General features: G+C 44.2%; 1 protein-coding gene and 1 pseudogene across 1 annotated transcript; both read left to right on the top strand.

Moving 5' to 3' along the window:
• Positions 1-12,058: 12,058 nt before the first annotated feature.
• On the top strand, positions 12,059-12,915 carry LOC119361884. The gene has a single exon (XM_037627044.1). The coding sequence runs from the start codon at positions 12,097-12,099 to the stop codon at positions 12,616-12,618; it is 522 nt and encodes a 173-aa protein (XP_037482941.1). The 5' UTR covers positions 12,059-12,096; the 3' UTR covers positions 12,619-12,915.
• Positions 12,916-36,987: 24,072 nt separating this feature from the next.
• Positions 36,988-59,315, top strand: LOC119360285 (annotated as a pseudogene).
• Positions 59,316-64,306: the final 4,991 nt, after the last annotated feature.

Here is a 64,306-nt window from a genome sequence, read left to right as displayed (position 1 = left end):
CGTAACTCTCCGGTACTTCGATAAATACCCGAATCACTCGGAACCTTTCCGAACTCCGAATATAGTCGTCCAATATATCGATCTTTACGTCTCGAACATTTCGAGACTCCTCGTCATGTCCCCGATCTCATACGGGACTCCGAACTCCTTCGGTACACCAAAACTCATAAACTCATAATATAACTGTCATCGAAACCTTAAGCGTGCGGACCCTACGGTTCGAGAACAATGTAGGCATGACCGAGACACGTCTCCGGTCAATAACCAATAGCGGGACCTGGATGCCCATATTGGTTCCTACATATTCTACGAAGATCTTTATTGGTCAGACCGCATAACAACATACGTTGTTCCCTTTGTCATTGGTATGTTACTTGCCCGAGATTCGATCGTCGGTATCCAATACCTAGTTCAATCTCGTTACCGGCAAGTCTCTTTACTCGTTCCATATACATCATCTCGCAACTAACTCATTAGTTGCAATGCTTGCAAGGCTTAAGTGATGTGCATTACCGAGAGGGCCCAGAGATACCTCTCCGACAATCGGAGTGACAAAACCTAATCTCGAAATACGCCAACTCAACATGTACCTTTGGTGACACCTGTAGTACTCCTTTATAATCACCCAGTTACGTTGTGACGTTTGGTAGCACCCAAAGTGTTCCTCCGGTAAATGGGAGTTGCATAATCTCATAGTTACAGGAACATGTATAAGTCATGAAGAAAGCAATAGCAACATACTAAACGATCGGGTGCTAAGCTAACGGAATGGGTCATGTCAATCAGATCATTCAACTAATGATGTGATCCCGTTAATCAAATGACAACTCATGTCTATGGTTAGGAAACATAACCATCTTTGATTAACAAGCTAGTCTAGTAGAGGCATACTAGTGACACTCTGTTTGTCTATATATTCACACATGTATTATGTTTCCGATTAATACAATTCTAGCATGAATAATAAACATTTATCATGAAATAAGGAAATAAGTAATAACTTTATTATTGCCTCTAGGGCATATTTCCTTCAGTCTCCCACTTGCACTAGAGTCAATAATCTAGTTCACATCGCCATGTGATTTAACACCAATAATCATATCTGTATATGATTAACACCCATAGTTCACATCGTCATGTGACCAACACCCAAAGGGTTTACTAGAGTCAATAATCTAGTTCACATCACTATGTGATTAACACCCAAAGAGTACAAAGGTATGATCATGTTTTGCTCGTGAGAGAAGTTTAGTCAACGGGTCTGTCACATTCAGAGCCGTATGTATTTTGCAAATATTCTATGTCTACAATACTCTGCACGAAGCTACTCTAGCTAATTGCTCCCACTTTCAATATGTATCCAGATTGAGACTTAGAGTCATCTGGATTAGTGGCAAAACTTTCATCGACGTAACCCTTTACGACGAACCTTTTGTCACTTCCATAATCGAGAAACATATCCTTATACCACTAAGGATAATTTTGACCGCTGTCCAGTGATCTACTCCTAGATCACTACTGTACTCCCTTGTCAAACTCAGTGGTGGGGTATACAATAGATCTGGTATACAGCATGGCATACTTTATAGAACCTATGGCTGAGGCATAGGGAATGACTTTCATTCTCTTTCTATCTTCTGCCGTGGTCGGGCTTTGAGTCTTACTCAATCTCACACCTTGTAACACAGGCAAGAACTCTTTCTTTGACTGTTCCATTTTGAACTACTTCAAAATCTTGTCAAGGTATGTATTCATTGAAAAACTTATCAAGCGTCTTGATCTATCTTTATAGATCTTGATGCTCAATATGTAAGCAGCTTCACCGAGGTCTTTCTTTGAAAAACTCCTTTCAAACACTCCTTTATGCTTTGCAGAATAATTCTACATTATTTCCGATCAACAATATGTCATTCACATATACTTATCAGAAATGCCGTAGTGCTCCCACTCACTTTCTTGTAAATACAGGCTTCACCGCAAGTCTATATAAAACTATATGCTTTGATCAACTCATCAAAGCATATATTCCAACTCCGAGATGCTTGCACCAGTCCATAGATGGATCGCTGGAGCTTGTACATTTTGTTAACACCTTTAGGATTGACAAAACCTTCTGGCTGCATCATATACAACTCTTTTTTAATAAATCCATTAAGGATTGCAGTTTTGTTATCCATTTGCCAGATTTCATAAAATGCGGCACTTGCTAACATGATTCGGACAGACTTTAAGCATCGATACAAGTGAGAAAATCTCATCGTAGTCAACACCTTGAACTTTGTCAAAAACCTTTTTCGACAAGTCTAGCTTTGTAGATAGTAACACTACTATCAGCGTCTGTCTTCCTCTTAAAAATCCATTTAATCTCAATGGCTTGCCGATCATCGGGCAAGTCAACCAAAGTCCATACTTTGTTCTCATACATGGATCCCATCTCAGATTTCATGGCCTCAAGCCATTTTGTGGAATCTGGGCTCACCATCGCTTCTTCATAGTTCGTAGGTTCATCATGATCTAGTAGCATGACTTCCAGAACAGGATTGCCGTACCACTCTGGTGCAGATCTTACTCTGGTATACCTAAGAGATTCAGTAGTAACTTGATCTGAAGTTACATGATCATCATCATTAGCTTCCTCACTAATTGGTGTAGTAGTCACAGGAACAGATTTCTGTGATGAACTACTTTCCAATAAGGGAGAAGGTACAATTACCTTATCAAGTTCTACTTTCCTCCCACTCACTTCTTTCGAGAGAAACTCCTTCTCTAGAAAGGATTCACTCTTAGCAACGAATGTCTTGCCTTCGGATCTGTGATAGAAGGTGTACCCAACTTTCTCCTTTGGGTATCCTATGAAGACACATTTCTCCGATTTGGGTTTGAGCTTATCAGGATGAAACTTTTTCACATAAGCATCGCAACCCCAAACTTTAAGAAACGACAACCTTGGCTTCTTGCCAAACCATAGTTCATATTGTGTCGTCTCAACGGACTTAGGTGGTGCCCCTTTTTAACGTGAATGCAGTTGTCTTTAATGCATGACCCCAAAACGATAGTGGTAAATCGGTAAGAAACATCATAGATTGTACAATATCCAATAAAGTACGGTTATGACGTTCGGACACACCATTACGCTGTGGTGTTCCGGGTGGCGTGAGTTGCGAAACTATTCCGCATTGTTTCAAATGTAGACCAAACTCGTAACTCAAATATTCTCCTCCACGATCAGATCGTAGAAATTTTATTTTCTTGTTACGATGATTTTCAACTTCACTCTGAAATTCTTTGAACTTTTCAAACGTTTCAGACTTATGTTTCATTAAGTAGATATACCCATATCTGCTCAAATCATCTATGAAGGTAAGAAAATAATGATACTTGCCGCGAGCCTCAACACTCATCGGATCGCATACATCAATATGTATTATTTCCAATAAGTCAGTTGCTCGCTCTATTGTTCCGAAGAACGGAGTCTTTAGTCATCTTGCCCATAAGGCATGGTTCGCAAGCATCAAGTGATTCATAATCAAGTGATTCCAAAATCCCATCAGCATGGAGTTTCTTCATGCGCTTTACACCAATATGACCTAAACTGCAGTGCCACAAATAAGTTGCACTATCATTATTAACTTTGCATCTTTTTGGTTTCAATATTATGAATATGTGTATCACTACGATCGAGATCCAACGAACCATTTTCATTGGGTGTGTAACCATATAAGGTTTTATTCATGTAAACAGAACAACAATTTATTCTCTTACTTAAATGAATAACCGTATTGCAATAAACATGATCAAATCATATTCATGCTCAACGCAAACACCAAATAACACTTATTTAGTTTCAACACTAATCCCGAAAGTATAGGGAGTGTGCGATGATGATCATATCAATCTTGGAACTACTTCCAACACACATCGCCACCTCGCCTTTTTACTATTTTCTGTTTATTCTGCAACTCCCGTTTCGAGTTACTACTCTTAGCAACTGAGCCAATATCAAAATGCCGAGGGGTTGCTATAAACACTAGTAAAGTACACATCAATAACATGTATATCCAATATACCTTTGTTCACTTTTGCCATCCTTCTTATCCGCCAAATACTTGGGGCAGTTCCACTTCCAGTGACTAGTCCCTTTGTAGTAGAAGCACTTAGTCTCAGGCTTAGGACCAGACTTGGGCTTCTTCACTTGAGCAGCAACTTGCTTGCCGTTCTTCTTGAAGTTACACTTCTTCCCTTTGCCCTTTTCTTGAAACTAGTGGTCTTGTCAACCATCAACACTTGATGCTTTTCTTGATTTCTACCTTCATCGATTTCAGCATCACGAAGAGCTTGGGAATCGTTTTCGTCATCCCTTGCATACTATAGTTCATCACGAAGTTCTACTAACTTGGTGATGGTGATTAGAGAATTATGTCAATCACTATCTTATCTGGAAGATTAACTCCCACTTGATTCAAGCGATTGTAGTACCCAGACAATCTGAGCACATGCTCACTAGTTGAGCGATTCTCCTCCATCTTTTAGCTATAGAACTTGTTGGAGACTTCATATCTCTCAACTCGGGTATTTGCTTGAAATATTAACTTCAACTCCTGGAACATCTCATATGGTCCATGACGTTCAAAACGTCTTTGAAGTCCCGATTCTAAGCCGTTAAGCATGGTGCACTAAACTATCAAGTAGTCATCATATTGAGCTAGCTAAACGTTCATAACGTCTGCATCTGCTCATGCAATCAGTCTGTCACCTAGCGGTGCATTAAGGACATAATTCTTCTGTGCAGCAATGAGGACAAACCTCAGATCACGGATCCAATCCGCATCATTGCTACTAACATCTTTCAACACAATTTTCTCTAGGAACATATCAAAATAAACATATGAAAGCAACAACGCAAGCTATTGATCTTACAACATAATTTGCAAAATACTACCAGGACTAAGTTCATGATAAATTTAAGTTCAATTAATCATATTACTTAAGAACTCCCACTTAGACAGACATCTCTCTAGTCATCTAAGTGATCACGTGATCCAAATCAACTAAACCATAACCGATCATCACGTGAGATGGAGTAGTTTTCAATGGTGAACATCACTATGTTGATCATATCTACTATATGATTCACGCTCGACCTTTCGGTCTCCGTGTTCCGAGGCCATATCTGCATATGCTAGGCTCGTCAAGTTTAACCTGAGTATTCCGTGTGTGCAAAACTGGCTTGCACCCGTTCTAGATGGACGTAGAGCTTATCACACCCGATCATCACGTGGTGTCTGGGCACGACGAACTTTGGCAACGGTGCATACTCAGGGAGAACACTTCTTGATAATTAGTGAGAGATCATCTTAAAATGCTACCGTCAATCAAAGCAAGATAAGATGCATAAAAGATAAACATCACATGCAATCAATATAAGTGATATGATATGGCCATCATCATCTTGTGCTTGTGATCTCCATCTTCGAAGCACTGTCATGATCACCATCGTCACCGGCGCGACACCTTGATCTCCATCGTAGCATCGTTGTCGTCTCGCCAATCTTATGCTTCTACAACTATCGCTACCGCTTAGTGATAAAGTAAAGCATTACAAGGCGATTGCATTGCATACAATAAAGCGACAACCATATGGCTCCTGCCAGTTGCCGATAACTCGGTTACAAAACATGATCATCTCATACAATAAATTTTAGCATCATGTCTTGACCATATCACATCACAACATGCCCTGCAAAAACAAGTTAGACGTCCTCTACTTTGTTGTTGCAAGTTTTACGTGGCTGCTACGGGCTTAAGCAAGAACCAATCTCACGTACGCATCAAAACCACAACGATAGTTTGTCAAGTTGGTGCTGTTTTAACCTTCGCAAGGACCGGGCGTAGCCACACTCGGTTCAACTAAAGTTGGAGAAACTGACACCCGCTAGCCACCTGTGTGCAAAGCACGATGGTAGAACCAGTCTCGTGTAAGCGTACGCGTAATGTCGGTCCGGGCCGCTTCATCCAACAATACCGCCGAACCAAAGTATGACATGCTGGTAAGCAGTATGACTTATATCGCCCATAACTCACTTGTGTTCTACTCGTGCATATAACATCAAACCATAAAACCTAGGCTCGGATGCCACTGTTGGGGAACGTAGTAATTTCAAAAAATTTCCTACGCACACGCAAGATCATGGTGATGCATAGCAACGAGAGGGGAGAGTGTTGTCTACGTACCCTCGTAGACCGAAGCGGAAGCGTTGACACAACATAGAGGAAGTAGTCGTACGTCTTCCCGGTTCAACCGATCCAAGCACCGTTACTCCGGCACCTCCGAGTTCTTGGCACACGTTCAGCTCGATGACGCACCCCAAGCTCCGATCCAGCAAAGCTTCGGGGAGGAGTTCCGTCAGCACGACGGCGTGGTGACGATCTTGATGTTCAACCGTCGCAGGGCTTCGCCTAAGCACCGCTACAATATGACCGAGGTGTAATATCATGGAGGGGGGCACCGCACACGGCTAAGAAACGATCACGAAGATCAACTTGTGTGTCTATGGGGTGCCCCCTGCCCCCGTATATAAAGGAGTGGAGGAGGGGAGGGCCGGCCCTCTCTATGGCGCGCCCTAGGGGAGTCCTACTCCCACCGGGAGTAGGATTCCCCCTTTCCTAGTCCAACTACGAGTCCTTCCATGTAGTAGGAGTAGGAGACAAGGAAGGGGAAGAGAGAAGGGAAGGAAGGAGGGGGTGCGGCCCCTCCCCCTAGTCCAATTCGGACTAGGCCATGGGGGGGCGCGTGGCCTACCCTAGGCAGCCCCTCTCTCTTTCCCGTATGGCCCAATAAGGCCCAATACTTCTCCCCGGCGAATTCCCGTAACTCTCCGGTACTCCGATAAATACCCGAATCACTCGGAACCTTTCCGAACTCCGAATATAGTCGTCCAATATATTGATCTTTACGTCTCGACCATTTCGAGACTCCTCGTCATGTCCCCGATCTCATCCGGGACTCCGAACTCCTTTGGTACACCAAAACTCATAAACTCATAATATAACTGTCATCGAAACCTTAAGCATGCGGACCCTACGGTTCGAGAACAATGTAGGCATGACCGAGACACGTCTCCGGTCAATAACCAATAGCGGGACCTGGATGCCCATATTGGTTCCTACATATTCTACGAAGATCTTTATCGGTCAGACCGCATAACAACATACGTTGTTCCCTCTGTCATCGGTATGTTACTTGCCCGAGATTCGATCGTCGGTATCCAATACCTAGTTCAATCTCGTTACCGGCAGGTCTCTTTACTCGTTCCGTAATACATCATCTCGCAACTAACTCATTAGTTGTAATGCTTGCAAGGCTTAAGTGATGTGCATTACCGAGAGGGCCCAGAGATACCTCTCCGACAATCGGAGTGACAAAACCTAATCTCGAAATACGCCAACCCAACATGTACCTTTGGTGACACCTGCAGTACTCCTTTATAATCACCCAGTTACGTTGTGACGTTTGGTAGCACCCAAAGTGTTCCTCCGGTAAACGGGAGTTGCATAATCTCATAGTTACAGGAACATGTATAAGTCATGAAGAAAGCAATAGCAACATACTAAACGATTGGGGTGCTAAGCTAATGGAATGGGTCATGTCAATCAGATCATTCAACTAATGATGTGATCCCGTTAATCAAATGACAACTCATGTCTATGGTTAAAAAACATAACCATCTTTGATTAACAAGCTAGTCAAGTAGAGGCATACTAGTGACACTCTGTTTGTCTATATATTCACACATGTATTATGTTTCCGGTTAATACAATTCTAGCATGAATAATAAACATTTATCATGAAATAAGGAAATAAATAATAACTTTATTATTGCCTCTAGGGCATATTTCCTTCAGTATATACATGTGTAAGTGTGAATAATGGTGTTGATTGTGAGACATTCGATGATATATATATATATATATACATATATATACAGTTCTATACGTACGAGAAAATCTATTTATATATATGCATAACGTGTACAATTTGTAGTATCGTGAAATACCAGCAAACAAAAAAAATGTAATGGAAAATAAAAAAAAACACCCAAACATTTAGTACCGATTGGTGTTACCAACCGGTACTAAAGCCCTACGCGCACCCGGGCCTGGCTCGTGCCACGTGTTAGCACTTTAGCGCCGGTTCGTGACGAACCGGTACTAAAGGGGGGGGGGGACCTTTAGTCCCCACTCTTTAGTGCCGGTTGTAGAACCGGCACTAAAGGCCGTTACGAACCGGCACTAAAGGCCGGTTCTGCACTAGTGATCCTGCACACTCTCATACATCAATTGGCTGTATCCTGCACATTCTAGATCATTTAGTTGGCAGAACATTTTGTTCATTTTTTATTTTGGGAATTCCTGTTTAGTCAGGGAGTCGAGAGTGCGTGTTCTAGTGGGAAGTTTCATGGCGAGTCACCTGTGTATCACACAGATTCGGCGAGGGATCCCGGCGTGGTGCTCCCCGGCCAAACTGTCTGATCCCAGCATGGCGATTTATTGATTTCCTTTTGCAGCAATTTGAGTTGGAATAGAAGGAAGTACATAAGAGTACTGAGAGGATAGTTTAGATGCTTTTGCTCAACCCTCTCAAAATGCATCAGTGTGGTTTCTCTGTTTTCTCTTAAGTTGTGTTCATATAGGTAACCAGTTGGCTAGTTTGTTGTAACAGTTGCACAGGAATGCAAATGTAGTTGGATCACACATATACGTATGTTAGTTGGCTAGCGAACTTATGAAGTTGCACAATGAGGGCTAACCAGTTGCATAGTCGATGATATTCTGATGGGTACACTGCGTAAACCATGTTCAAGCAGTTTGTGTGTGTGGTTTTTTGGTTGCACACTTATGTTTTTTGGTTGTTTCACGGGGTGGGTGAGTTGATTCTGTTTTTTACACAAAACTCTATGTGCATTGGTGTGCTTGATAAACTAGTTGCACAACAGGCTCTATCTAGTTGGCTAGTCAGGCTTGTGCAGTTGCACAACAGGCTCTATCTAGTTGGCTAGTCAGGCTTGTGCAGATTCACAAGAGGCTCTACCTAGTTGGCTAGTCAGGCTTGTGTAGTTGCACAAGAGGCTCGACCTAGTTGGCTTCTCACTGGACTAAGAAATTGGTTTTCATTTTTTGTGTTATTGGAGGAGTGAATTTTGTGGATGTATATGACCTATGGAGCTTGGTGAGAAATGTGGTGGTTATACAGGGTTTGCGATGTGAGGGCTCTTAGGGTTAGTTGCTGTAGGAGCTTGCAGATTTGTTTCAAATGTTTTTTTGGCCATTTTTGTGCAACCGGGCAGTCCCCTTTGTGCAACTTGTTAGATAGAACCAACATTATGATAAAAGTGGCCAACTTAATTTTTGTTCTGATGGAGTATTGTGTTTTGGTGGCACTTATTTTTTGTTCAACTAGGCAGCAAATCATGTGCAACTTTTCTTTTAATTCAAACTAGCCAACTTCATATATAAAAGTAGCCAACCCACCACATTTTCTCTCCCCTGTGCAATTTCTGTTAATTTGACTAATACATTGTTCGCATTTTTTTGTTGCAGAGAAATTTTCTTCATTTTATCATTGCCCTCAAGTACAAGTAATTTCTGACAAACTTTCTTTCCCATGGTTCGGATAGGGTAGCCGTAGGGGAACGTGTGGCTGGATTGAATCCTTAAACTTGATTTGAGATCAGGTTATCATCAGATAAGAGTTGAATCCTCAAACTTGATTTGAGATCAGGTTATCATCAGATAAGAATCCAAAATGGTTGGAGAAGGAGATATGCCTGACAATGAAACATAAGTTCCCATTTTTCTTTTCTTTTTACCCTATTAGCACTTTAATTTTTTGGGTTTTATCCTCTGGCCATTTTATTATGCCCCTTTCTTTTACCCTCTTAGCATCCCAATTTTTTGTTCATTGTAGGGTTCTGCAAATCCGATCTCACGACGGAACTCAAAAAGGGCTGCTAAGCGGCAGCCGCGTGGCAATGATAAGAACAGGATGGAGAGGGTGATGATGTGAGTGGAGAACATCATTCCTTTGGAATTTATTTTCCTTCATTTTTCTTTTGTCCTTTAGATTTTTTATATGGCACATATACATGTTTAATTTTTTTCTCAACCCCTTATGCTTGTTCATTTTTTTCTTACACAACTTTAGGGTGACGAAAGATTCCTCTTAGTAAAATTGCAGAGAAGAAAGGTGCGCGCGGAGGCAGTATCCAAAGGGATATATGCCACATCTTCTGCAGCAGCCGCTGAGGTAACATAAAATTCCATCAGGAATATTTTTTACTCCACATACAGGCAGCCAAGTGTATTGATTTTTATACATGGTTGCAGAAGGACAAATTAAGCATTGGCATGCTCAACTTTCTCAGTTGCTCAACGTTGCCATCTTCAAGTTTTTTAGAATTGTCCCAAGAGTATGTAACGACTTGGCATCATCAGGCTTTCTAGTTGCAGAATAGTATCTAATTAGTTGGCAACCTCAGTTTGCACCACAATATACAACTAGTTGACATCCTCGGCTTCTCTAGTTGCACAAGAACTCAGATTAGTCTCATCTTAAAAAAATTGAGGATTGCCCAAGAGTATGTAACGACTTGGCACCCTCAGGTTTTGTAGTTGCAGAAGAGTATCTAGTTAGTTGGCACCCTCTGCAATTCTAGTTGGACACCATTATTCAAGTAGTTGACATCCTCAGCCTCTCTAGTTGCGCAAGAATATCTCATTAGTTGGCATCATCAGCATTTCTAGTCGCACAAAAATATCTCATTAGTTGCCATTACCAGCATTTCTAGTTGCAGAACAAACAGAATATCAAGTTGCCATCCTCAACTTTTTTATCTAGTTTTCCAGAGAACAAATTTTTGTATGTAATGATAACTAATCACCTCTGCTTTTTTTTTTGCAAACCCCAAGATATTGTTCAAGCGAATGAGAGTAATGAAGCAGAAAATGTTGAACGACAATCACAAGCTGGCTACCTGATGGAGACTGCCTGGTACGCCTCTCTCCTCCCTCTTCTTTACCACTTCCGTTCATTGCGTTGTTTTGGATCCAGGATGGCTGGATGGGACCCTTTCTTTCGTTGAGAAGAAGGATCCCTGTGGAGAAGGAAGTGTGGGCGAGGGGTGCGTGGAGGCTTCAGGAGTTAGTGCGCTATCACGTGATACCGATCGTCCTTTGTTTTCTGATTCTTCACGGGTCGGAACAAAGTTTTCTTTACGGGATCAGGTGGGGATAAAAAGTTACTTTTTTCGGCTGGCCGCTCGCGAGCGCTAGCAGGCCAACGGCCGCTAGCCAGACGCGTCCTTGAAAAAATGTTGATCATGTATATATGAATGTACTTCCTTTGTTTCTAAATATAAGTCTTTTTAGAGATTCCAATACAGAATACATAAGGAGCAAAATGAGTGAATCTACACTCTAAAATATGTCTATATACATCCGTATGTAGCCCATATTGAAATCTCTAAAAAAGAATTATATTTAGGAACGGAGGGAGTAGAATGAAATAAATCCAAAAAAAAAGTGTAGAAGGAAAAAGAAAAAAAAATGAAAGAAACAGAGAAGAATAAAGAAATGAAACAAAAGAATACGAAAAGAAATGAAACAAAACGTAGATTAAAAAATAAAGAATGAAAAAATTGAGCGGAGAAAAAAATAAATAAAAGAAAAGAAAAGAAAACGAAAAAAGAAGGAAAAAATGGAGAAGACCGGCGCCCGACAGCCCCCAAGAAGCCCAGTCAAACGGAGCTGGCTGGGCTACTGCTTACTCCACTAATTAAGCAGGCCGGGCTCAACTGGAGCCCAGTTCAAACGGCGGCAGAAGAAGCGGAGAGAACAATCCTTTGCTTCGGTCCGAAGTCACTTGACGAGCGGCGGCGTGTCCATCGATCTGAACTCGGCCGAGAAAACAATCCATGGATCCTTTTCCTTTGCCCGCATCCTCAAGCCTCGAATCGCTTGCAACCTCTGTCATTCCATTCCTCCCCTCCTCACGCACGCAAGCTACCCGCCTCCCTCCTCCCCTGCCCTCCTCTGCTATATATGCTCCCCGCCATGGACACCCTACTCCCACCCATCCATCCATCGATCCATCAGCCTCCATTGCTAGCCAGCCACCCCCATTACTCTCCACCTAGCCCAACAACAACCACCGCCGCCGCTGCCATGGCTTCCAACAACACCACCAACGCGGCCTCCGAGGTGAGCAACGCCATCACCGACCTCAACGACCACCTGGCCACCGCCCTCGGCGCCGGCGATGAGGCCGGCAAGACCACCGTCATCACGCTGGCGGGGGAGAACAACGGCGCGGCCATGGACGCGGAGGACCTGGTCGTCGTCGAGGCCGGCGGCGAGGGGGACGAGGAGGAAGGCGAGGACGAGGAGGTGCACGTGGCCGCCTACACCAACAGCAACTACCAGGCGGTGAACAACTCGGTGCTCCTCGCCGGCAGCTGCGCCGTCAGGGACCCCGGCGTCCACGTCGTCATCGTGGAGCACGTCGACGACATCCGCGACTGCGACGGCGACGAGATCTTCGAGGACGGCGAGGTGGCCAAGTGAGCCAATCTATCGAGCGGTGCGGATGACGATGCATGTTCTGCTTCTACTCAATTTGGTCGGCCGATCGGTGGCTTCTTCAGGCCGTCTCGAGATGCTGCGTACTACCCTGAGTCGTTTGGAGTTTATTTACTTTCTATCTACATAAGCGTTTGATCATGCACATGTATGCATGTGTTTATGTATTGCATTTACATGTATACGTCCTAGTGTCTGAAAACATATTTGTATGTTATGTAAGTTTGCTTCATGTGCGGTTCTGAAATATTCACTGCTCCTAGCTTTTAAGGTCACGATCCACGTGGAATGTGTTTGAAGCCAATCTGTTTCAGGCTCACTTTTTATGTAACTGCTTTCGACCATTAATTTAACAGCAATACTACGGATTGCCGGTGATTCTTATGCAATTAGTTTTACAGGCTGACATGAAAGTCTTTGTTTTTTTAGATTACAGATTGTGTTTACAAAAGACCACTCCCCTCTAAATACGTTGAATTTTTTTTAATACAGGATGAACATTTTCTTTATAATGCACTGTGAACCTTTTTACTATATATAGAGTTAACATCTTCTTAATATATGATGAACATTTTTGTAATACGTGGTGAACTTTTTGTATAATACACAAAAAAAGAGAAGAAAAAACTAAAATGAAAATGAAAATGAAAAAAGAAAAAAAAACAAAGAAAAAGAAATCAAAACAAAAAACCGAAACAAAACCACTGAAAATCGGACAAAACACTAAGAAAACCATAAGCAAATCCCTACAGAAGAAAGAAGATGCAGTGAGAAAAGATGTCGGACCAACTGGCTCCACCGCCGGCATTGCGTCGACTACTTGCTGCCCACGGGTGGCAAATTGGACCTGTTATCAGCGACTTCCTAGTCACTACTTCTACAAGCTCTCGGGTTCAAACAAGTTTGCTATGTTAAGACAGAGGCCTGGAGAGACGACAACGACTTTTCCTCACAATGGGCCCTCGATGGATGCAGGAGGAACAAAACTTCGACACCCCCACAGATTTGGATGTATTGTTTTAAGTTTTACACAGGTGCTTTTGTAATGGTTTGGCCTACTTAATATATGACCTTTTGGCCCTTTCTCACAAAAAACTCATGAAACGTTCTTATTTTAGTCCACATTGCAAGCATGACACGCTGACTTAGCTCGCGAGTGGTTTAGGTGGGACGAATGTCACTTGTATGGATGAGATAGAGGGCACATGTGGGGGGGGGGGGGTGCAACATATTCTTGTGAAAACCACCTTGGTTTTCTCCTAATTCTGAACCCAGGTCCTCCTGCTTGAAGCCCAGCGTTGGGCAATATCCACTTCAACCCGAGGAAGCACCAGACAGTTTCGGCGTCACCTCGAAGCCCTGATATTCCAGGATGGATTAGTGACTTCACAATAGGAATGCTCGGAGCAAACTCTCGACACTTTGGGCCAAGATGTACATCGAGATACTTCGGGCCAAAAGTGCCAGTGACCTCAACTAGACAGTAACTGGAAAAAAATGATACGCTATAGGCTCGATCTTTTTGGCTTTGGATGTGAAGAGGATGGAATGGAGCACTGAGCATACTCTCTTCCGCCTTCGACGTACCCTTCAATAGTGTGGCTTTCCTAAGACTCGGAAATAACTTCACAGGATCATTAGAATAGAAGAGAAGTAAATACATTCACGAAAGCCACGTCTTCGCTTTTTCTGGGTGATGCTTGGCAATCATCACATGTCAGGCTAAACTTTTTGATACACTAAACATGTACATTAGACCCTAGATGTTCTTTCACATTTCCTCGCATTTCAGCAGAATTTTGACAACATTTTAAAACAATAACAATGACATAATAGTTCAGCATAACATCAAATAGTAGTTCAACAGAACTCACCTAAATTGTGATAAAAAGTTAATTCCATACCATGAAAGTATTATGACCCTTCAACTTGGAGTTTGTCTCCTCCATGGACAATCTTCGTCGGAACATCTAGCACAAAATGTCATAGTGTCACTATACTACTCCTTTCCAGTTTTTAGAGCTCATCCCAAAAAGTTTGTTTTTCCATTTTATAATCTCAATTCTACTACTACTTACCATCACATGTTTAGATTTCAAGGTGTATCAAATCACTGCATGTAAGGATGAAGAAAAAACTCACATATGCATGTACAAGTTATTGGTCATTTAGTGGTCATGCATGTATGTGGTGTAACTAATGCATCGGTATACACAATATTTTGAGAAAAACGAGAGTACTAATTAAGTATTTTTGCAAACTATGGAATTAATTCAACCATTCATCATCTATCTTAGTTGAAGAGATTTTTCAAATTAAGCCCTATAAACCGGAAAGGGGGGAGTATGTGTTCAAAAACCACTCCCCTCTAAATTCTACTTGTGTTAAGATAGCCTTAATATAGCTTTAGAATCAGCTACTGTGTTTCCTCTTTTATGCGAGGACAGTTTTATCATGGATATGAATGGGGACAACATGGTTAGAAATTATACCTTCATCATTTTGTGCCACATATTGTTCCTCATAAGAATTATCAACATCCAATTTTCCTAGTGCAACCCCTACATTAGCTACCTCTAGCTCATTTTCATTTTTTTATTAAGATGGTTTGCCTTTGGCTGATCACTTCACTACATACTCCAAGAGGGTGTTTATTTCCAGGGACTTATTGGTTTAGAGACTTAAAAAAGTCCCTATAAGTCCCATCTAAACCAAACAGGAGGGACTTATAGGGACTTAAAGTGGGAATTTGGGACTTATGAAATAAGACTCTCAAGGAGAGTCTTATAGGGACTTATAGTTGTAATATGGTCTTATAGGGACTTATAAGTCCGAGGAACCAAACAGATAGGGACTTTTTAGGGACTTGGGACTTATAAGTTGGGACTAAGAGGGTGTTTGTTTTCAGGGACTTATTGGTTTAGGGACTTAAAAAAGTCCCTATAAGTCTCATCTAAACCAAACATGAGGGACTTATAGGGACTTAAAGTGGGTATTTGGGACTTATGAAATAAGACTCCAAAGGAGAGTCTTATAGGGACTTATAGTTGTAATATGGTCTTATAGAGACTTATAAGTCCCATGAACCAAACAGGTAGGGACTTTTTAGGGACTTAGGACTTATAAGTTGGGACTAAAAAAAGTTCTAAGACTTATGAACCAAACAGGGCCTAAAAAAAGTCCTAGGACTTATGAACCAAACATGGCCTAAGCTCCCTAGATCTTTTATTTGCTCGATATAAGGCAGCAACTAGTATAGAATCTGAGCTCGGGATACTAAAATAGAAAAAAATGGATCTGTACCATCGGATGGGAGATTGATGGCTCAAGTTTGGGTAGGTTGTCGTGTCCGCTAAACATGCAAAAAAGTCCCTCCCTACATTCAAACCCAATCCACTGGGCTGAGGTAGCGCACGAACCAAATCGCCCTGACAGCGGCTCAAACAAGTACGCCTGGTAGAGGCGGCCCAGATCCCACCTCCATGTTATTCCATCTTTCGATGGCTTCCTGTCGTTGTGTGGGTGGCGTCTCAGTTTCTCTCTCTCTCTCTCTCTCTCTCTCTCTCTCTCTCTCGGGTATCACTACAAGAAATATGTCAACTAGTGACCTTCTGTTAGTGACCCTGTAAGAATTGGTCATAGATCTATGACCATTTCAGACCAATTGGTCAAAAGCTGTTCGGGGGGCTCCAAACCCTAAACCATTGCGACCATTTTGGTCAGAAAGGTCGTAATTTCCTTACACGAAATGGTCACAAAGCAAACAGTGCTAGTCCGCTGCCTTATTTCTAGTTGTTAACGACCAATATAGATGGTCATAGCCTTGTAGATTGTGGTGGGTTGTGATGACTAGGCGCCATCTCATCAGTTTTGCCTATGTGTCATGTCCATGTGGCAGTTTTTGCCCTAGGTTGTGAAGCAACCTATATTTCTGTTATTCCAAAAACTCCCAAAAAATTCTCATAAATGTTTTGGATCATATCTTCATCAAATATGTCAAAAACATTCCTTGCCTAGTTCAAAAATAATTCAAAAATATTCATTTTCCTATTCTGTTTAGAGCAGCACTTTGTGAAGGAAGTACCACTTTGGCATGTCCAAATGGTATCCATTTTCTACAGTGCTTTCCTATGCCCAAATAACCATCTTCCACCAAATGGCAGCTCAATCCATTCATTATTTTGAGCCCAGCTTCAACATTCGTATTTATGTCCAGTGTGGTACTTTGTAAAGCATGTACCACCTAGGCTCCTCTTTTTGAGGTGAAAATTTGTGAAGACGGTCTTCTTAGTAACTAATCATCCTCAGCCAGAACTCACGCCCATTAGCCATGTGCATCTCCCGTACCGCAAATCAAACACTTGGCTGCTTATTCATGTTTGAGCATCGATCGATCTCCTCGTGAGAATCTTATGTTGTGATTTTCTTCCTAGCACCTACCTGGGGAGTGCCCAACCCACTAGACATGCCTAGGCCGCCCAGAACACATGGCAACGCCACGGTCACGCGGTGACCATGCGGCGGGCATGCGAGCTTATGGTCTCTAGAGTTGGGGCCCTCGGCCACCGTCCAAACCTCGATGTCTCGCCATCAAACCATGTATTTCTGATTAAATAGATACTTATTTACCTAGAAATGATTTTTGGAAAAAATAAAGAGCAAACTATGAGGCACCTGCAGTTCAAATTTGACCTGCTTCCAACTGAATCAGCGGGGATTTGTCTTTTTCACCAGAGGTGGATCAAAACTTTTGACACCCAACCATTTTTTCAATTGTGCATTATTTATGGCCTAGTATTTTATAAAATTGATTAGGTCCAATTTTGCAACAAATATATGGTAGATCCTTCACAAAAAACTCATTTTGGGCCCTCGAAAAAATGGAAAATGAATTTTTCATCCAAAGAAAATGAAAACTTCCTTAGGCAACATTGTTTGTCATTCCAAGATGCACCCTTGTGCATGATATGAGGTCATTCGAACAAACTATGCCATGAATGTGGCCATAAGATTGATCATTTGGCTTGAAAGCCATGAATCTTCACACATGATAGCTCATTTCTGAGAACACATTTTTAAAATAATTACAGTATTATAAGTTTATTATTTTTCCTGGAAACTTGGTCACATATAATGACACAATGCGGAGGTTTTCCAATTTTTTGATTTTTTTTGAATTTTTGATGCCCGTTTCAAAATGCGGTCAAAACGCCGGGAATGACCGTTCCTAGCTAGTGGTTTAATCTTGTAATTTTTTTGGTGTTTCTCCGATTAAATAGATACTTATTTAACTAGAAATTATTTTTGGAAAAAATAAAGAGCACACTACGAGGTAGCTACAGTTCAAATTTGACCCGCTTCCAGCTGGATCGGCGGGAATTTGTCTTTTTCACCAGAGGTGGAACAAAACTTTTGACACCAAACCATTTAGTCAATTGTGCATTAAATATGTCCTAGTATTTTTAAAAATTTGGTACAATTTTGCAACAAATATATGGTAGGTCCTTCACAAAAAACCTCATTTCAGGCACTCAGAAAATGGAAAATGGTTTTTTCGTCCAAAGAAAATGAAAACTTTCTTAGGCAATATTGTTTGCCATTCCAATATGCACCCTTGTGCACAATATGAGATCATTTTAACAAACTATGCCATGAATGTGGCCATAAGATTGATCATTTGGCTTGAAAGCCATGAATCTTTCACACTTATAGCTCATTTTTAGAACACTTTTTAAAAATAATTACCGTATTACAAGTTTATTATTTTTCCTGGAAACTTGGTCACATATAATGACACAATGCGAAGGTTTTCCAATTTTTTGATTTTTTTTGAATTTTTTATGCCCGTTTCAAAATGCGGTCAAAACGGCGGGCTTGACCGTTCCTATCTAGTGGTTGAATCTTGGAACTTTTTTGGTGTTTCTCTGATTAAATAGATACTTATGTACCTAGAAATGATTTTTGGAAAAAATAAATAGCAAACTATGAGGCACCTGCAGTTCAAATTTGACCCACTTCCAGCTGAATCAACGGGAATTTGTCCTTTTCACCAGAGTTGGATCAAAACTTTTGACACCCAACCATTTTGTCAATTGAGCATTATACATGTCCTAGTATTTTATAAAATTTATTAGGTCCAATTTTGCAACAAATATATGGTAGATCCTTCACAAAAAAACTCATTTTGGGCCCTCGGAAAAATGGAAAATGAATTTTTCATCCAAAGAAAATGAAAACTTCCTTAGGCAACATTGTTTGTCATTCCAAGATGCACCCTTGTGCATGATATGAGGTCATTTGAACAAACTATGCCATGAATGGGGCCATAAGATTGATCATTTGGCTTGAAAGCCATGAATCTTCACACATGATAGCTCATTTCTGAGAACACTTTTTTAAAATAATTACAGTATTATAAGTTTATTATTTTTCCTCGAAACTTGGTCACATATGATGACACAATGCGGATGTTTTCCAATTTTTTAATTTTTTTAATTTTTTATGCCCGTTTCAAAATGCGGTCAAAACGCTGGGAATGACCGTTCCTAGTTAGTGGTTGAATCTTGGAAAACTTTTGATGTTTCTCTAATTAAATAGATACTTATGTACCTAGAAATGATTTTTGGAAAAAATAAAGAGCAAACTATGAGGCAGCTGCAGTTCAAATTTGACCCGCTTCCAACTGAATCGGTGGAAATTTGTCTTTTTCACCAGAGGTGGATCGAAACTTTTTACACCAAATCATTTGGTCAATTGTGCATTAAATATGGCCTAGTAATTTAGAAAAATGATTTGGTCCAATTTTGCAAGAATTATTTGGTAGGTCCTTCACAAAAAAACCTCATTTGGGGCACTCGAAAAAATGGAAAATGTTTTTTTGCCAAAAAACTCATTTCTCATGGCACCTTTTTAAAGATATTTATCTCATTTCATGTTTATTATTTTTCCTGGAAACTTGTCCACATTTGGTGACAAAGTGAGAAGGTTTTACATTTTCTTGTTGAATTTCTCGGGTCATAAAATAGCTAACATGATTTTAACACATTATTTTTAGTCAACTACGACCAATTTAGATGGTCATAATGTCTTACTACACTCTGATTGGTCCGTGGACGTCTCACGCGGATCATGCATCGCACACCGTCGGATGCTCGCGGATCCAACGGCAGTCCTTGACCCTTTCACACCAACCCCGAAACCCTAGCTATGTCCTCATGTTCATTTTCCATCCACCCCTGTCTCCTTTCTTTCCCTCTCCTCCTCTCCCCTTCCAGATCCGGTGGAGCTCCTCTCCATCCTCACCGCATCGCCACCCCTCCCCTTCCTCTCGCGACGCATCTGTCATCTTCTCTCTCACGACGCTGCACCCTCCCATTCCTTCTCCACACAAACCAATCCAAGACTCGAAACAATCGTCCTCTCCCCCCTCATTCGATCGATCCCGATCTCTTCGGCGGGGCTGGCGGCGGTGGGAGCGCGGGGCCGCTGCAGGGCAGGGGAGCCGCCGCGGCCCAGCCGCCGCGACCTCCCGCTAAAAAATCCCCCACACCCCACCCCAGCGCCACTCCACCCCCTCCGCCGCGCCCGAGCCCGCATGAGCCGGGTTGTCCCGTCGCATCCAGATCCCTCCGCCGCCGCCCCGTCCTCCTCTCCCCTCGCCTCCGCCACCCACCTCTCCGTCCCAGATCAGATCTAGCACGCCCCCAACCGCATCCACAGCCCACGCCGCCACGGCTCCCAATACCTCCCATGCAGCCGCCATCGATGCCTCCTGGACAGCCACCTCGAAGGGACGATGACGGCGACTAGGACATCTTCCTCCCCCAGCGACGACGACGTTCTTCGCCACCGTCGTGGTCGGGCTGCGGCGACCAGCAGAGGAACTCCTCCGGCAGAGGGGGAGTCCTCCCTTGCTTCCTTGTCCACCACGAAGCACACACAGGCAGGGGAGGAGCCGCAGCATCCAACCTCCACCGCCGCCTGAAGCTGGCAAATCATCTGACGCTTGAGTGCCTTCTCTCCTTCTCCCTCCTCTCCTTCTTCCTTCTTCCCCCGAACTGATGTGTGATGTGCACGCAGTGGCAGTTGAAGGGGCCAGGCCATGGAGAGGCTGCAGGGCCATGGACATGCCAGAGAGGAGGACATTCTTGGACGATGTAGAAGCTGCGGGAGAGGAGGGCTCTGACCTTGATGGATGCCATGCAATGGTAGGTAGCTCTCTCTCTCTCCCCTCTTCTTCCTCTTTGTGCAAGTGAGCAACCCTGAAGATCAATCTACCCAATTGGATTATATCTGCAACCTATCATTTACTACTTCTAAAGAATAGCAGGAATGCATGATTCGTCTCACGCTTACAATATATCTCATTTTGTTTGATATTTGGTTTTTCATGTGGTGTTTATGAAACATTTATGCTGATAATGCAAATGCTAACTAGTTGCCATCCGGTTGATTGCTTATCTTATTCAGGTCGGCAAGGCAGCCAGTGGGACGGAGGCGACGAACTCTGCTGCAGCCACGGCCGGCTGTGCTTCTGCCTTCGTGGTGGCCTTGGACTTGTGATTGTGGTGTTGTGCTTTGACCAGTGGCATGATTTACACACTATGCCAATGTTAGGTTTAGGGAAATATGTATTGTTGCTCCTGATTGAACCAGTTGACCAGTACATTGCAGCTAGAACAAGAATATAACTATTTCTTTGCTGCCTCCCAGCCTTTCTGTTGATCTTTTCAACACGATTTTCTGATAATTGGAAACCAACAACAATTGCACTAAAAAGATTATAGTGAAACCATATTATATCTGAAATAGTAAACAGATTGACACATCCGGAAGCTTAAAGCTAGTCATGCTTTTTCATTCAACTTTTTCCCTTGCAACTTGCAAGATAGTAAAATTTATCCTGATGTGTCTTGATATTGTTCAGCAATTTACAATAGCCTGTATTTATTTAGTTATTGTTAGAAGATAGTATTAGTTTATTAAATTCGAAAAATAGTAAGTAATGCTCAGTTTCTTGCTTCTTAACCTTAATTTGTGTAATTTGTTCTGGCCAATAACTAGAGACATGACTTGTCTAAGGATTAGTTTATTAACTAAAGACATCAGGTCGGCGGATAACTAGATACTTGATAGTATTAGATCTTAAGGTTGTATCTAGTTATCTAGTTATTTCTTACTCCTTTTTAACTAGTTTATTAAAAAGTTGACTTTTCAATTGACTTTCAATTTGTGTATCTTGATTAATATGTCGTCAAGTGGGAGGTCTTCTTTCGAGCTGATAGTAGTGCAGTCCTTGCAGTGCGTCGATCGATGACACGACAACACCACAGGAACAATTTTTTGAGTCCTCTTTTTATCTTCTAAGTGTTTGTTTGTTTAGACAGTGTCACTTTTTGTTCTTCGTCTGTTTCCAGTGGCTTAGCATTCATTCAGTGGCCGTCCCTTGTTTCATGTAATTTAGTAGATATATTTCAGCCATGCGCATTTCTTTTACTACAGAACTGAACAGTGTATGGTCTAAGAGTTTCAGTTCTTGTTTGCCATGCATGTAGCTGTGGTCCTATCATGGTTTCAGTGGACAATTGCATGGAATGGTTCCTCTAGTTAGAGCAATCCTTTCTTTTGCTTGATAGTGCATTTTTAATCGAAAACTCAAAACGGTGCCCGGGCTCATCTGCTCCCTCTCAGCAAAAAATTCAAAACAAATACTAGAAAAATTCAAAAAAAATCCATTTTTTTTGTGGTGGTAGATAATTTGACGCGTGAGGTGCGCAGCAAAATTCAACTTATTTGGACATCTGAGCAGCTCTCGGCAAAAAAGACAAATCGGGTCAAAACAATGCATGAACAATACACATTTTTACAGACCCTGATTTTGTCTTTTTTGCCGAGAGCTGCTCAGATGCTCAAATGAGTTGAATTTTGGTGCGCACCTCACGCGTCAAATTATCTACCACCACAAAAAAATTTGGAATTTTTTGAATTTTTCTAGTATTTTTTTTGAATTTTTTCTAAGCGGGGGTGCAGATGAGCCCGGGTGCAGATTAGCCGCACCCCTTTTTAATAGACTAGTTAAAAAGGAGAAAGAAATAACTAGATAACTAGATACAACCTTAAGATCTGATTTATGTAATACTATCTAATACACAAATATCTAGATAGTGCCTTTTCAATCTGATTTATGTAATACTATCTAATACACAAATATCTAATACACAAATACCAAAAAGTCAATTTGTGTATTAAATAGTGCCTTTTCAATTTGTGTAATTTGTTCTGGCCAATGACTAGAGACATGACTTCTCAACCTTAATTGCATGGACTAGTTTTTGTGTAATTTGTGTAATTTGTGTATTTCAGAGCAAGTATTAGTTTATTAACTTGAGACGTAACTCTTTCTTGGTGTTCCAAATGTGTTGATATGTATCACTTGTCTAAGATCTGATCTAGAACTGAATTGCTCCTCGGTTTTGTTGTGGGCGTATGCTCCGTGGTCAATGATTGCGTGTTGTATACATATTAAAACCAAAAATAGGAACATTTTCAGTCATGCAGATTAGAAATGAATTCTGCTCTGCTTTGCTGTAGGTGTATGCTCTTATTGCTGAATAGTTTGGTGGTTGTCGGTGTCAAAACCGGCGGATCTCGGGTAGGGGGTCCCGAACTGTGCATCTAGGCGGATGGTAACAGGAGACAAGGGACACGCTGTTTTACCCAGGTTCGGGCCCTCTTGATGGAGGTAAAACCCTATGTCCTGCTTGATTGATATTGATGATGTGGGTATTACAAGAGTAGATCTACCACGAGATCAAGGAGGCTAAACCCTAGAAGCTAGCCTATGGTATGATTGTTGTTCGTCCTATGGACTAAAGCCATCCGGTTTATATAGACACCGGAGAGGTCTAGGGTTACATAGAGTCGGTTACAATGGTAGGGGATCTACATATCCGTATCGCCAAGCTTGCCTTCCACGCCAAGGAAAGTCCCATCCGGACACGGGACGAAGTCTTCAATCTTGTATCTTCATAGTCTTGGAGTCCGGCTGATGATGATAGTTCGGCTATCCGGACACCCCCTAGTCCAGGACTCCCTCAGTAGCCCCCGAACTAGGCTTCAATGACGACGAGTCCAACACGTATATTGTCTTCGGCGTTTGCAAGGCGGGTTCTCCTCCATATTCCATGTGTTTGCCGAATAGTGTCCGGCTTCCTTATAAATGTTGCGCTCCTTGGCTTCTACGTCCAATAATGGCCCTCTTCCACGTGTCGTATGAATGCGAAAAGCTAGGGGATTTTTACGTTTTACCCCCTAGCTGCGCGAATAAGTTGCCTATAAGAGAGGCGAGGACCCAGATCCGAATCACACCATCCTCCTTCCGCAAGTACTCATCAAAGCGCATCTGACAAAAATCCATTCCAACATGGACAGTCGACGCGGCTCCTCCTCTCGCGCTCCCAGTCCTCAGCCAGGAGATTGGAGGAGATGTTCAGTCCCGCATAGCGAGTTAGTGACGCTCCAAGCAGAGGGATACCTTCCCCCCAGCCTTTATGGTTCCGGTTCGAGCCAGACTGGCCACCTACAAGGGTGGGAAGAAGGCGGAGAGCGTCCCCAATCCCTCCAAAGGAGAGCGGGTATGCTTCGTCCCCTACCTAATAAGGGGACTCGGATTTCCCATACATCCGTTTCTCCGGGGGCTCCTGGAGTTCTATGGACTCCAACTTCACCACCTCACACCTGCCTCCATCTTGCACATCGCGGGCTTTGTAGCTCTTTGCGAGCTGTTCTTGGGCATCGAGCCCCATTTTACGCTGTGGAAGAGATTGTTTTGCCTCGTACCCCTTTCTCACGAGGGGTCGATATATCAAGTGGGCGGAGCCGAAATATGGCGCATCGCCGGGACCGGATATCTATCCGGAACCCCGAAGAAGGCGTCCGAAGACTGGCCTTCGGAGTGGTTCTATATGGAAGACGTCCCGCTGCCGGATCCAGTTCGGATCGGCCTCCCGGAGTTTAGCAACGCTCCTTTGAAGAAACGCCTGAGTTGGCGCCCGCGGAGCCCTCAACGGGAAGATGATAGGAGCGTCCAATATCTGATGGGCCGGATAAGGTTACTGGCCCATTCCGGATTGACCATGATTGGAGTCATGGCCACATGCATTATGCGAGGGGTGCAGCCGCTCCAATATAGGGGCCACCCCATGTGGGATTTCAACGGGGAGAATGACGCCACCCGTCATGGCCGCAAGGGGCCGGGATCGACCGACGATCTGGTGAAGATCCTGTCCGGCTTGTACAAGGGGGAGAAGGAGGACTTCCTCCGCACGAGTCCATTGAATGGATTCTCCATGAATAACCCTCGGAGCAGGGTAAGCGGACGTTTATATATCCGATCCGTGCTTTCAAAGTTATGTGTCTTACTTTATGATTTCGATGCAGGAACTGCGCCGGGATGTGGAGGGCATACAAAGTCCGACTCCACAACCCGAGGATCCGGGAAGATCCCCTGATCCGGCCTCCGGAGAGGATCCGGACATAAAGGTGGAACTGATTGACCGGGTGTTCCACCAACTCAGCATAGACAATGCTCTAGTCGCCATTACGGCTGACTACCCCGGTTTATCTCCGGCTTCCCAGGTGAGTACGACCGAAGTCCTGACACCACTACTTTTTTAATGCTTATTTCTGACCACCGTATACCAACGGTGCTTCGCAAGAGGTGCCTTTACGGCGGGAAGCCGAGCCCGCGGCGACTGACCAACCAGGGTTAGTGCGGCCCAGCAGGCGGAAGAGGAGTGCGGCGCGAATTGAAACGTCGCCGCAAAGGTATGGCACGCCATTGTCTTTAAGGGAAAGACTCCTGGGAGGTATATTAATGCTCATGATTCTTCCAGGAGAAAGAGCGCTCGCTGGACTGTGCCCGGAGAGGTTGCCAACCAAGCTCCGCCAGCCAGGCTCCAACACCTGGTCCGGAGGGGGAGGCGAGTGCAAGGCGCGAGCCGGATGCTCCTCCAACGGAGGATGCCGACAGGCTGTCCGCCACCAGGTCTGAGGTGGAGAGCGCCATGAATCACAGGCGCCGCCGGACAGTTCTTCGTGACGCGTGTTTCTCCCCAGAGGCGTTGAATGCCTTTAATGCGGGAGACGCGCACCTCCATGCTGCTCAAGATGGTTTAACCAGAGCCACGGAGCAGTATGTGAAAGACATACGGGTGAGGAATTTTAATAGTTATATATGCCAGTAGCCCCCGAGACTTAAATTAGTTAAACTAACTGATTTAAGGATCATTTGTTATGCAGGATCTTACGGAGAAGAATACCCACCTGTCCCGGGAGCTTCAAGAATGCAAGGCCCAACTTGAGGCCGCACTAGCCGCCGTCGGGGGAGCCACAGAGACCCCCTCTGGTAATACATATTTCGAAAAGATAAGTAGTTTATGAAGTGCGGCGTGTGCGTTTAGTCTGACAATAACATTGCAGAGGGTGCCGGACTAGATCCGGACAAGCAACATCTGCTGCGCCAGATGAAGGCCGGCGAGAAGGTGCTTATGAGGGTGCAGCAGGAGAGGAACAAACTCCAAGATGCCAACACCCAGCTGGGCGAAGAACTAAAAGATGTTCGGGTCCAGCTGTCTAACTCCGTAAAGGAGAATCGGCGGCTTCGTCGCGGCATTTACAGTAAGTGCTTGAGCAAACTCTTTTGAAAAGAAGAGTTCGGCGAGGAAGTCGATTGACAGAAATGTGTCTGTAGGTGTGCTCACGGGTCGTCCGGCGGAGGAAATGCCTGGTTCCACGGGTGACCTTCTTCACGAGCTGCTGCAACTGCACGAACATGTCCGGAAGGCGATGAGCGGCGCCGTTCAGGCCTTATGGCCATCCGTCTCCCTACTCGAGGGTCTTGGAGGGCCTGCTGAGAAGCTTCAGGGAGTACGGTAGCGCTTCCGTCTGTGGAAGATATCGGCCTGCCGTCAAGGCGCCAGGGAGGCCTGTGCCATGGTGAAGACGCGGTACACGAAGGCTGATCCAAACCACATGGCCGAGGTTGGACCTGTGGGGCCCGATGGGAAGGAGATCCCTGTGATCCTGATGTATGGCCAAGTAGAGTTGGCCGCGAAATATTCCCAACAGGACTGTAAACTAGACAGCCTGTTAGATGGGATTGAAGAGGAGTACAATCAGTCAGTTTGACGATGTAATTTAAAATGACATGTAAAATGCCTTCTAGCCGGATTGTAGATCGTTTGTCTTTGCGGACCTTTTCGCTTCAACCTCGGGACCCAACAGTCCGGAGTGTGTCCGAATGCCCTCACGGTTATACAAAAACCGGTGCATGCATGGAGACCAGGCGTAGGGGTCATAAGTGCTTTATCAGACAAGTGCCCAACTAGCTATGTTATATTACATGGTTAGTAAGAAACATCTTCCAGGGAGAATAGTTCCGTTAGGGGTTCCTTTCCCTGGGAGGCATGCCCTAAAGTGCATGTCCGGACTGCGAAAAGAGCAGAAAAAGCATTTGGGGGCAGATAAATAAATAAGTAATAAATCATCTTTCAAGTCACCGACCGAATATTACCTTAAGAACGCTAGCCTTCGGCTTCACCCAGTCTGAGGTACACATCCGGCTGACCCGGCAGTAACAATCGCAGAGGTGCTCCCTTTACCTCCTAGCCGAACAATCGGGAACGTAGGGGTAAGCACAGGAGCCAGGCAACCCGGCTTGGCCAAAACTTAAGTCATATCAATGCATATAATGGTGAGTAAAAGGTACATGCGGAAGTATGACACATGTGTTGGGCATGAAGCCCATATAAATAAGCTTCTGTTAAAGAAGCCCCCAGGTATAATGAGTGCGAGTAGCACATCAAGTGTGTGCGAACAATGCGCGGATCAGCCCTCAAAGGCTTTTACTGAAAGAGGGAGGAAAAAAAGGGGGGAAACAAAAGACAGCAAAAAATTATGAAAGGTGGATGGAGGAAGGAGACGAACTCTGAGTCCGGCGCTAGGCGTAGAATCTTTGGAGACGGGCTGCGTTCCATGGGTTCGGCTCGAGTCGGTTGTCAGATGCGTTGTGTAGACGGTATGCACCGCCGGTAAGGACTTGGTAGATGATGAAGGGACCTTCCCATTTGGGCTTAAGTTTGTCCTTTTTCTTGTCCGGCAGGCGTAGAACTAGCTCGCCAACATTGTAAGTTTTGGCCCATACTTCTCTGATTTGATATGTTCGAGCCTGCTGCTGATAGAATGCGAAACGGGATTTTGCCACGTCGTGCTCCTCCTCTAAGGTGTCCAAACTATCCTGCCGATCCAACTCGGCTTCTCTTTCTTCGTACATGCGCACGCGAGGTGAGTCATGAATTATATCGCAGGGCAAAACTGCCTCTGCGCCGTATACCATAAAAAATGGTGTGAATCCGGTAGTGCGGTTTGGCGTGGTCCGCAGCCCCCAGAGTATGGAGTCGAGCTCCTCTACGCAATGCGTGTTATATTCCATGAGGGACCGCACTAATCTGGGTTTAATGCCGCTCATGATTAGACCATTTGCTCGTTCGACTTGACCGTTAGTTTGAGGGTGATAGACTGAAGCGTAGTCGAGCTTGATGCCCATGTTTTTGCACCAGAGTTTAACCTCGTCGGCCGTGAAATTCGTGCCGTTATCAGTGATGATGCTGTGGGGGACGCCAAAACGGTGTACTACCCCGTATATGAAGTCTATCACAGGTCCGGATTCTGCCTTTTTAACCGGCTTGGCCTCTATCCATTTGGTGAATTTGTCCACCATGACCAATAAGTATTTTTGCTTGTGGGTTCCCCCTTAAGGGGTCCAACCATGTCAAGCCCCCAGACCGCGAACCGCCAAGTGATGGGCATAGTTTTGAGGGCGGTGGGTGGCATGTGTCTTTGATTAGCAAAGAGCTGGCAGCCGACGCATCGTTGGACTAAGTCCTGAGCATCTGCCCTAGCTGTCGGCCAATAAAATCCTGTACGGAAGGCCTTGCCTACAAGGGCCCGGGCTGCAGCGTGGTGCCCGCCGAGTCCGGCGTGAATTTCAGCTAGGAGATTTCGCCCTTCCTCTTCGGAGATACACCTTTGAAGGACTCCGGTTGTGCTTTTCTTATAAAGTTCTCCCTCATGGACCTTGTAGGCTTTAGATCGCCGAACTATGCAGCGGGCCTCATTTTGGTCTTCGGGAAGTTCCTGCCTAATTAAGTAGGCTAGGAATGGTTCCGTCCACGGGGCAATTACTGCCATTATTTCGTGGGATGAAGGTGTTATTTCATTGGCTGAGCCACCGATTGTGTCAGAATGTTCCGTGTTGGGTGGTGCAGTTGGTTCCGGGTTGTTGTTTCCGGACTCCTCTTCCCATAATACGGATGGCTTAAAGAGCCGCTCCAGGAAGATATTTGGAGGGACGGCGTCGCGTTTTGCGCCGATGCGTGCCAACACGTCTGCTGCCTAGTTATTATCCCGGGCTACATGGTGGAATTCAAGTCCTTCGAACCGAGCTGACATTTTTAGGACGGCGTTACAGTAGGCTGCCATTTTCGGATCCTTGGCGTCAAAGTCTCCATTTACTTGGGATATTGCGAGGTTTGAATCCCCGCGCACCTCTAGGCGTTGAATACCCATGCAGATTGCCATCCGGAGACCATGTAGAAGGGCCTCGTATTCGGCTGCGTTGTTGGAGTCCGTGTACATTATTTGAAGTACGTATTGGACTGTGTCTCCGGTTGGGGACGTCAAGACGACGCCAGCCCCCAAGCCGGCCAGCATTTTGGAGCCGTCGAAATGCATGATCCAATTGGAGTATGCGCCGTACTCTTTAGGGAGTTCGGCTTCGGTCCATTCGGCGATGAAGTCAGCCAAAACTTGCGACTTTATAGCTCGCCGTGGTTTGTAGGTTACGTCAAATGGTAAGAGCTCAATGGCCCATTTTGCAATCCTTCCCGTTGCGTCGCGGTTGTTTATAATGTCGTTGAGAGGTACTTCGGAGGCCACTGTTATGGAACACTCTTGAAAGTAGTGTCGCAGCTTCCGGGATGCCATGAACACCGCGTACGCTATCTTTTGATAATGTGGGTACCGGGACTTGCATGGAGTTAAGACAGTGGATACGTAGTACACTGGTTTTTGAAGAGGGAATTTGTGCCCTTCTGTTTCTCGTTCGACGACGAGTACCGCGCTGACAACTTGATGTGTTGCTGCGATATATAATAACATCGGTTCGCCCAGGTTGGGCGCGGCCAGGACCGGATTTGTTGCCAATATGGCCTTAATTTCTTCGAGTCCGGCCGTGGCAGCATCCGTCCATTCGAAGTGTTCGGTGCGCCGGAGGAGGCGATAGAGGGGCAGTGCCTTTTCTCCCAAACGGGAGATGAAGCGGCTTAGAGCCGCCACGCATCCAGTTAGTTTTTTTATTTGTTTGAGGTCTGTTGGGGTATCCAATTGTGACAGAGCTCGGATCTTGGCTGGGTTTGCTTCAATTCCTCTACCGGATACAATGAAGCCCAAGAGCTTTCCGGCTGGTCCGCCGAGAACACATTTTTCCGGGTTGAGCTTAATGTCATATGCTCGGAGGTTGTCGAATGTAAGCCTCAAATCGTCTACTAGAGTTTCGACGTGTTTGGTCTTAACGACCACATCGTCTACGTATGCCTCCACTATTTTGCCTATCTGGGTAGCCAGACATGTCTGAATCATGCGCTGATATGTTGCGCCGGCGTTTTTGAGTCCGAAGGGCATTGTGTTGAAGCAGAATGGTCTGTATGGAGTAATGAATGGCGTTGCGGCCTGGTCTGTTTCCGCCATCTTGATTTGATGGTATCCAGAGTATGCGTCGAGGAAGCACAATGAGTCATGCCCTGCGGTAGCATCGATGATTTGGTCGATGCGGGGGAGGGGGAAAGGATCCTTTGGACAAGCCTTGTTAAGGTCTTTGAAATCGACACAAAGGCGCCAGGATTTGTCCTCTTTTGGTACCATTACCAGGTTTGCTAGCCAGTCCGGATGTTTTATATCTCTGATGAATCCGGCTTCTAAGAGTTTGGCTAGCTCCTCTCCCATTGCCTGTCTTTTGGGTTCGGAAAATCGCCGAAGAGCCTGTTTGACTGGCTTGAATCCTTTTAGGATATTTAGGCTGTGCTCTGCCAGCCTGCGTGGGATTCCTGGCATATCTGAAGGGTGCCAGGCAAAAATGTCCCTATTTTCCCGAAGGAATTCTCGTAGTGCGGCTTCTACATTAGGGTTTAATTGTGCCCCAATGGAGGCCGTCTTTGTGGGGTCCGTTGGATGGACCTGGAATTTGACTATTTCGTCTGCTGGTTTAAAAGAGGTGGACTTAGATTTCTTATCGAGTATCACATCGTCCCTATTCATCGTGGAGCGCAGCACAGTGAGTTCCTCTGCCACTAGGGCTTCGGATAGTGCCTCTAGGGCTAGTGCGGCTGTCTTATTTTCAGCGCGGAGTGCTATATCTGGATCACTGACAAGAGTGATGATTCCATTGGGCCCGGGCATTTTAAGCTTCATGTACCCGTAATGGGGTATAGCTTGGAAAATTGTGAATGCCTCTCGCCCTAACAAGGCGTGATATCCGCTGCCGAACGGGGCCACTTGGAACGTGACCTCCTCGGACCTGTGATTGTTCGGTGAGCCGAACACTACATCTAGTGTGATTTTTCCTGTGCAGCGTACTTCCCGACTAGGGATTATTCCTCTAAAGGTTGTGCTGCTTCGCTCAATGCGGCTCCAGTCTATTTCCATTTTTTGGAGGGTTTCCTCGTAGATGAGGTTTAATCCACTGCCGCCATCCATGAGTACCTTGGTAAGACGAAAGCCGTCCACTATCGGACCGAGGACCAATGCGGCTGGTGCTCGGGCTGTTCGGAATTGAGGTTCGTCGCTGGCATTGAAGGTGATAGCCGTGTCGCTCCATGGATTTGTTGTTGCTACTTGGTAGACTTCGGCGAGGCTGTGGATTGTTCGTTTCCGCATATTATTTGATGCGAAAGTCTCGAAGACTGTTAATACCGTACTGGTACTGTTGGGCTGGTTACCCGAGGCTAGAAAACCTTCGCCACTTTTGGCCACCTACCGTAGTATCCAACATGCTCGAAGGCTATGTGTTGGAGTGGCGCCCTCTGTACTATGGATTTTACAGGGTCCGTTGAGCCATCCCTCCAGTTCCGTGCCTTTTAGGGGGTTTTTGCTTTTTGGTTTTTGACCCAGGTGCTTGAGTATGATGCACCCTTTTATTTCGAACTAGGGTTATGTTCAGGGCCGGGTTGTCCCAAAACCTAGTTTCGGTTTTCCAGGCATTCTCCATCGCACAGTATTTTTGTACTATGGTCGCCAGGTCGGCGAAGCGTGTAACTTCGCGATGACTTATGGCGTTCATAATTCCCTTGTTCGTGCAATTGTTGCAGAAAATTGAGATTGCGCTTTCCTCACGGCAGTCCTTTATCCTGTCCGTAACCAGGAGGAATCTGGCCCAGTAATGATGTACTGTTTCATCGGGCTCTTGCCGTATTTGAGATAGATCGCTTATGTTTGGGTGGGCGGGCGGAATTAAATTCGGAACCCCGCCCAATCTGAGGCTCAAAGGCCGAGAAGTTTCCGGATTTGGAAGCTTGGATTGCTGGATGTTATCCAACAAATCTGGTCTGATGCTTGACTTTAGGTTCAGTACTTGATTGACGTCCGTCCCTCCGCGGGAATCCGGCATGGAGGGATCAGGAATCCGGACATAACTGGTCTTTAACATAGAAGAAGAGTCGCCGCGTTGTTCCTCTACCACAACAACATGGTGGGTAGCCTGGGGGGAGTTAATTTCTCTCAGATCGGTTTTAAGCCCAATCTGATCGTAGTCTGTAGTGACTCCCAGGGCGGCGATGCGATCCAAGAGCTCATTTACGGAGGAGAGCTCCATCGGATCTAGCTGCTCGGCGAATTCCGAGTTGACGTGAAGATCGCTTTTGATGACCTGAGAGGTCATTGTCGGAGCGGTGGCCGAACAGGCGGTCATAAGAAAACCACCTAGCCGGATAGTTTGGCCGGTGGCCAAAGCTCCCTTGGCGACGGCGCCATCTTTAAAGACCGGAAAAGGCATCCCTCCTGATTGCGACGGCACAGAGGAACTCTCAATGAAAGCACCAATGTCGGTGTCAAAACCGGCAGATCTCGGGTAGGGGGTCCCGAACTGTGCGTCTAGGCGGATGGTAACAGGAGACAAGGGACAGGATGTTTTACCCAGGTTCGGGCCCTCTTGATGGAGGTAAAACCCTATGTCCTGCTTGATTGATATTGATGATGTGGGTATTACAAGAGTAGATCTACCACGAGATCAATGAGGCTAAACCCTGGAAGCTAGCCTATGGTATGATTGTTGTTCGTCCTATGGACTAAAGCCATCCGGTTTATATAGACACCGGAGAGGTCTAGGTTTACATAGAGTCGGTTACAATGGTAGGAGATCTACATATCCGTATCGCCAAGCTTGCCTTCCACGCCAAGGAAAGTCCCATCCGGACACGGGACGAAGTCTTCAATCTTGTATCTTCATAGTCTTGGAGTCCGGCTGATGATGATAGTTCGGCTATCCGGACACCCCCTAGTCCAGGACTCCCTCAGTGGTATTGTGATGTTACATTACACCTGGCATAACGTGACAGAGAGCTCATGAGTTACAACAAAGTAATCTTAGTTCTTAGTCTGTGTTATTTCAATATAAGCAATCTTCTGTACAATTAAAAACTGATGCATGTGCTACTACCAGTAGTGTTTGTCATTTTGTTTTCCTCTACCAACTGTCAATTAATTCCCTGGTTACTACTATTTAGGGGATGTTACTGTTTTAAGTTTCTATACTACTGTTTGTGCTGCTGCTGTTTTGTCGGTGTTATGCATATAGGCATGGGAGATGCTATCCTAGAATTATGCACTGCTTGAGCTCATATATATCCATTTAACTACTGTGGTTTATGTTTCTGGCTTGGTGATATAGGGATGCTATCCTAGAATTATGCACTGCTTGAGCTCATATATCTCCATTTAACTATTGTGGTTTATGTTTCTGGCTTGGTGATATAGGAATCGGTGCTTGCTATGTCTTGTGTAGTGGTCTAATTACTTTCTAATAGATACACATGTACTGGCTATTTATAGTGCTTCATTTGCTACCGCTCCTCCAGGCTCTGCACCGTGCCGAGACATACGCGTCCCGACTCTCCCTCCTCCCTGACGGGCTCTCATCCAAGCAGGAGATAGCCGCGTCCCCGACGGCTGCTGCTGGACCCGACCCCTCCTCATTGCCTGGATGTATCTCGACACCCTCATTGTCGACGGCGTCCGCGTCGACAGCTACCTCACCAGGTCCCTCAATCTGCCTGTGGCAAGTACCGTTGCTTACATTTTTCATCTACCCATAGTGTACAATCTTCAACTGTACTGGATTGTTGCAGATTCATGTTGGACGAGGGCAAGTACCCTGTCAACGCCCCACTCAAGGAGACCGTCGCCAGCATCCAGTCCCAGGTCGCCAAGATTGAGGACGGCATGAAGGTCTGGTTCTGTGTGTCTTCATTAGTCCGGTTATTCTTCATACTGACCAAATTAATATGAAGATAGCATTGAGTTTAATCCAGTAAGAGTTCATTCTGTATGTATGAGAGTCCTTGTATAACAACTGGATAGCACAAACCTCGTCTATTTTTACGTCTAGTCCTTTCATGTCTGCTCGCTCTCACATTTGTTGAAATGTACTTAACGGCTCACCACACCCCCTGATTACATGGTGCTTTTTTTGGCAGCAACAATGCAGGGGTGATGGCAACACCTTTCTCCCTCAAAGGATGGCAAGATTGCAACCAACCATGTCGGTATGGCTACAAACACACATCTACCTTTTACTAGCTGATGATGAACCATTTACATACCCTGATTACATCTCTTCAAAAGGGAGATAGATAAATCCTTCACTTGTTATTGTGTCATCTGCTTATTACTTATTCTATTAATCACCTAGTGCTCTTGTTAGTGAGATTCATCTAGTATTTTTTTTGCAAAGCACGGAATGGTTTTGAGTAGTTGATCATTGCCTGATGAACCTTCATGTCGTTAGCTTGCACTACAGTAACCAGATGCAATCCATTTTTATTAAATGCATTCTGGTTAGGATTTTGTCGTGGCTATTCTGTTTCCTATAGATCTAGGTCTGGTCACTACTGAAATTTCATTCTAGGACTTCATCATGTGATGATTAGTTATTTTTAACCAATGCTAGTCCTAGCATGTGTACACTCTAATCTCTAATGATGTTTGTCTTTGTGTTCAGGAGCTCGAGGTCTACAAAATTTGAAGTTCAAAACCATATAGCTCTACTCAGCAAAGAGCCGTCTCTTCTGTTTGATTTTAATAGAATGTAAATATTGCAATATTGTAATAGTAGGCATATCTGGGTTGTAATAACTATGTATAGATTGTAGTAGACTTAGTGTTTTTTGACGTACTACATCTGTAGACTTAGTGTTATTTGACGTACTACATCTGTACTGTTCCGTTTGGAATATTGATTATGTATGTGATTTGAAAACGTGTGGAATGGAAACCTGACTTGTGGGATCCACTTATGAAAATAATCTGAGCATTTTTGAAATTTCTGTCAAGTGGGCCCAATGTGTGAGAAGATGACAAGTGGGACCAGCTCCAAAATATAATGGCCGAAACAATGTTAAAAGGCCCAATGTGTGAGAAGATGACAAGTGGGACCAGCTCCAATATATAATGGCCCAAAAAATATTAAAAGGCCCTGGCTCAGAAATAAATAAAAGGCTGAAATGGGCTTGGCCCGTGTAACTTACAGGAAAAAATATATTAAAAAGACTGAATTAATGGGCTCGGCCCATCTAAAGCATCGAAATGGACCGGGCTGATTCTAAGTAACGACCTTTTGAATTGGTCGCAATTGTGCCACGTCAGATTGCCACGTCGGATCCGACGTGGCCTGGGTAGACAGCCAATGACCAAAACAAAAGGTCATGGGTTCAACGACCTTCTGTTTTGGTCGTAAACGTCTACGACCTTCTCACAGAGAAGGTCGCTATAGTCAATTTACGACCCTCAGCTTTTGACCTTTTGTTTTTGGTCACAAAAAGGTCGCAAATGAAAAACCATGACCTTTCAGTGACCAATAGTGGTGGTCACAAGTTGACATATTTCTTGTAGTGTATCAGCTCGCATCCTCCTCTACCTCGTCGGCGGCAAGCCGGTGGTGGTCTCCTTGGCTCCTTCCCGACTAGCTCGTGCGACGAGGTGGTTCATTTTTTAAATAGATGTTAGCTTTCATTTGCTAGTAAATTTGTGCTACATCCCAATTTTACTATCATGTAGATTTGTGTTGCATCTCTCTAATTATATTTTCTTGTTCATGTCGAGTGAATGATGCATTTTAACAACTCTGATTTGAGGGTTTGTTGCTACGGTTCTAGGTGTTTTGGTACTCTAATTTGAACATTTTTTTTCACTGATTAGTATTCAGGAGGATCAAGCTGGAAGGTTGAGGTTTTGGCTATGCAGAAATGATTTGTTTTATGTTTTAAATCCACTTGATGATGCATTCTTAGTTAATAAAAATGCCTTTTTATATCAAGAAAAAAGGTAGAGTTGATCAATATCATCTCCTCTTGGAGAATTCACTAAAGTCATGATCTGATGGAAATAAAGGGAAGCTTTGATTGAAATGGGTGGAAATGTAATTTAGGCAACCGACAAATAGCGAATGCGCCAAAATAATGACCTATCAACCATGGACCAAGACACGGCGTATAGAGTTGGTGAACATGACTTGTTGACTAGGAGTACATCTGATTCCTACTCGTCATTCAGGACAGGAGTTATCTTCAGAGCCACCGCATTGATCCGTATGTGGTCATCACCTCAGCGTGAGGACGTTGGTGGCTCATGACCTTTGGGTGCAACCGTATGGAGATGGTTTCACAGGCGTTATTCAACCGGCATGTCACTAATAGATTGCGTGGTTAAGTCATGTAATCTTACGTTTGTACCCACCATTTGTGGTGTTTTCTTTTTCTTTTTGTCATTTTAGTTGATACTATGTATATTTCAAACCTATTTATTTTTCTTTTAATAAAATTGGTTGTGTGCATCATGATGATGCATAGGCCGGGGTCATTGCCTTTTTCTAAAGAAAAAATAAAAGGACGGGAGTACAATGATTCAGTCTGATTCGTACTCGCGTCATTCAGAAAGTCATATCGACAGTTCATACTCGTGTCATTCAGGAGTACCATGATGCCATGTTGGTTCATTCGTTCAGCTGGAGCCACCGAGCACCAGGCAGCCATGGCAATGGAACTGGAGAGCCCTGCCACGACTCTCCTCGTGGCCGTGGGGCTCCTCATCCACCTGGCCGGATCCAGTCCCCCGCCGACTCCTGTGGTCTGCGCCCGCGGCACGTCCGACTACACGGTCACCAACGCGTACGGCTCCTTCCCAGACTGCGCCACCTGCCGCGCGGCCAGCGTCACGTACCCGAGCACCGAGGAGGAGCTGGTCGCGGCCGTGGCGGCCACGGCGGCGGTCGGGCGCAAGGTTAAGGTGGCCACCAGGTACTCCCACAGCCTGCCCAAGCTCGCGTGCCCCGGCGGTCGCGACGGCACCATCCTGTTAGAGTTGTATTAAGTGATATTTTTTGGCCTTTTACATTCTAGTCTCTTGGCGTCCTCTTGAAATTTTTTGGCATTCTCATATATGTGTATATATGTTGGCATTGGCCTCCTAATAATATAAGCTGCATATTTCCAATATGGTATCGTAGCTCTAGGTTTTTTTCGCACGCGCACTCGTGCTCTCCCTGATCCAAAATTCCCGTCGTCTCTGTCCAGCCGATTGCTGTTCCTAATCCCCTGTGCACATGCCCATGCCGCCGTAACTCCCCTGCCTAGATCGAGTCGCCCTGATTTTCTCAACTAAGAACGCCCAGATCCTAATCCCATTCGATCCGTCGGCCGCCACTAACCTGATTCCCGCCGCCGGCCGCCTCCAGATTGGGCGGTGGCTCGCCCGCCTCGTCTTGGCTGGCCCTGGCCTGGTTGGGTGTCCTCTGCACACCCCGCTGCCGGCCGCCGGCTCCTGGCCTAGTTTGGCCTCGCGTGGCACCCGCGGCTACGGATTTCTCCGACGGCCGCTGCGCCGCGACGTCTCAGCCGGCCGCTACTTCCTCCCGGCCGCGGCCCCGCGACGTCTCAGCCGGCCGCTGCTTCCTCTCGGCCACAGCCCCGTGATCTCTTCGCTGGCCGCCGCCATCGCGCGTTCTGTGGCTGGTTTGAGAGAAGACGAGGGGCACTGGCCCTCGGGTTCGGGTGCTCTTACGAGGACGAGTGGAACTGGGCCTCTGGCTGACTGTTGCTGCTTTGTTTCGGCCCACTGGTTGCACGTCGGTTTCCACAGTTTTTGGGCTGTTTTCTCTGGTTGTCCCGATCTGCTGCTAGTTCTGGCCGCTCTCATCTTGGCCAGTTGAATCTTGGGTGACTTTTGCTATTCTCAAGACAGAAAAGGAGCACCATGTCTTTGGCGTCATCAGGCTATGTTGCCATTCCGCGCTGCCCGATGATATTCGATGGGGCTAACTATGCTGAGTTCGTTGCCTTTATGCGCATTCACATGCGTGGCATTCGTCTCTGGGGTGTTCTTTCCGGTGAGGTCCCATGTCCTCCGCGCCCAGTGCCTCCTATGGCTCCTACCCCACCACCGACGCCACTAGCTATTGACGCAGATGCTTCTGATGCTGATAGGGCTGCAGCCAGGGTTGCTGCTGATGATGCAGATGCCGCTTATGACCAGGAGGTCTTGGATTATTCAAATGCTCTTTCTGTTTATCGTGACGATGTGGCTGCTTACACTCAGTGGTGTGATGATGATGCTCGTGCTGCGACTGTTCTCACTTCCAGTGTTTTGCCTCAGTTTGCTTCTGAGTTTATAGGCCTTGGTACTGTCTTTGAGATGTGGACTCATCTTCGTCAGCGCTATCAGCCCTCTGGTGATGCTCTCTACTTGTCTGTGGTCCGTCAGGAGCATGCTCTTCAGCAGGGAGACTCCACTATTGATGAGTTCTACACTCAGAGTTCTACTATCTGGCGCCAGCTTGACTCCCTTCGCACTACTGTTTGTGGCACTTGCCCGTGTTGCCAGACTGTAAGGTCAGACTTGGAGTTTCAGCGCGTCTATGAGTTCTTGTCACGGCTCCGTGGGGAGTTTGAGCCTCGACGTGCTTAGTTGTTTGCTCGTGGTCGTGTTCCTATTTCTGAGGTGCTTTCTGAGCTTCGTGCTGAGGAGACTCGCCTTCGTGGTGCTGGTTTACTTCAGGTTCCCTTTGTGCTCGCTACTCGAGCTGCTACTCCTCCAGTGTCTTCTCGCTCCAGTGCTCCCCTGCTACTGCCCTCTCCTCTGGGTAGTGAGGCTCGCTCTCGTGAAGGCCGCTCTCGTCCTCGTACTCATTGTGACTATTGCAATAGGGATGGTCACCCCGAGTCTGGCTGCTTCAAGAAGAAGCGTGATATGCGTAATAGGGAGCGCAATTCTTCTTCTGGGACTCGTTCTTCTTCCTCGACGCCGTCTACTGTCTCCTTGACTGAGCAAGATATTATGAAGCTCAAGCGTCTACTTGCTGCTTCAGGTTCTTCGACGGGTACCGCAGGCTCTGTGACTGGTGCTTCTAGTGCTGAGCGACCACTGTCTATACAGTCAGGTACATCCCCATGGGTTCTGGATTCTGGAGCTTCATTTCATATGTCCTCCTATTCTTCTATCTTGTCCTCTCATAGATCTCTCGATTTTCCTATTAATGTTCTTACAGCTGATGGTACTCCTCTTCCTGTTGCGAGTCGAGGCACTCTTGCCACTTCTTCCTTTTATGTTCCAGATGTTTCTCATGTGCCTCGCCTTACTATGAACCTATTTTCTGCGGGTCAGCTTACTGATTCTGGTTGTCGCGTCATTCTTGATGTTGATTCTTGCACTATCCAGGATCGCCACACGAAGGCTCTGGTTGGTGCTGGCCCGCGCCGCGATGATTCTCAGGGGCTTTGGGAGTTGGACTGGCTTAATGTTCCTTCTGCTACCAGCACACTCGCCAGTCCATCTGCCTTCGTCGCTTCAGCTACCAACTCCTTCCAGCAGTGGCATCATCAACTTGGTCACCTTTGTGGTTCTCGACTATCGTCTTTAGTTCGTCGTGGTCATTTGGGGCCTGTCTCAGGAGATGTCTCCTTACAATGTCAGGGTTGTAGGCTTGGTAAACAAGTTCAGTTACCTTATCCTACTAGCGAGTCAGTGTCTCAGCGCCCTTTTGATTTAGTACATTCAGATGTGTGGGGTCCGGCTCCCTTCTCTTCCAAAGGGGGCCATCGCTACTATATTATTTTTATAGATGATTTCTCTCGCTACACTTGGATTTACTTCATGTCTTCTCATAGCGAGGTTCTCTCTATTTATAAGCGTTTTGCCGCCATGGTCCACACTCAGTTCTCTACACCTATTTGCGTGTTTCGTGCTGATTCTGCTGGCGAGTATATCTCCAAAATGTTGCGTGGTTTTCTTGCTGAGCAGGGTACTCTTGCTTAGTTCTCTTGTCCCAGTGCTCATGCTCAGAATGGCGTGGCTGAGCGCAAGCATTGTCACCTTCTTGAGACAGCTCGTGCGATGATGATTGCCACCTCTCTTCCGCCTCACTTCTGGGATGAGGCTGTCTCCACTGCCACATATCTCATAAACATTCAACCCTCATCTGCTCTATAGGGAGGTATTACTCTAGAGCGTCTTTCTGATCATTCTCTTGATTATTCTACTCTTCGAATGTTTGGTTGTGTTTGTTATGTTCTCCTTGCCCTCCCGAGAATGCACCAAACTAAGCGCTCAGTCTGTTGAGTGTGTTTTTCTGGGCTACAGTGATGAACATAAGGGTTATCGGTGTTGGGATCATGTCGGTCGACGGATGCGTATTTCTAGGGATGTGACTTTTGATGAGTCTCGACCATTCTACCTGCGACCATCCTCTTCGACCTTTTCAGTAGAGGATATCTCTTTTCTCACGTTTCCTGATACACCTCCCTCTTTGCCTCATATTCCTACTCCTCCTTCTCGTCCCACTATTGCAGATCCGAGACCACCTTCTCCTATCATATCTTCTCCTTCCTTATTGCATGACACTCCACCTTCATCACCGATGTCTTCTCCATCTCTATCACCTTCGATGGTTCCTTCTCATCCCACTTTTCCTTTTCATTATACCCATCGTCGACGTGTTATGGATGTATCTACTGACGTGCCATCTACTTCTGGTGCACCGTATTCCTCCTCCCAGCAGACTTATGGTCTTCGGGCTCGACCTTGCCCTCCTCCTGACCGCTATTATCCTAGCCGATATAGCCTTTCGGTTGTACTTGAGCCTACCTCTTATCGTGATGTTGTTGCTCATCATGAATGGCAGTTTGCGATGGCAGAGGAGATTGCCGCACTTTAGTGCAACGGCACATGGGATCTGGTTTCTCTTCCTCCCCGTGTTCGTCCCATCACTTGTAAGTGGGTCTATAAGATTAAGACTCGCTCTGATGGTTCTCTCGAGCGTTATAAAGCTCGTCTTGTGGCTCGCGGCTTTCAGCAGGAGCATGGTCATGATTATGATGAGACTTTTGCTCCTGTGGCCCATATGACCATTGTCCGCACACTTCTCGTCGTGGCCTCTGTTCGCCATTGGTCCGTGTCACAGCTTGATGTTAAAAATGCCTTTCTTAATGGTGAGTTGCATGAGGAGGTTTATATGCAGCCACCACCTAGGTATTCAGTTCCCGATGGCATGGTTTGTCGTCTTCGTCGCTCTCTCTATGGCCTAAAGCAAGCCCCTCGTGCTTGGTTTGAGCGTTTTGCCTCTGTAGTCACTGCTGCTGGTTTTTCACCCAGTGATCACGATCCAGCGTTGTTTGTCCACCTTTCTGCTCGTGGTCGCACTCTTCTTCTTCTATATGTTGATGACATGATCATCACTGGTGACGATTCTGAGTACATTGCCTTTGTCAAGGCCCGTCTTAATGAGCAGTTCCTTATGTCTGATCTTGGTCCTCTTCGTTACTTTCCTGGGATTGAGGTTTCCTCCACCTCTGCTCGCTTTTTTATTTCCCAAGAAAAGTATATCCAGGGTCTTCTTACTCATGCGGCTCTTAGTGATGAGCGCACTGCTGAGACTCCTCTGGAGCTCAATGTTCACCTTCGTGCTTCGGATGGTGAGCCCTTGTCTGACCCGACATGTTATCGTCATCTTGTTGGGAGTCTTGTGTATCATGCTGTCACTCGTCCGGATATCTCCTATCTTGTCCATATTCTAAGTCAGTTTGTTTCTGCTCCCACTTTAGTTCACTATAGTCACCTTCTTCGCGTTGTACGATATCTTCGTGGCATGATCTCTCATCGTCTCTTTTCCCCCGTTCTAGCTCGTTACAGCTCCAAGCCTATTCGGATGCTACGTGGGCTAGTGATCCTACGGATCGCCGTTCACTTTCTGCCTACTGTGTCTTTCTTGGTGGTTCCCTCATTTCCTGGAAGACGAAGAAACAGACTGCAGTTTCTCGTTCGAGTGCAGAGGCCGAGTTGTGAGTGATACGTCCATTTTGCATCATGCTTTTACATCAATATTTATTACTTTATGGGCTGTTATTACACGTTATATCTCAATACTTATGGCTATTTTCTCTTATTTTACAAGGTTTACCATAAAGAGGGGGAATGCCGGTAGCTGGAATTCTGGCTGGAAAATGAGCAAACGTTGGAAACCTATTCTACACAACCCCAAAAGTCCTGAAACTCCATGAAACATCTTTTTGGATTTAATAAGAATTTCCGAGCGAAAGAAATACACCAGGGGGCCCACACCCTGTCCAGGAGAGAGGAGGGCGCCCCCCCCTATAGGGCGCCCCCCTATCTCCTGGGCCCCCTGGTGGGCCTCCGGTGTCTATCTTCTACTATATTAGAGCTTTTCCCCTGGAAAAAATCGTGGGCAAGCTTACGGGACGAAACTCCGCTGCCACGAGGCGGAACCTTGGCGGAATCAATCTAGGGCTCTGGCGGAGCTGTTCTGTCGGGGACACTTCCCTCCGGGAGGGGGAAATCATCACCAATGGCATCACCAACGATCCTCTCATCGGGAGAGGGTCAATCTCCATCAACATCTTCACCAGCACCATCTCCTCTCAAAACCCTAGTTCATCTCTTGTATCCAATCTTGTATCAAAACCACAAATTGGTACCTGTGGGTTGCTAGTAGTGTTGATTACTCCTTGTAGTTGATGCTAATTGGTTTACTTGGTGGAAGATCATATGTTCAGATCCTTTATGCATATTATTACTCCTCTGATTATGAACATGAATATGCTTTGTGAGTAGTTACGTTTGTTCCTGAGGACATGGGTGAAGTCTTGCTATTAATAGTCATGTGAATTTGGTATTCGTTCGATATTTGGATGAGATGTATGTTGTCTTTTCCTCTAGTGGTGTTATGTGAACGTCGACTACATGACACTTCACCATTGTTTGGGCCTAGAGGAAGGCATGGGGAAGTAATAAGTAGATGATGGGTTGCTAGAGTGACAGAAGCTTAAACCCTAGTTTATGCGTTGCTTCGTTAGGGGCTGATATGGATCCATATATTTAATGTTGTGATTAAGTTTACCTTAATACTTATTTTGTAGTTGCGGATGCTTGCAATAGGGGTTAATCATAAGTGGGATGCTTGTCCAAGTAAGGGCAGTACCCAAGTACCGATCCACCCACATATCAAATTATCAAAGTACCAAACGTGAATCATATGAACGTGATGAAAACTAGCTCGACGATAATTCCCATGTGTCCTTGGGAGCTCCTTTCTCATTATAAGAAATTGTCCAGGCTTATCCTTTGCTACATAAAGGATTGGGCCACCTTGCTACACTTTATTTACTTTATTTACTTGTTACTCATTACTATCTATCTTATCACAAAACTATCTATCACCTACAATTTTAGTGCTTGCAGAGAAAAACTTACTAAAAATCGCTTATCATTTCCTTCTGCTCCTCGTTGGGTTCGACACTCTTACTTATCGAAAAGGCTACGATTGATCCCCTACAATTGTGGGCCATCAAGACTCTTTTCTGGCGCCGTTGCCGGGGAGTGTAGCGCTTTTGGTGAGTGGAACTTGGTAAGGAAACATTTATATAATGTGCTGAAATTTTCTGTTACTTGTCACTATGGAAACTAATCCTTTGAGGGGCTTGTTTGGGGTATCTTCAATCAAACCAGAAGAGCAAAGAGTTGCTCCTCAACCTACTGAACTTTATGAAAATATTTATTTTGATATCCCTTCGGGTATGATAGAGAAACTGCTAGCTAATCCATTTGCAGGAGATGGAACATTGCATCCTGATTTACACCTTATCTTTGTGGATGAAGTTTGAGGATTATTTAAGCTTGCAGGTATTCCTAATGATGTTGTCAAAAGGAAGGTCTTCCCTTTATCTTTGAAGGGAGATGCATTGACATGGTATAGGCTATGTGATGATACGAGATCTTGGACTTATAAGCGATTGAAGTTGGAATTTCACCAGAAGTTCTATTCTATGCATCTTGTCATCGTGATCGTAATTACATATATAATTTCTGGCCTCGCGAAGGAGAAAGCATCTCTCAAGCTTGGGGGAGGCTTAAGTCAATGTTATATTCATGCCCCAATCATAAGCTCTCTCGGGAAATGATTATTCAAAACTTTTATGCTCGGCTTTCTCTTGATAATCGCAACCTGCTCGATACTTCCTGTGCTGGTTCTTATACGCTGAAGACTATTGATTTCAAATGGGATTTATTGGAAAGAATTAAACGCGACTCTAAAGATTGGGGTTCCGACAATGGTAAGGAGTCAAGTATGACACCTAAGTTCGATTGTGTTAAATCTTTTATGGATACCGATGCTTTTCGTGGATTTAGCGCTAAGTATGGACTTGACTCTGAGATAGTAGCTTATTTTTGTGAATCTTCTGCTACTCACGTTGATTTCCCTAAAGAGAAGTGGTTTAAATATAATCCTCCTATTGATGTGAAAGTAGTTGCGCCTATTATAGTCGAAGAAAGGACTATTATCTATAGTGATCCTATTGTTCCTACTACTTATGTTGAAAAACCTCCTTTTCCCGTTAGGATAAAGGATCATGCTAAAGCTTCGACTGTTGTTCGTAAGAGTAATACTAGGACTTATACACCTCCTGAGCAAATTAATGTTGAACCTAGTATTTCTATAGTTAAAGATCTCTTGGATGGTGATTTAGATGGGCATGTTATTTATTTCTGTGGTGAGACTGCTAATATTGGTAGGCCAGATACTAAGACACGTAGACATGTCATAGGCATGCCTGTTATTTCTGTTAAAATAGGAGATCATTGTTATCATGACTTATGTGATATGGGTGCTAGTGCTATACCTTATGATTTATATAAAGAAATTATGCACGACATTGCACCCGTTGAATTAGAAGACATTGATGTTACTATTAAGCTTGCTAATAGGGATACCATTAAACCTGTTGGGATTGTTAGAGATGTTGAAGTTTTGTGTGGGAAGGTTAAATACCCTGCTGATTTTCTTGTTCTTGCTTCCCCACAAGATGCCTTTTGTCCAATTATTTTTGGTAGACCCTTCTTGAATACAGCTAGTGCTAAGATTAATTGTGAAAAGAATATTGTCACTGTTGGCATAGATGGTATGTCTCATGAGTTTAATTTTGCTAAGTTTAGTAGACAACCTCGTGATAGGGAACCACCTAGTAAGGATGAGATTATTGGTCTTGCTTCCATTGTTGTTCCTCCAACTGATCTGTTAGAACAATACTTGCTAGACCATGAAAATGATATGTTTATGAAGGAAAGAAGGGAAATAGTTGAAGTGTTCCTTAAACAGGAACCTATGCTAAAACATAACCTTCCCATAGAAATTCTTGGGGATCCCCCTCCAACCAAGGGTGATCCCGTGTTTGAACTCAAACCATTACCTGATAATCTTAAGTATGCTTACCTTGATGAAAAATAAATATATCCTGTTATTATTAGTGCTAACCTTTCAGAGAAAGAAGAAGAAAGATTATTGAAAACTCTGAAGAAGCACCGAGCTGCTATTGGATATACCCTGGATGATCTTAAGGGCGTTAGTCCCACGTTATGCCAACACAAAATTAATATGGAGGACAATGTCAAACCAGTTAGAGATCCTCAACGATGACTAAATCCCAAGATGAAAGAAGTGGTAAGAAAGGAGATACTAAAGCTCCTTGAGGCAGGTATTATTTATCCAGTTGCTGATAGTGAATGGGTAAGCCCTGTCCATTGCATTCCTAAAAAGGGAGGTATTACCGTTGTTCCTAATGATAAAGATGGATTGATCCCGCAAAGAATTATTATAGGTTATAGGATGGTAATTGATTTCTGTAAGCTAAATAAAGCTACTAAGAAAGATCATTACCCTTTACCTTTTATTGATCAAATGCTAGAAAGACTATCCAAACACACACATTTCTGCTTTCTAGATGGTTACTCTGGTTTCTCTCAGATACCTGTGTCAGCGAAGGATCAATCTAAAACTACTTTTACTTGCCCTTTTGGTACTTTTGCTTATAGACGTATGCCTTTTGGTTTATGTAATGCACCTGCTACCTTTCAAAGATGCATGATGGCTATATTCTCTGATTTTTGTGAAAAGATTTGTGAGGTATTCATGGATGATTTCTCAGTTTATGGATCCTATTTTGATGATTGTTTGAGCAACCTTGATCGAGTTTTGCAAAGATGCAAAGACACTAGTCTCGTCCTGAATTGGGAAAAGTGTCACTTTATGGTTAATGAAGGCATTGTCTTGGGGCATAAGATTTCCGAGAGAGGTATTGAAGTTGATAGAGCCAAAGTTGATGCTATTGAAAATATGCCATGTCCTAAGGACATAAAAGGTATAAGAAGTTTTATTGGTCACGCCGGTTTTTATAGGAGGTTCATTAAGGACTTTTCTAAAATCTCTAGGCCTCTGACTAATTTATTGCAAAAAGATATTCCTTTTGTCTTTGATGATGATTGCGTAGAATCATTTGAAATACTTAAGAAAGCTTTGATCACTGCACCTATTGTCCAGCCACCTGATTGGAATTTACCTTTTGAAATTATGTGCGATGCTAGTGATTATGCTATAGGCGTTGTTCTAGGGCAAAGAGTCGATAAGAAATTGAATGTTATCCAGTATGCTAGTAAGACTCTTGATACTGCCCAGAGAAATTATGCTATTACTGAAAAAGAATTCTTAGCAGTTGTGTAGTTTAGACCTTACATTGTTGATTCCAAAGTTACTATTCACACTGATCATGCTGCTATTAAATATCTTATGGAAAAGAAAGATGCTAAGCCTAGACTCATTAGATGGGTTCTCTTGCTCCAAGAATTTGATTTGCATATTATTGATAGAAAGGGAGCTGAGAACCCCGTTGCAGATAACTTGTCTAGGTTAGAGAATGTTCTTGATGACCCACTGCCTATTAATGATAGCTTTCTTGATGAACAATTAGCGGTCGTCAATGCTTCTCGTACTGCTCCTTGGTATGCTGATTATGCTAATTACATTGTTGCTAAATATATACCTCCTAGTTTCACATATCAGCAAAATAAAAAGTTCTTTTATGATTTAAGACATTACTTCTGGGATGACCCACACCTTTATAAAGAAGGAGTAGATGGTGTTATTAGACGTTGTGTGCCTGAGCATGAACAGGAACAGATTCTACATAAGTGTCACTCTGAACCCTATGGAGGACACCACGCTGGAGATAGAACTGCACACAAGGTACTACAATCAGGTTTTTATTGGCCTACTCTCTTCAAAGATGCTCGTAAGTTTGTCTTATCTTGTGATGAATGCCAAAGAGTAGGTAACATTAGTAGACGTCAAGAAATGCCTATGAATTACTCTCTTGTTATTGAACCGTTTGATGTTTGGGGCTTTGATTATATGGGACCTTTTCCTGCCTCTAATGGTTATACACATATTTTAGTTGCTGTTGATTATGTTAGTAAGTGGGTAGAAGCTATTCCAACTAGTAGTGCTGATCATAACACTTCTATTAAAATGCTTAAAGAAGTTATTTTTCCGAGGTTTGGAGTCCCTAGATATCTTATGACTGATGGTGGTTCAAATTTTATTCACGGTGCTTTCCGTAAGATGCTTGCTAAGTATGATGTCAATCATAGAATTGCATCTCCTTATCATCCGCAGTCTAGTGGTCAAGTAGAGTTGAGCAATAGAGAGATCAAATTAATTTTGCAAAAGACTGTGAATAGATCTAGAAAGAATTGGTCCAAAAAACTCGATGATGCATTATGGGCCTATAGAACTGCATACAAAAATCCTATGGGTATGTCTCCATATAAGATGGTTTATGGAAAAGCGTGTCATTTGCCTCTTGAACTTGAACATAAGGCATATTGGGCTATTAAAGAGCTCAACTATGACTTCAAACTTGCCGGTGAGAAGAGGTTGTTTGATATTAGCTCCCTTGATGAATGGAGAACTCAAGCCTATGAGAATGCCAAGCTATTCAAAGAAAATGTCAAACGCTTGCATGATAAGAGGATACAAAAGCGTGAGTTTAACGTAGGAGACTATGTATTATTATTCAACTCTCGCTTAAGATTTTTTGCAGGAAAACTTCTCTCAAAATGGGAAGGTCCTTACGTTATCGAGGAGGTCTATCGCTCTGGTGCCATAAAAATCAACAACTTCGAAGGCACGAGTCCAAGGGTGGTAAACGGTCAAAGAATTAAACATTATATTTCAGGTAATCCTATCAATGTGGAAACTAATATTATTGAAACCGTAAACCCCTGAGGAATACATAAGGGACACTTTCCAGAACGTTTCAGACTCTGAAAAGGTATAGGTATGTGGTATGGTAAGTAAACCGACTCCAAAACAACTCCAATGGCAATTTTTATCAGTTTTGGAATATTTAAGAATTTTAGGAAGGAAGAAGTAGTCCGAAAGGGACACGAGGCTCTCACGAGAGTGGAGACCCCCCTACTGGGCGCCCCCCTGTCTCGTGGGCACCTCGTGTGCCTCCCGGACTCCGTTTTCTTGCACGTTACGTATTTTGGTCGGTAAAAATTCATTATATATACTCCCGAAGGTTTTGACCACCGTATCACGCAAATATCCTCTGTTTTCGATTCGAGTTATTCCTGTTGCAGAATAAAGTAAGATGTCTTCTCAGGAATCAATTGGGGAGAGTCGAGTGTCCCACCCAACGCCAGGTCCCGGAGCAAATAGTGATGCCTATCACTTTGGACCATCAAAGGAGGATGAGATGGAGGCTGATTTGAAAAGGATAGATGCCATGGAGGAGGATCAAGAAGTTACCTCTCGTCTTCGAGCAGAATTCACTATGGGGGAACTACCTAGCCTGGCTACCCCTATTTCAGTCACTCCCTCCAACTCTAGATTTTTTTCTTATGAAAATATGAAAAAGAGTTTCACTTGTTCTCCAGAAGCTATGCAGCATCCTTGGGTAAAAGGAGCTTTGGCCTTTAAGGGCAAGCTCCATAAAGAAATTATGGACCTCAAACAACAAGTCAATAAGCCCGAGGAGGAGAACCGTATCCTGAAGGGCATCATCGCCAAGAAAATCATAACACCAACCGTGAAGAAGGAGACATAATCACATGGGTATGGGCACTCCACTTGGCAACTGCCAAGCTTGGGGGAGGTGCCTCGGTATCGTATCACCATTACACTCCTATCTTTACCGCTTTATTTAGTTCGTGTTGGGGAACGTAGCAGAAATTCAAAATTTTCTATGCATCACCAAGATCAATCTACGGAGATACTAGCAACGAGAGAGAGGGAGTGCATCTTCATACCCTTGAAGATCGCGATGGGAAGCGTTACAAGAACGCGGATGAAGGAGTCGTACTTGTAGCGATTCAGATCGCGGTTGATTCCGATCTAAGCACCGAACAACGGTGCCTCCGCGTTCAACACACGTGCAGCCCGATGACGTCTCCCGTGCCTTGATCCAGCAAGGGGAGAGGGAGAGGTTGGGGAAGACTCCGTCTAGCAGCAGCACAACGGCGTGGTGGTGGTGGAGGAGCGTGGCACTCCAGCAGGGCTTCGCCAAGCACCGCAAGAGACGAGGAGGGAGAGGGGTAGGGCTGCGCCTGGAGACGTGGAAACTCATGTCCTTGGCAGCCCCAAAACCCCCACTATATATAGGGGAAGGGGAGAGGGGGACGGCCCCCTCCAGATCCCATCTAGAGGGGAGGGGCGGTGGCCAGGAGGGGTGGCTTGCCCCCCAAGCGAGGTGAAGGCGCCTTGGGCCCTTGGGGAGGGGCTCACCAGCCCACCTGGGGCTGGTTACCTCCCACACTTGGCCCACACAGCTCTCTGGGGCCGGTGGCCCCACCTGGTGGACCCCCGGGACCCTCCCGGTGGTCCTGGTACGTTACCGATAGCACCCGAAACTTTTCCGGTGACCAAAACAGGACTTCCCGGATATAAATCTTTACCTCTGGACCATTCCGGAACTCCTCATGACATCCGGGATCTCATCCGGGACTCCTAACAACATTCGGTAACCACAGACAAACTTCCTTTATAACCCTAGCGTCATCGAACCTTAAGTGTGTAGACCCTACGGGTTCGGTAAGCATGCAGACATGACCGAGACGTTCTCCGGTCAATAACCAACAGCAGGATCTGGATACCCATGTTGGCTCCCACATGTTCCACGATGATCTCATCGGATGAACCACGATGTCAAGGATTCAATCAATCCCGTATACAATTCCCTTTGGCTAGCGGTATAGTACTTGCCCGGGATTCGATCGTCGGTATCCCGATACCTTGTTCAATCTCGTTAGCCGCAAGTCTCTTTACTCGTTTCGTAACACATCATCCCGTGATCGACTCCTTGATCACATTGTGCACATTATGATGATGTCCTATCGAGTGGGCCCAGAGATACCTCTCCGTCACACGGAGTGACAAATCCCAGTCTCGATTCGTGCCAACCCAACAGATACTTTCAGAGATACCCGTAGTGCACATTTATAGCCACCCAGTTACATTGTGACGTTTGGTACACCCAAAGCATTCCTACGGTATTCGGGAGTTGCACAATCTCATGGTCTAAGGAAAAGATACTTGACATTTAGAAAAGCTTTAGCATACGAACTACACGATCTTGTGCTAGGCTTAGGATTGGGTCTTGTCCATCACATCATTCTCCTAATGATGCAATCCCGTTATCAATGACATCCAATGTCCATGGCCAGGAAACCATGACCATCTGTTGATCAACAAGCTAGTCAACTAGAGGCTCACTAGGGACATGTTGTGGTCTATGTATTCACACATGTATTGCGGTTTCCGGTCAATACAATTATAGCATGAATAATAGACAATTATCATGAATAAGGAAATACAATAATAACCATTTTATTATTGCCTCTAGGGCATATTTCCAACAGTTCGATCCTTTTAGTAGTTACTTGATCTAGTAGATTGAAGTTTTGATATCAAGTAGTTTGAGTTTTGCTTTATGATCTCTTTTTGTAATCGAGTCTGTGAGCTATCTATAATAAATATTAGTGTTGAGTCAAGGGCTTTGCTTTGTTGCTATGATCTTGAGAAAGTAGAAAGAATAAAAGAGTTCATATTGATCTTATGGATAGTGATAACTTCACATATAGAAAGTATGAGGCATAAAAAATGTTGAGAGTTAATGAACGTAGTTTTGGTCATCGTTGCAATTAATAGGAAGTGATAAGGAAAGAGGGGTTCACATACAAATATATTATCTTGGACACATTTTTATAATTGGGAGCACTCATTAAGTATGACATGCTAAAAGAGTTGCCGTTGGACAAGGAAGACAACGTAATGGTTTATGTTTTCTCACATCTCACTTAAAGTATATTGTTATTGACCTTTCAAACATGTTGAGCTTGCCTTTCCCCCTCATGCTAGCCAAATTCCTTGCACCAAGTAGAGATACTACTTGTGCTTCCAAATATCCTTAAACCCAGTTTTGCCATGAGAGTCCACCATACCTACATATGGATTGAGTAAGATCCTTCAAGTAAGTTGTCATCGGTGCAAGCAATAAAAATTGCTCTTTAAATATGCATAACTTATTAGTGTGGAGAAAATAAGCTTTGTACGATCTTGTTGTGGAAGTAATAAAAGCGACGGACTGTTCAAGGGGCAATATAAAGTGATGTTCTTTCACATTAAGATTTTGTGTATCCAACCCTAAAAGCGCATGACAACCTCTGCTTCCCCCTGCGAAGGGCCTATCTTTTACTTCATGTTTTTACTTTATGCTTGAGTCAAGGTGATCCTCACCTTTCCTTTTTTTTATCCTTTGGCAAGCTCCTCGTGTTTGAAAGATCATGATATATAGAAACTCTATTAATGACCCAGGGTGAAGAATAAGTAATTCTTCACCCTGGTCGGACGACGCAGCCAGCCGGTCGTCTTGTTCAACATTGTGTCGCACCACTCCACGAACCACCCAAGCAAATTATCCTTTTATTATGTCGTTCTGCAAGTTTTTTTTGTCACCGTTGTGGAGCTAACCCACCTCCCCATACTTTTTTTCGTAGGGTCTCCCCGCAGTTTTTGTATCGATTGATTTGGGAGCGGACGGCGAGCGGTTTCGGCGGCCAGTGGCCAGCGGCGGCAGGATTCGTGGGCGAGCGGGCGGAAGCTACAGGTGGACTTGGCTACCGTTTGCCGGCGGCAACGTCGAGGGGAGCGGCGATGCGGGAGACCTCGCGAAGGATGTGGCCTCGTTGGCCGGCGGCCTCGCGGGAGGCTCCGCGGCGTGGTGTGTAGCCTGCGGCGCGGCCGGTGTCCTCGGCAGCATTGGGCGTTGTGGATGGCTCGACAGGTCCGTTGGGGCAGCATTTCTTTTCTTTGGCGTTTATCTCGGTCCCTTCGGCGCTCATGATGCGCGCATCATGTGCGTGTCGCAATGGCTGATAGCAGGAGAAGCAGCGCCTCGCTCTCCTCTGCAACTTCATCCCCAATTGGAATCGAGAAGGCAGCTTCCCGAGCTCGCTCTCCACTAGAAGCCGCGTGAATGGATCGAACAAAAGGTTAGGTATTTTTTCTACTTCTGAATGATTTCTGGTGACTATAGGAGTAGTCTCACTTGTGAAAGATCACTAATTGCGTCAAATTCTTCCTTTCTTATATTTAACTGTTTGACCCAATTATTTGATATGGTGTATCAGAAATTCAAAATAAGATTGCGTTGGTTGTACGATTGATCTACCTGTAGTTGTGATTTGCTAAATGATCTGATTTAGGTAGACTTTTTTAGAGGAGATTTAGGTAGACTTGGTTGCAAGAGCTCGTCTTGTTTAAATCAACTGGCCAACATAAATTTAAGAGAAGTTTATACGGATCTGATTTCCTTGATGTTATTCTGAAAACCAACTTGCAGCTTTGTATTGCAATTGGCAACAAGAGTAGGCCTCCAATGCTTTTACTATTGGTCCTGTTTGCTTTTGGAGTAGCTTACAACATTATTATGTAGATTTTCACGGGGTCGAAAGGGCCTGTCTCAAGTACTAACCTTATAGAACAAAGCTCGAGGCAGAGTCAAATTTTATTTGAGTTATTGGAGTCCAATTTCTACAATACTTAACACATATTCATTGGAAAACACTTTAATCCACTTTGTACATTGCCTACTAACTGTTCGAATGCACTAGAAGAAGCTCATAGATTTCAGATTTTTTGTGTGGTATATGTTCCTGTTGTACCCTAATGTGGCACAAGGTGAGCTCAAACCCGATTTATTCAGCGTGGATCTTGGGAATTTTTTAATACTTGAAGTTGTGTTACTGTTTTCATCTGGGGTTGTTAGCTACGGAAATCCTCAGATTTCATCCGACATGGTAAATCTTGCCATTCTCTGATTGTTGCGCCGGCGGCGGCGCCACCTTCTCCTTTCCTATAAAAATTTCACGCAACGAAACAGAAGGAGGGCCGTAATGGGAGCCACGCTCGCCACCTCGCCTTTGCGGCTGCTCCGGAGCACGAACGAGGTGGTGGTTGTCGCTGGCAATCATCCAGCAAGCTCATCATCGCCCTCCTATGCCAAATATGCACGGTTGCAGCAGCAACATCTTGTCCTCTCCAAAATAGGAAACTTTTTAAAATGAGATTTATACAACGGAAGTCTTGTGAAATTGGAGGGCATCTCCTAAGATTTTTTTTTCTGATGCTTTTCACAATACAGGTTGATAATTAGGAGGGTTTCTTCCTTTCTTTTTGTAGTGTTGTTGGAAGTGATGAGAGAACAATAATCTAGGGCATCAATTAGAGGTGCACATACTTCATCTTTGTGATCATGTTCTTCACGTGCACTGAATTTGTTTGTTTTCTCGAGTCAGCTGCAACACATGCTGCCATATGGAAAATTATTTCTTCCACTGTGTCTTCCCTTGGCAAGTACATCAAAGATGGGATAAAAGTTGAAGTGCTGGTTTATTGCTGGCCGTGTTTGGTGGTAACTGATAAGTTGCTTTGTTTTCCTTCCATGGAACTAAGTAAATCAAGTTAGAGTAGAATTTTGGCAGAATAAGAGACGATTCTTGTAGTCTGTTATTCTTAAATGAGTATAGGTTCATTACCAGTGATTTGCAATATGTTTCATTTGTATCTGTTCTGATACTTAAGTATTTGTTGCTTTATTTCTTCGATAACATGACCATGTTTCATGCTTATGGACATTAATAAGTATATGTTTTCGATGGGTGTTTGCTCCAATGGTGTGTTTATGGGTATGACGTCGAACCAAGTGCCTCTGTTGATGCTATATTAAAAGCTAAGGCTGCTAGCGAAGCAATCAAAAAGTTTATCAGTGGCAGTTGGTGTATTGTTTTAAACCTCTTCTCATTTTTTGTTTTGGCAAAACTTCATTTGGAATCTCAATGAACAAAGGTATCTGTTATCCATTCCCCCCCTGCCCAACCGTGATACAGGACGAATCACTAACCTTTTAACATTACATACATTGTTAAACCTCTTGTTACCTGTTGCGGCGCCGATGTGACATCATGTGTATTGGGTTTGGTAAGTCCAGCTGCAGCTTGAGATCGCTAGGTTTCTTTGCGGATACAAAATTGTGTCGCTATAACTTACATTCCCATTTTAGGGTCTTCATCGCCTTGGCATGACAGATGTTGCTACATACTATATGATGAATCATGGACTGATGAATGGGGTGCTCACCCTGACGCTCCAGTTGGTATTGCACTTGCAGTTTGTGTAGGATCATCTATTGTACTCCCTCTTCTCAGCGATTCTACTCCCTCCGTAAAGAAATATAAGAGCGTTTTACATCACTACTTTAGTAATCTAAATGCTCTTATATTTCTTTTCAGAGGGAGTACTATGCAATGATGGTCAAGACTCAGGAAATTGAAGAGATTGGGTTCCTGTTTTGGGCTTTTTTCGATGTATAAATTGTTGAAAAAATAGAAATTGGAATATATACTTTTTGAATTAATTGTAGATGATCCACCTTTCCGCTGTTCCTATGCAATGCTCGGCATCAATGATAAATGACACAAGTTTTATGTCGGTTTGGCTCAATCTATGTAAAATTCCTTGTCGATCGATCACAACTAAGTTTTCACCTTGGAATGGCTACATAAATTACATTTTTCGTGGAATGGGTATGAAAACGGACGTCACGTACATACTGTGCAAGTAAACTCATGTCGCATGCATACTGCAAAGGATGCATTGAGCGTGGCTAGTGTTGTAAGTTTACCTCACACGTGGGTTGGTGTTGTAAGTTTACATCACAGGTGGGCTGGTATCATAAGTTTACCTCACAAAAAAAATTACACCGCATGCATGGGTGTGTGGATGGTTCGGCTACCTTTGCTTCTCGTAAGTTTACGGCAGAGAATAGATATCTTTGCTTGTCCTAGGTTTACGGCAGATTAGACATCTTTGCTTGTAAGTTTATGGCAGCTTAGACAAACGGGTTCCCAGGCATGCAAGTTGGCTGGGGTGAAGAATAACAATTCTTTATATATATATATATATATATATATATATATATATATATATATATATATATATATATATATATATATATATATATTCAATTGGATGTAAGTTAGCATGGGCTATTATTGTTGACATCACCTAAAGGTGAATATGTTGGGAGGCAACACAATAAGCCCCTATCTTTCTCAGTGTCCGGCTGAAACTCCATAACCACAAGTACTGCGTGAGTGTTAGTAATTGTAGAAGACTACGAGATAGTTGAGTATGTGAGCTTGCTAAGCTCTATTGTTGACTCTTTTTGATGTTATGATAAATTGCAATTGCTTCAATGACTGAGATTATAATTTATTAGTTCCCAATGAAGTTTTTGAACCATAGTTGACATTGTGAATTGATTGTTACTTGAGCATGAGAAATCATATAACAAAAATCTATTTATGTGCTGTTATAAGAATGATCATGATGCCCTCATGTTCGTATTTTATTTTTATCGACACCTCTATCTCTAAACATGTGGACATATTTTTCGATTTCGGCTTCCGCTTGAGGACAAGCGAGGTCTAAGCTTGGGGAGTTGATACGTCCATTTTGCATCATGCTTTTATATCAATATTTATTGCTTTATGGGCTGTTATTACACGTTATATCTCAATACTTATGGCTATTTTATCTTATTTTACAAGGTTTACCATGAAGAGGGGGAATGCCGGCAGCTGAAATTCTGGCTGGAAAAGAAGCAAACATTGGAAACCTATTCTACACAACCCCAAAAGTCCTGAAACTCCAGAAAACATCTTTTTGGATTTAATAAGAATTTCCAAGCGAAAGAAATACACCAGGGGGGCACACCCTGTCCAGGAGAGAGGAGGGCGCCCCCCCCCCCATAGGGCGCGCCCCCTGGTGGGCCTCCGGTGTCTATCTTCTGCTATATTAGAGATTTTACCCTGGAAAAAATCGTGGCCAAGCTTACGGGACGAAACTCCGCCGCCACGAGGCGGAACCTTGGCAGAATCAATCTAGAGCTCTGGCGGAGCTGTTCTGTCGGGGACACTTTCCTTCGGGAGGGAAAAATCATCACCAACGATCCTCTCATCGGGAGAGGTTCAATCTCCATCAACATCTTCACCAGCACCATCTCCTCTCAAAACCCTAGTTCATCTCTTGTATCCAATCTTGTATCAAAACCACAAATTGGTACCTGTGGGTTGCTAGTAGTGTTGATTACTCCTTGTAGTTGATGCTAATTGGTTTACTTAGTGGAATATCATATGTTCAGATCCTTTATGCATATTATTACTCCTCTGATTATGAACATGAATATGCTTTGTGAGTAGTTACATTTGTTTCTGAGGACATGGGTGAAGTCTTGCTATTAGTAGTCATGTGAATTTGGTATTCGTTCGATATTTGGATGAGATGTATGTTGTCTTTTCCTCTCGTGGTGTTATGTGAACGTCGACTACATGACACTTCACCATTATTTGGGCCTAGAGGAAGGCATAGAGAAGTAATAAGTAGATGATGGGTTGCTAGAGTGACAGAAGCTTAAACCCTAGTTTATGCGTTGCTTCGTTAGGGGCTGATATGGATCCATATGTTTAATGTTGTGATTAAGTTTACCTTAATATTTTTTTTGTAGTTGCGGATGATTGCAATAGGGGTTAATCATAAGTGGGATGCTTGTCCAAGTAAGGGCAGTACCCAAGTACCGGTCCACCCACATATCAAATTATCAAAGTACCGAACGTGAATCATATGAATGTGATGAAAACTAGCTCGACGATAATTCCCATGTGTCCTCGGGAGCTCCTTTCTCATTATTAAAAATTGTCCAGGCTTATCCTTTGCTACATAAAGAATTGAGCCACCTTGCTGCACTTTATTTACTTTATTTACTTGTTACTGATTACTATTTATCTTATCACAAAACTATCTATCACCTACAATTTCAGTGCTTGCAGAGAAAACCTTACTAAAAACCGCTTATCATTTCCTTCTGCTCCTCGTTGGGTTCGACACTCTTACTTATCGAAAAGACTATGATTGATCCCCTACACTTGTGGGTCATTAGTGAGCTATGGCTCTTCTGACGGCTGAGGTGACTTGGTTACGATGGTTACTGGAGGATTTTGGTGTTTCTGTTACTACACCTACCATCCTCTTATCAGACAGCACAGGTGCTATTAGTATTGCGCGGGACCCCGTGAAGCATGAGCTTACCAAACACATTGGTGTTGATGCTTCTTATGTGTGTGCTGTTGTGCAGGATCATGTTGTTGCTCTTTAGTATGTGCCTTATGAGTTACAGCTTACGGACTTCTTCACGAAGGCTCAGACTAGAGCGCAACATGGGTTTCACCTCTCCAAACTCAGTGTTATGGATCAACCATGAATTTGAGGGGGGGTGTTAGAGTTGTATTAAGTGATGTCTTTTGGCATTTTACATTCTAGTCTCTTGGCATCCTCTTGAAGCCTTTTGGCATTCTCATGTATGTGTATATATGTTGGCATTGGCCTCCTAATAATATAAGTTGCATATTTCCAACACTCAGCACCCTGCGGCTCAACAGCATGGTCAGGCTCGACGCCGTCGCGCGGCTGATCACCGTCGAGAGCGGCGTGCTCCTCCGGGACCTGATCCGGGCCGCCGCCTACGCGGGGCTGGCGCTCCCGCACTCGCCCTACTAGTCCGGCGTCACAATCGGGGGCCTGCTCGCGACGGGCGCGCATAGGAGCTCGCTATGGGGCAAGGGGGTGCTGTTCATGAGTACGTCGTCGGGCTGAGGATCGTGACGCCGGCGCCGGTGAGCCGGGGGTTCGTGGTGGTGAGGGAGCTTGGCGACGGGCACCCGGACCTGGCCGCCGCCAAGGTCTCCCTCGGCGTCGTCTCCCAGGTCACGCTGGCTGGAGCGCGACGAATCGGACTTGGAGGATCAAGTAGCCGCGTGGGGCGGCCTCCATGAGTTCGGCGACCTGGCGTGGTAGCCGGGGCGGGGAAAGGTCGTGTACCGCTAGGACGACTGCGTCGACATGTCGTCACCGGGCAACGGCCTCAACGACCATCCCACCCTCCGGTCGAGAGCCGCGTCCGGACGCGTCGACGCCAGACACGCAGAGGAGCTGCTGGAGGAGAATGGCACTAACGTCGCCAGATGCGTGGCGGCGGCGGCGGCAGATGGCGCTGCGCAAGTACGGCGGCTTCCCGCACTGGGGCAAGAACCGCAACTTCGCCTTCGAAGGCGCCGTGGGAAGGTACCCGAAGGCCGGCGAGTTCCTAGAGGTGAAGGGCAGGTACGACCCCGACGGGCTCTTCTCCAGCGAGTGGAGCGACCAGGTCCTCGGCATCGACGCGACGAGCCCGAGCGTCGACAAGGAAGGTTGCGCCATGGAAGGGTTGTGCGTCTGCTCCGACGACTCGCACTGCGCACCGGAGAGGGGCTACCTCTGCCAGCCCGGGAAGGTGTACAGAGAGGCCAGGGTTTGCTCGTCCTCGTTCCAGCCAGCCGCCGGCGCGCTCCGGGATGAGCTCTGACCTTTGAGAATTTGTACGAGGTTCAGGGGCGGCCGTTTCATTTTAGAATCTGTATGAGCGCTTGGTGCACAAGTATTGGTACTACTATTTCATACGGGCGTGACTAGGAGTCAGTTGACTGAATGTACAACTTCCGTCGGTCACTTTTTTCCGTCCACATCAGCGGCACAGGCATTTGGCTCGACCAACTAATGGGTTGTCAGTGGCGGAGCTAGGATTTGAAAGCAAGTTGGTTCAAAAAAAATTGACAACAAATATGACGTGAACTTTCTAAGAGCATCTTCAACAGCCGCACTTCGCGCCGCGCGCTAAAAACTAGTATGCCGCGCGCGCTCCGGCTAGTTTAGCGCGGCCGCCAGCGCTGGCTCCAACAGCCGCGCTATAATCCAATGTGTAAAAATACAGCACGCGCGGCACACACAAACCACATATACATTTCAAATAGAAGCAAAAATGATCAAACAAACAAAATAAATCAACAATAAATAGTTCAATTTCGTTATCATTACAACCCGAACAAATAGCTTATCGTTCAGTACAACAAATACTGCAATAAACACAACAAATAGTTCATGAACAATACAATGTCGAATGCAGAAATCATGCTCTTTGTCGTCCATGCCATGCCCACCACTCTTCAATCATATCCTTCTGAAGTTCATTGTGCGTTGCGGGATGCCGAATGGCATGATAGGACACTAGTGCAGAACCGGCCTTTTGTGCCGGTTCGTGAAGGCCTTTAGTGCCGGTTCGTGAACCGGCACTAAAGAGTGGGGACTAAAGGTCCCCCCCCCCTTTAGTATCGGTTCGTCACGAACCGGCGTTAAAGTGCCAACACGTGGCACGAGCCAGGCCCGTTTGCGTGTAGGGCATTAGTACCGGTTGGTAACACCAACCGGTACTAAATGTTTGGGTGTTTTTTTTGTTTTTTCTTTAATTTTGTGTTTTCAATTTAATTTAGTGATTGTTTTACATTATAATGAGTTGTTAAATCATTAGGTGAAAGTACCGTGGATTAGTTTCGACTGGATGCATTGGATAGCTAGCTAAGTGATCAAGTATATGCCATATCCATATTAATTATACTTGATCAACTATAATATATACGGATATGGCATATACTTGATCACTTAGGTAGGATCCATCCAGCTGAAACTAATCATCATCATCATATTAATCATTATAGTCATGCATTACCGCTAGCTATATATCTAATCACCACCAGCACTACTAGCTTAAAGAAGAAACATTCACTTGTACCAGAAGCAAAAATATCATCGAGTTCAACATGATTGTCATGATAGTATAAGCGTTCATATATAACACCACAAAAGCAAATCACTTAAGTTCAAAACGAAGAATACGGACATGAAAGGACAAGTACTAAGAGCAGCATGAACTAGCTAAATCACTCCTGCTAGCTACTCTCTCTCTGGTAAAATAGCATAGAACATGTATAACTCTCCTGATTCATCAAACTGGAGCATGCCGATGAACCTGTCTCCTAATTGTGGGTTGCGCTTCTCATTGCTGCCCCCTAGTACTTCTCTGTGATCTTTAACAATTTTCCTCCAATCTTTCACTATTAAGCATTCATCGCTTCTAGAAATCCTGAATGCATTAATGTGCAATGCAGGATATCTTGGCCGTAAGCTAACAATTGACATGCGACCTTTAGTCTCGATCCCATGAGGCACAACTGTCAACGGGAGTCCCTGTTGAAGAACGTCGTATAGTACTTAATTAGTATACTTAGCAATGATAGTTTAGCAGAAAAATTATGTATGCAAAAGATGCACTGAGGACAAATAGTAAAAATCTTACCATCATTCCTAAATAGATGTGACTGTAGTTCAATACCATCACTATTGGTCGCACATTTTGAGTATTAATATTTCTAAGTGCATGAAGAAAATTTGTTTTGACAGTATGAAGATCCTCAAGCCATGAAACATAATGACTTATCTCCTCGCAGTTTAGTTCAGCTTCGGGACAGTAGTAGGTCATGTCTACCAAGCGCCGGACATGTTTGTTGAATGGAGATAAGCTGTCAATAGAAATTAGTTGTCAGTTATTTTTGAAATAAGCAATATCAAAGACAAAAATATAGTTGAGAAGAACTCACATAATGGTAGAACTGGAGGCGTCTGCACATCGACCCATATGTCTCTATTACCTTCAATATCATCTTCCGGACGAATATCAAAGGTGATAATCATACCAGGCTCAAATGCATAAGCTTTGCATAGTGCTTGCCAAGTTTTGCATTCAAAATAGGTGTACGTGTGTGCATTGTATACTTTGACGTTGAAAGTATAATCATCATGCTCAGTTTTCAGGTAAACTCTCTTTACCTCCATAGTTTACATATCTTTGAAACCTATCTTATCCAAGACAAAAAAATTTGCATGGCAGGGAATGCGCTAGTAGAATAGTGAAAATTAAAAATTATAAGTCAGGCAAATGAAGCATATATATAAGTCATGCTTAATTACGAAAACAGACTTGTCGTTGTGACTTACTGTATCGAATTCGAAGGTCTCATCCAGCTTGATGCTGAATCGCCTACCATCAACAAGGAAATTTCTATCGCACTGGTCGCGCTGGTCTTCACAGTATTCGCACATAATGAAATTTTTTCCGTCGTCAGACGACATTTCCTATGTTCATATTAGGCGAAACATTAAACACTTACTAATTCAATTAATTCAACTATTTCTATTAATTCAACTAAGCATTCACTAAAAATAAACTAGTTATATTAATTCAATTAGTTCAACTAAGCATTTACTAAAAATAAACTAGTTTTATATATTAATTCAACTAGTTCAACTAAACATTTACTAAAAATAAACTAGTTATATTAATTCAAAAAGTTCAACTAAGCATTTACTAAAAATAAACTAGTTCGATCTATATATTAATTCAACTAGTTCAACTAAACATTAACATTTCTAATTCATATAACATTAACATTTCTAACATTCTAAAAATAAACTAGTTATATTAATTCAAAAAGTCAACTAAGCATTTACTAAAAATAAACTAGTTCGATCGATCTATATATTAATTCAACTAGTTCAACTAAACATTAACATTTCTAATTCATCTAACATTCTAAAAATAAACTAGTTATATTAATTCAAAAAGTTCAACTAAGCATTTACTAAAAATAAACTAGTTCGATCTATATATTAATTCAACTAGTTCAACTAAATATTAACATTTCTAATTCATGTACTCCCTCCGTTCGAAATTACTTGTCTCGAAAATGGATGTATCTAAAACTAAAATACATCTAAATACATCCATCTCTACGACAAGTAATTCCGAACGGAGGGAGTAACATTAACATTTCTAACATTCTAAAAATAAACTAGATAGTTCTAATTCATCTAAACATTAAAAAACAGAAAATAAGTAAAAAAAATTAACTAGTGTGTGTGTATGTGTGTGTGTGTATGTGTTTGTGTGTGTGTATGTGTGTGTGTGTATGTGTTTGTGTGTGTGTGTATGTGTGTGTGTATGGAGCGGGCCGGGAGCGTACGGGCGGCGGGGGCCGAGGACGGCGACGACACGGGCGGCGGCGGCCGGGGACGGCGACGAGACGGGCGGCGGCCGGGGACGGCCGGCGAGGAGACGGGCACGGCGGGGGCGGCGACGACGACGACGACGAGCGGTGAGGGCATCGGGGACGGCGGCGACGTGCAGCGAGGTCGACGGCACGGCGGCGCGGCGGTGTCGGCGGAGATCGAGACTCGCGCGAGAAGTGGAACGAAATGGCGACGATAACTGAATTTTCGTAAGTGACATATATATAGGAGGGGCCTTTAGTATCGGTTGGTGGCTCCAACCGGTACTAAAGGCCAATTTTAGCCAGCCCAAGCGGCGGGAAACGCGGGCCTTTAGTACCAGTTGGTGGCTCCAACCGGTACTAAAGGGCAACACATTAGTATCGGTTCGAGCCACCAACCGGTACTAATGGCCCTGCGCTGCCACCCGCAGTGCGCTACTTTTAGTCCCACCTCGCCGAGCGAAGGGCAGCCGCACTGGTTTATAAACCCAGCCGCGGCTGCCCTTACGAACTCCTCTATATAGCAGGCTTCTGGGCCTAATTAACTAGGGTGCGCTGCCCTGTGAGCCTGCTGGCCCTTCTGGGCCTGTATTTGCACACCCTAGGTCTGGCAGGCCCACTGGGCAGCGCCCCAACATTTTTTTATAAATTTTTTCTTTTCTGCATTATTTATTTTCTTCTATTTATTTTTGTGTAATTTTTTATATAGTTATTTCTTTTTGCTTTATTTTTTTCTTCTATTTATTTCTGAGTAGGTTTTTTTGCTGTATTTAGTTTCTTTGTGGATATTTTTTCTTTATATAATTTTTTTCTTTTCTGCATTATTTATTTTCTTTTGTTTATTTTTGAGTAATTTTTTTATATAGTTATTTCTTTTCTGCTTTATTTTTTTCTTCTATTTATTTCCGAGTAGTATTTTTGCTGTATTTAGTTTCTTCTGCTCCTTCTTCTTCCTCTTCCTCTTCTGCTCTTCCTCTTCTGCTCTTCCTTTTCTTCTTCCTCCTCCTTCTTCTTCCTCTTCTTCTTCTTCTTCTTCTCCTTCTTCTCCTTCTTCTTCGTCTTCTCCTTCTTCTTCCTCCTCCTCTTCTTCTTCTTCTTCTTCTTCATCTTCTTCTTCCTCTTCTTCTTCTTCCTCCTTCTTCTTCCTCTTCTTCTTCCTCTTCTTCCTCTTCTTCTTCTTCCTCCTTCTTCTTCCTCTTCTTATTCTTCTTCTTCCTCCTCTTCTTCTTCTCCTTCTTCTCCTTCTTCTCCTTCTTCTTCTTCTTCTTCTTCTTCTTCTTCTTCTTCTTCTTCTTCTTCTTCTTCTTCTTCTTCTTCTTCTTCTTCTTCTTCTTCTTCTTCTTCTTCTTCTTCTTCTTCTTCTTCTTCTTCTTCTTCTTCTTCTTCTTCTTCTTCTTCTTCTTCTTCTTCTTCTTCT

This window comes from Triticum dicoccoides, chromosome 2B, assembly GCF_002162155.2.
Source record: "Triticum dicoccoides isolate Atlit2015 ecotype Zavitan chromosome 2B, WEW_v2.0, whole genome shotgun sequence".
Taxonomy (NCBI): Eukaryota; Viridiplantae; Streptophyta; class Magnoliopsida; order Poales; family Poaceae; genus Triticum; species Triticum dicoccoides.
This window is presented reverse-complemented; position numbering and strand designations above follow the sequence as displayed.

Bases quoted from the DNA above. Each gene is read 5' to 3' on its own strand.
- LOC119361884 (XM_037627044.1), top strand. From the start codon at position 12,097: ATGCTCCCCGCCATGGACACCCTACTCCCACCCATCCATCCATCGATC.